The 60,948-nt window shown below is 55.7% G+C and overlaps 2 protein-coding genes across 4 annotated transcripts; one reads left to right on the top strand and one right to left on the bottom strand.

The window, feature by feature from the left end:
- Positions 1–577: 577 nt before the first annotated feature.
- On the top strand, positions 578–32,143 carry ATP6V1C2 (ATPase H+ transporting V1 subunit C2). 3 transcript variants are annotated; one of them, XM_080686424.1, is made up of 14 exons: positions 578–833; positions 2,032–2,186; positions 4,419–4,486; positions 18,358–18,443; positions 19,306–19,335; positions 20,206–20,300; positions 21,091–21,182; positions 22,040–22,138; positions 22,651–22,719; positions 24,448–24,540; positions 24,617–24,710; positions 28,046–28,143; positions 31,483–31,615; positions 31,877–32,143. In XM_080686424.1, the coding sequence occupies exons 2-14, from the start codon at positions 2,058–2,060 to the stop codon at positions 31,964–31,966; spliced, it is 1,176 nt and encodes a 391-aa protein (XP_080542550.1). In that variant the 5' UTR covers positions 578–833; positions 2,032–2,057; the 3' UTR covers positions 31,967–32,143. The 3 variants fall into 3 exon arrangements, with proteins under 3 accessions (XP_080542550.1, XP_080542551.1, XP_080542552.1); XM_080686425.1 differs by lacking the exon at positions 19,306–19,335 and having other exon boundaries at positions 601–833; XM_080686426.1 differs by lacking the exons at positions 578–833; positions 2,032–2,186; positions 4,419–4,486; positions 19,306–19,335 and adding an exon at positions 16,456–17,523.
- On the bottom strand, positions 32,075–49,686 carry PDIA6 (protein disulfide isomerase family A member 6). Its single transcript, XM_080686423.1, has 13 exons — positions 49,559–49,686; positions 43,317–43,458; positions 41,392–41,449; positions 40,901–41,027; positions 39,690–39,790; positions 38,448–38,578; positions 37,805–37,919; positions 37,182–37,322; positions 36,434–36,518; positions 36,258–36,330; positions 34,759–34,917; positions 33,634–33,730; positions 32,075–33,052 (listed from the first exon to the last, which is right to left on the bottom strand). The coding sequence occupies exons 1-13, from the start codon at positions 49,575–49,577 to the stop codon at positions 32,984–32,986; spliced, it is 1,317 nt and encodes a 438-aa protein (XP_080542549.1). The 5' UTR covers positions 49,578–49,686; the 3' UTR covers positions 32,075–32,983.
- Positions 49,687–60,948: the final 11,262 nt, after the last annotated feature.

The raw sequence follows: 60,948 nt of genomic DNA, 5'->3' as shown, positions 1-60,948 counted from the left end.
TGTAACGCGCCATAGTGGCCAGGGTTGGTGAGCCGGCGCGCATTCTGCGCCCCCGCGGGCCGGGCAGCAAGTCCCTCCCCGCGCCGGGCAGGGCCACCGGGGAGCGCCGGCCAGGGGGGCGCCTGGGGCGGGGGGCGTTTCCTGGGCAACAGGGACCGCGCTCGCCCACGCCCCCGGGAGATCCGCGGCTCTGCCCAGGTGTGTGCCAACCGGGGCGCCGGCGCTCGCTCCCCCCAGGTCAGTCGGGTCTCTCGGCGATCTTCCCTGAGACCCTCGAGCCCTGTCCCGGGGGCTGGGGGCGCGGCGGCAGCGAGGGCAGGTGTCCCCGTCCCGGGAGCCCCGCCTCTCCCGCTTCGCTCGGTCATCTCACGTCCTGTCAGCTCCGCGCGGCTTTGCGGGTCTGGCGACCCCGTCCGACCGCCCGGCGCCCCGCCAGGTCCCGACCCCCCGCGGGGAGGGCTTGCGCCCCCTTTCCGCTGTCCCCGGGGCGGCCCGCGGCCCCCAGTCCCGGACCGCGGGAGGCGGCGACCCGGTATGCAAATACCCGGGGCGGGCGGGGCCGCCTCCACGGGGATATAAGCTCGGGGCGGGGCGCCGCGCACAGCCGCTGCCTCCCGGGAGCCGGCCGAGCGCTCCGGCCCCGCGCCCGTCCGCCCGGCTCGTCTGCCCGCAGCCCGCCCGCCCGCGCGGCTCGCCGGCTCCCGGTAAGGACACGCGCGATCGGGGATCCGAGACGGCGGGAGAGAGGCGCGCCCGCCGCCCGCGTCCCTGTATCCCCACGGGGGGTCTCGTCTGCTCGCAGCCCGCCCGCCCGCGCGGCTCGCCGGCTCCCGGTAAGGACACGCGCGATCGGGGATCCGAGACGGCGGGGGAGAGGCGCGCCCGCCGCCCGCCCGCGTCCCTGTATCCCCACGGGGCGTCCTGGTCACAGCTTCCTCCGTGGGAACCGAGCCGGCGCCTCCGCTGCGCCCTCCCCGCGCCAGGCAGGTGGCCTCTGGGGCGGTGCGCAGGGCCAGCTTGTCCCCAGGCCATCGACAGAGAGGCACTGCGCGGGGTGCGCGGAGCAGGAGGGACTGGGCTTACCTTGAGCGCAATGAGATGCGTGCGGGAGAGAAAAGCTGCCCGATGGGTCTCAGCTACATCCCGGGTCGCCCCCAGCCTCCCAGAGGCGCTGGGGGGCGCGGGAAGGGAGGCCAGAGCGAGGGAGGACGGTGTGGGCGTGTGCACGTTTGAATGAGCAGGACTAATGGGCGTCGGAGGCCGCTGGCCAGAATCCGCCGCCGCCGGCCCAGCAGGCTCCCTGCTCGGGGGCGACCCAGTCTTGGAAAACGCACCTTTCGAAGCCCCTTTTTTTTCTTATTTCACCAAAAGACTTCCTTCTGAAGTCCACTTAACATTTTTTAAAAATCATGTATGGATTGATTTGAGAGAGAGAAAGGAAGGGAGAGAAACTTGGAGGACTCTTGCATGTGCCCTGAGGAGGCATCAGACCTGCAACCTGAGTGTTCCTGGGGATGCTCTGACCAAGGAGCCGCCCACCGGGGCCTGACGCCTATTTTTACAGCCAGTGCCCATCTCAGGTTTGGTGAGCGAAGATCTGGGGTTTGCCCCGGTGGACTTGCCTCACCTCTGCCTCACCCCATCCTGCATCCCAGAAGATGCACGGTGGCAGGGAGGAAATGTCATTCCAGAAGGTCCCCCAGGCCCCGTGTACTGTCCCCTGTTTATGACGTGGGGTGGGGCCTGTCACTGGAGTCGGGGAGCGGAGGAAAGGAAGCATGGTGTCCCTGAAAACCAGTCAGAACCCCCTGGGGAAGGAGCCCCTTGGGGAGTCCTGGTGGAGACCCGAGGGCGCTTCAGGCGGAGATAAGAACATTGCAGATCAGCTTGTACCGATGGGCGTCCAATGGGATCTGAGCTGAAGGTCAAAGGCACAGAGAATGGGAACCAGGGAGAGGCGTGCTTACCAGGGAAGGGAGTGGTGAGGAAGGAGAGACAGCTGACCTTGTCCCGTTTCTGTGTGTGTGTCAGTTACTGGATAGGAGAAGACTGGAAGCATGTCCGAGTTTTGGTTAATTTCCGCCCCCGGCGACAAGGAAAACTTACAAGCCCTGGAGAGGATGAACACGGTGACCTCCAAGTCCAACCTGTCCTATAACACCAAGTTCGCCATTCCTGACTTCAAGGTACAGTTCCCGGGAGGAGGCGGGAGGGGCTGGATGGGGTGGAGGGGTGTCTGCTGGAAGCCAAGGACACAATAAGGGCAGCGGCGGCCGCACTGAGGGTCAGCCCGGGGGTGAGGGTGGACGGGGAGCCCCGGGGCCCGCCTGGAACTTCACGCCGTCGCCCAAATGGGTCGTGGTACCGGGGGACGTGGCGCGACAGGACAGGAGGAACAGGGAGAGGGTGTGGGAGCATCTTACACACTTGACTTCTTGTGAATCGCTTTCAGATTCTTCCTGTTTCCTCTCCACCATCTAGGAAGACCGATAACATAGCTGACATATTCAGGCGTGGAGAGTTTCAGCCGTGACAGGGCAGGAAATCCAGGGTCCTCCAGGCTCTGTCGGAGAGGCAGGCAGGGGAGCTGGTGGTCGCTGGGCAGGTGACAGACAGATCTGACAGCAGGAGTGGCTAAGGCAAGCATGTCAAACTCGCAGCCTGCGGGCCACATGCCTCCTCTATTTGGCCCGTGTTAGCCTTTGGGTGTGACGTGCTTGGTCTAAGGCTTGCGTTGGAGAACAACGTGAGATTGAAACGCACAGGACAGACAAATTTAGGGACAGTTCTCGCTTCAAAGAGCGGGGGCGTTTTGCGCTGCTCCCTGAGACGGTGGGCTTCCAGGGGGAGGCTGTGTTTCGAGGGCTGGAGGGACGCGCTGCCCCGCACTCTGCCGTGCGCACCTGTCCCAACCTCCAGGCACCCTTCCCACGGGAGCTGCACCGTCAGCTGCCATAGTTGTTGGTGATGCTTCTACTTTTTTCAAAAAAAAATTTAATGTCAGAGAGGAAGGGAGAGGGAGAGAGAGATTGGAATATCCCCGATGAGAGAGAATCATGGATCGGCTGCCTCCTCCACACCCCACACTGGGGATAGAGCCCACAACCCGGGCATGTGCCCTGACCGGGATCGAACCGTGACCGCCCGGTTCCTAGGTCGACGCTCAGCCCCGGAGCTACGCGGGCCAGGCTGTGCTTTTACTTTTGCTCGTGTTTACCGAGCGGTATGCTGGGGGTCAGGCACTTTAAACGTATCGTCTCAAATCTTTGCAAGTCCCGCACTCTAGATGGGCCCGAGGAAGGGCGCGGGGGTTGGAGAGCTGGTACGTGGCAGCTCCGGGACCTGAACCCCTATCTTGCTGACTTTCCAAACCTGACACTGTCTGTCCAGTGACGACTGCTGTGACAGGGAGTCCATCCAGCCCCCATCAGCACTCCCTCTGCGTGAGGCTGCAGGGAACAGAGGAAAACACACAGGACCCCTGCCCAAAGTTGCTTAAAACCAAGTTTCTTAAAAAGAAGCCACTTCTCAGACCAGAGATACCCAGGCTTTATAGTTTCCCAGTTTTTTGTGTGTGTTTCTTTTTTTATTTTTTAATTCTCACCGAGGACATTTTCCCACTGATTTTAGCAAGAGTGGAAGAGAGAGGGAAAGACAGAGAAACACATTGGTTGCCTCCTGCACACGCCTGGCCAGGACCCGGGCCAGGGAGGAGCCTGCAACCCAAGTACATGCCCTTGACCGGAATCGAACCCGGGACCCTTCCGTCTGCAGGCCGACACTCTATCCACTGAGCAACCGGCCAGGGCTCCCAGCTACTTTTTAACGTCTGATTGGCGGCTGCTAACGTGACCACAGAGTTTTTCCTTCTGATTCTGCCAATAGACCTGCAATACAGTTTCGGCCTCTGAGGATCTCCACGCTTAGAGGCAGGTTGTGGAAAGTAATCTGAACGGGGAGAGACTTCCACGAGTGACGGGAGCGAGTGCCCTGCCCGCACCGTCACCGTGATGCCCTCAACGGGGAGCAGAGGAAGGGGCGGGCGGACGCGCTGGGAGAAGAGGGCCTTTTGGAAAGGAGCATTTCTCTAACTTGCTTTCTGGTCTGACTGCTCCACGACTCGGGATTTAACCTGTGACCAGCAGGCCACCCCTCACAGGAAGGCAGCCGCCACTCCTAGTCACGTCTTCCTATGGCAGACACGTGGCCACGTACCCCACGGGCAAAAAGAAATGTAAAAACACTTTCAAAAATCCACTGATTTCCCTTAAGAGTTCTTCCCAGGTTCCCGTTTGGCTGCTGATGACCAAGGACAAGTAACGCCAGGCGGCAGGCTCAGACGCCCGGCCCCGCGGTGAGAGGCGCCCTCGCTTCTCTGCCGCAGGCCCTGAGCCCCTGATCGCTCTCGCCCTTTCCAGGTGGGGACCTTGGATTCCCTCCTCGGCCTCTCGGATGAGCTGGGGAAACTGGATGCCTTTGCTGAAAGGTAAACGGTTTCTTATTTACTACAAACGAGCGCGTTGTTGTCAGAAGACACAGGGCTCTGGCTTTGGCTGAGCCCATACCCGCCTAAACCGGGTCCTAGAAGTCACGAGAAGAGTGTGTGTGTGTGCGGGGGGAGGGGTACGGGGGGGTCCCCTGAGGGCGCTGGTGGACAGCAGCATGCAGAGTCCTCCAGTTTCGCTTGCTTGCAGGAGGCGGCTTTTTTTAAGGGGCCGCCTTCGGCACCAAGAGGACAAAGAGGACGGGCTCAGGTGCTGGCACCTTAGGAAGAGCAGGGGTGCCGTGTCCCCCGAGGCTTTGTCAGGGTTTTGTTTGGGTTGTGTTTGGAGCAACATATGCGCGTGGTAAAAAATTCAACAGCCCAGTCAGCGGAAAGCTATCGATCGGGTGAGAACTGCTTCCCTCCGGCCAGCTCCCTGTCCCGTCGCCCTGGTTGCTCCCCTTTGAAGGTGGCGGGCGGGCGGCGTGGTTATGCTTTTCCAGGAGAGCCTTCCGGAGACAGCCCGCACACGCACACGCAAACACAGGTATACGCTCCACGGTGGTTTTAGACGAGCGTCTGCACCTGATCGCGTGATTAGAGACGGTCCCTAAGTGCGCGTTCTTTCTCCTGGCGCCGTGGTCGGCAAACGGCGGCTCGCGAGCCACATGCGGCTCTTTGGCCTCTGGAGTGTGGCTCTTCCACAAAATACCACGGCCTGGGCGAGTCTATGTTGAAGAAGTGGCGTTAGAAGAAGTTTTAAGTTTAAAAAATTGGGCTCTCCAAAGAAATTTCAATCGTTGTCCTGTTGATATTTGGCTCTGTTGACGAATGAGTTTGCCGACCACTGTGACCAGATGTGGCCTTGATTTATTGCCATTTCCTTATGGATGGACATTCAAGTGTTCTAGTCTTTTGCCGCACAGACAATCTGTGAGGACTGTTCTCGTGCACGTGTGGAGGTGAGATGGTTGAGAAATGCGGGGAAATGTTACAGGTCTGTCCACGGGACCCTCCGAGAAGCTGCTCCTGTCAACACTCCCGCCAAAAGGGCGTGAGGATGCTAGAGTCAGAGCATCATTTGCTGTCTAGAAACACTTTCACCATCTGGTACAAAATCACGGAAAGTATGTGCAGATCACAGAAAAGCATGAAAAAGAAAATGCAAATCACCCGTAATTATTATAGTTTCAGTATGTACATCCATTTTTCCTACACATAAATATTATTTTTTAAATATATTTTTGATTTCTGAGAGGGAGGGAGGAGAGAAAGAGAAACATAATGATGAGAGGATCATTGATCAGCTGCCTCCTGCACGCCCCCTCCTGGAGATTGAGCCCCAAATCCAGGCATGTGCCTTGACTGGGAACTGAACCTTGATCTCCTGGTTCATAAGTCAATGTTCCACCATTGAGCAACACCAACCGGCTGGGCCACATAAATATTATTGATGCATACATGTATTCATACATATCCACCTATTAATAAAGGTGACCTCACTTCATACATATTTTGTAACTTGCTTTTCATATCTTGTTCTTTGGATCTCACCATTAACTATGGCACTGTAATATTAAGCCATGTGAATCTGCCATCACTTACTAGGTGGTTTTAGAATAATAATCCCTTGTTTTGGTGAAGATGAAAATCTGTTGTTTAACAAGTGATTTTTAAAAAAAATTCAGATGGGCCCTGGCTGGGTTGCTCAATGGTTGGAGCATCAGCCTGGGCTACGACAGATCTCAGGGTTGATTCCTGATCAGGGACATCTGCCTGGGTTTCCGGTTCATTTCCTGCCCTCAGGGGGCCAAACAATGCTGTCTCTCTCACATCCATGTCTCTCTCCTTCTCCCTCTCTCCCCTCCCTCCCTTCCTTCTACTCCCTCTGAAGAGCAATGGAAAAATATCCTTGGGCCCTGGCCAGTTTGGCTCAGTGGATAGAGCACTGGCCTGCGGACTGAAGGGTCCGGGTTCGATTCCAGTTAAGGGCACATGCCTCGGTTGTAGGCTCGATCCCTGGCTTATATCCCGCCCTAGGTGGGGCGTGGGCAGGAGGCAACCAATCGATGTTTCTCTCTCTGTCTCTCCCGCTCCCTTCCACTCTGTCTAAAAATCAGTGGAGCAAATATCTGTGGGTGAGGATTAACAACAACAACAACAAATGCAGAGAGGATAGATGAGGGAACGGTCGTAGGCACCTCCTGAAGTGACCCAGGTCTGACTACCTGATCTCGCTGCCTCCTTGGGGGGTTCAGATTTTCGGGGCCTGTGGGCACGTGTAGTTGTCCTTGTCAGCGGACTGGTGTTACGGCGGCTGCTGCCTTTTCTAATGCCTCGTTGTGGAAAACGTGTCACTAGGCGTCCTGGTGGACATATTTCAGGATTTCTCGCCTTCGTAACTGGTGCCCTGGGCCAGGGATTTGGTTGTCTGTGCAGCTGCTATTCGTTACTCATTGCCCAAGCCTTCAAAGACTCCCGTGTCACTACCCTGGAGCTCCATGTGGGACGGTGGGCCAACCACACCGCGGCCAGCCTAGTCCCCGCTGTGCGGCTCTTAGACTTTGAGAAAGAAAAGTGGCCCTTGGCTTTCTCATCTGTGAAATGGGACGATAGCTACCATCTCCGCTTTCCGGGAAGATTGAAGGGGAGTAAAATTGTGTTAAATCAAGAATGAAGGGGAGCCCTAGCTGGTTTGGCTCAGCGAATGGAGCGTCGGCCCGCAGACTGAAGGGTCCCTGGGTTCGATTCCAGTCAGGGGCACATGCCCAGGTTGCGGGCTCGATCCTCAAGAGGCAGCCAACCGATGATTCTCTCTCATTATTGATATTTCTCTCTCTCTCTCCATTCCTCTCTGAAATAAATAAAAACATATTTTATAAAAAAATGAAGGGGAGTAAAATCCAGTCCCAGGACATTATCCAATCCCAGGACATTATCCATCCCAGGACATTATCCAATCCCAGGACATTATCCAATCCCAGTCCCAGGACATTATCAATCCCAGTCCCAGGACATTATCCATCCCAGGACATTATCCAGTCCCAGGACATTATCCAATCCCAGGACATTATCCATCCCAGGACATTATCCAATCCCAGGACATTATCCAGTCCCAGGACATTATCCTATCCCAGGACATTATCCATCCCAGGACATTATCCATCCCAGGACATTATCCAATCCCAGTCCCAGGACATTATCAATCCCAGTCCCAGGACATTATCCATCCCAGGACATTATCCTATCCCAGGACATTATCCAATCCCAGTCCCAGGACATTATCAATCCCAGTCCCAGGACATTATCCATCCCAGGACATTATCCTATCCCAGGACATTATCCAATCCCAGTCCCAGGACATTATCAATCCCAGTCCCAGGACATTATCCATCCCAGGACATTATCCTATCCCAGGACATTATCCAATCCCAGTCCCAGGACATTATCAATCCCAGTCCCAGGACATTATCCATCCCAGGACATTGTCAATCCCAGGACATTATCCAATCCCAGGACATTATCCATCCCAGGACATTATCCAATCCCAGGACATTATCCATCCCAGGACATTATCCAATCCCAGGACATTATCCATCCCAGGACATTATCCAATCCCAGGACATTATCCATCCCAGGACATTATCCAATCCCAGGACATTATCCATCCCGGGACATTATCCATCCCAGGACATTATCCTATCCCAGGACATTATCCAGTCCCAGGACATTATCCAATCCCAGGACATTATCCATCCCAGGACATTATCCATCCCAGGACATTATCCAGTCCCAGGACATTATCCAATCCCAGGACATTATCCTATCCCAGGACATTATCCAATCCCAGGACATTATCCATCCCAGGACATTATCCAATCCCAGGACATTATCCATCCCAGGACATTATCCAATCCCAGGACATTATCCATCCCAGGACATTATCCAATCCCAGGACATTATCCATCCCAGGACATTATCCAATCACAGGACATTATCAATCACAGGACATTATCCATCCCAGGACATTATCCAATCCCAGGACATTATCCATCCCAGGACATTATCCAATGCCAGGACATGCTCTGTGACCAATTACCGTCCAAGAACAAGTGGCTTGATCCCTACGTAACCGCTCCTTTCCTGGGCCGCTCTCCACGGCGGGCGGTGCGCCCGGCAGCTGCCCTGGAAGCCAGCCCATGGCCCTGGGCTGCCATTGCCCGTGGTTTCCTGGCCCCCACGAGCCACAGCAGGCGTCTGTGCAGCGAGGCAGGGCGCTGGCTTCTCTGTGCATTGCTCCCAGGCCCAGCTGCAGAAATGACCTCTCCTCGGCATTTTCTCTTTCTAGGCCTTTCTAGGCCTTTCTAGATCTTTCTAGGCCTTTCCTAGCCACCTACTTTCTTCCCTAGCACAAGCCGTTACCCTCCCTCTGATTCACCAAAGCCCTCTCTTGCCCCGGAAGTCTGTGATCCTGCAGCACGATTACCTCCACCTTTATGTGGTTGTTGTTGTTAGGAGGTATGAGCGTTGTGTTCTGTACCTGTTCGTTGTGCAAGTTGCTTGTGATGGTGGGACGGCATCTGTTTAAGGAACGACATGAAATGTGTGAACAAGCAAAGTTGAGGCTACAGTTGTGAAACACAGAGGACCCGCAGGAATTAAAGGGGCGGGGTTCTTTTATCGGTTTTTATTTTTGGGGTTTTTTTTTGTGTGTGTGTGTGGGGGGTTATTATTTATTTATTTATTTATTTTCCAAAAAAACAGGCTAGGTGTGGTAAGGATGAAAATCACCGTGTATTGTTTTACTTGTGGGTATATAATCTCACGAGCCTACCTATAGGGGAAAAGAAAAAGGGTGTGGTCGGTTTGAGACCCCCATAATTCTTTTTTTTTTTTTTTCTTTTTTACTGATTTCAGAGAGGAAGGGAGAGAGAGAGACAGAAACATCCATGATGAGAGAGAATCATGGATCGGCTGCCTCCTGCACGCCCCACGCTGGGGATCGAGCCTGCAACCCAGGCCTGTGCCCCGACCAGGAATCAAACCGTGACCTCCTGGTTCCTAGGTTGACCACTGAGCCACGCCGGCCGGGCGAGACCCCCACCATTCTTATTCCTAGCGTCTACCTAGTCCAGAGAGCAGGGTACGGTGCCTTAGGGGTGACTGCTGGCATTGGGGTAAAATGACGAGGGCCCAGACCGGCTTCGGGTTTTCGGGATGCCCTCCCCGTGCTATGAAGGCCCCCGTGTTGTGGGTAAATAAATGCTCGCTGGCCGTGGGGCCCGGCAGCCTGAACCCGCCGCGCTGCTCCGGCCAGCAGCGGAGAGAGGCGTTTTCAAGGTGTATTGTTTCCATATCCTTTTATTATTTATTCACCCCGGGGCACGGCAGTGTTTTTCCATGCGCTGGAAGGCGGGTTCGCTTACTGGATGGGGCCTCCCCTGTATTTTTGATTTATGTCCCCGTTCTGCCTTGGTTCACGGACTCGGTACTTACAGTGTAGCTCATGACCATTTGAGAAACCAAACCATTTTATCTTTTAAAAAGCTAGCCCGCCCCCCTTGCTTTTTTCCCCCAACGTTTGAGTCCTTCCCGGCATCGCAGCCTGGATTGCTGTGCTGGTTGAAATATTACGTTTCCCAGGCGCCCGGGCGTTCGGACATACCTCGTGGGCGCCTGAGGCACATCGCCACCGTCCCTCGCACCGCGGCGTTTCCTGGGGGACTAGCTGGGGGCTTTCCTTCACCACGTGGGTCCATGCGGGCGGCAGGGGCGGCTGATCCGAGAGTGTGATGCCTGCTTAGGAGAGTCTGTTCTCCGAAGGCCATTCTACAGGGAAGCAAAATATAATTTTATTTTATTTTTTTAATATATTTTTATTGTTGTCCTAACCGGTTTGGCTCAGTGGATAGAGCGTCCACCTGTGGACTCAAGGGTCCCAGGTTCGATTCTGGTCAAGGGCATGTACCTTGGTTGCGGGCACATACCCAGTGGGGAGTGTGCAGGAGGCAGCTGATTGATGTTTCTCTCTCATCGATGTTTCTAGCTCTCTATCCCTCTCCCTTCCTCTCTGTAAAAAATCAATAAAATATATTAATATATATATATATACATATATATATAATTGGTTTCAGAGAGGAAGGGAGAGGGAGAGAGAGAGAAACATCAGTGATGAGAGAGAATCACTGATCGGCTGCCTCCTGCACGCCCCATACCGGGGATCGAGCCCAAAACCCGGGCATGTGCCCTGACTGGGAACCGAACCCTGACCTCCTGGTTCATAGGTCGACGCTCCACCACTGAGCCACGCCAGCCGGGCGCAAAATGTAATTTTTAAAAATTACCCAAGCTTCTCTGTTGAGAGAACATCAGATGGAGATCACCTGCGTGTGTTAGACAAACACCGGTTGAAGGCCTCTGCGCGCCCTGTGGTTTCTGGATGCCTGGAAGCGGCTTGGCAGTCCTACTGTGCGTGCTCCCCATTCTCCTGCTCGCTCCCAAAACTGATTCAAACCTTCCCCACGCCCCATTCACCCCATTATCACCTGCTCACCCCGCTCAGCTCCCCTGACTTCCCCCTCCCCCAGCTCTTCTGACTTACCCACCCGGAGCCCCTCTGGCGTGGCACGCACCAGAGCGGACATCCACACTCTCCTGGGGGATTGTCTGAGTAGCGGCCGTCTCCCCGGCCAGACTGGGGGTCCCACAAAGCCAGGCGCTCGCTCAAGTACCTCCCCAGAGTGTGGCACCCGTGGGCCCCCAAGCACCAGCGGAATGAGTGGGTGGGAGAGAGGCTCTTGGGAAGCTTCCAGGCCTTGAGGGAGCCGATCCGACCCCTTCCCGTCCCAGAAGGAGCCGGTGGGCGGGGCCCCAGGGGGATGCCGCCTGCACCCAGATTCACCCACTTATCAGGAACGCCCGTGGGCGCCGTTTCTGGGTTCATTTCTACTCCTATTGCTCTGCTGCTGGAGAATGAAGTGAGCGCCATCTCTGCCTCGGGGATCGGCGGTTTGCTTTGACCTAACAGGGTGCCGCTTTTCCTCCGTGTCCGGTCTCCGGGACAGTGGCTTCTCCCGGCTCCGTTGTGTCGCGTTGACAGCGGCTGGAGTGACACGGTCAAGGATTTCCCTGTCTGCCACGCCCGTCTTCATCCGTGTGCTCCGCGGTCACTCCCGGCTGAGTCACGCTCTGCGCCAGCCGTCCCTCCCTCAAGGGTTGACAAATGGTGTTCTCTGGCCCCTGTTTTTATTGTTTTCTGTCTTTTTTTTTTTTATATATATATATATTTTATTGATTTTTTACAGAGAGGAAGGGAGAGGGAGAGAGAGTTAGAAACATCGATGAGAGAGAAACATCGATCAGCTGCCTCCTGCACACCTCCTACTGGGGATGTGCCCGCAACCAAGGTACATGCCCTTGACTGGAATCGAACCCGGGACCCTTCAGTCCGCAGGCTGACGCTCTATCCACTGAGCAAAACCAGCTAGGACTTTTTTTTTTTTTTTTTAATTGCTTTCAGAGAGGAAGGGAGAGGGAGATGGGGAGAGAGAAACATCCATGAGGAGAGGGAATCATGGACCGGCTGCCTCCTGCACGCCCCTCCTGGGGATCGAGCGGGCAACCTGGGCAGGTGCCCCGGCCAGAAATCGAACCCTGAACTCCTGGCTCATAAGCTGACGCTCAACCCCTGAGCGACGCCGGCCGGACGGGTTTTCTGTCGTGCGGTCCACACGCCTGTCATGGCCACGTCCCTCCAGTCCTCGCTCACCCCGTGGGCGCGGGGCTGTCCGGTGCCCTCTGTTCCCGTTTCCTCGTGGCACCTGGGCCGCAGCCTGCGTGAGGGTGAGCGGCCACACGCGGCGCCACGGGTGAGCGCACGCCGCTGGGCACGGAGTTAGTGGCAGGCGGGCCAGGCCACACGCTGCGCCCGGCAGGCTTCACCCGGTCAGCTTGCCTCCTGTCCTCGCCGCAGGCCCCTGGCACTGGGCACGGAGCTCCTCCCAGCCTGCCCTGCCTTCACCCACCCCAGGCGCTGCCGTAGGCTCCCCCCCCCACCCCATCGCCCCCCCCCCCCCCCCGTAACTCCCAGCTGCGCTCACCAAACCAGAAGTCAAGTCTGCCAGCAGGGAAGGAAGGAATGCCGGCCAGCCGCTCTGTGCAGCCCCAGCCCGAGGCCACGTTGTGAAATCCACAGGATAATTCCCCGGAGATTAGATTTCCCACAAAGCATGTCCGACTTAGGCCTCGGCCAGCTCCTGGGGCTCTCAGCCTGGCCGCGCTCACTCGCTCGGGCTGGCTTTTCACCAGCCTAGGTGGCGACTTTAAAAGGTCTTCTTTGCATGGGGTCATGTCCTGAGTTAGCACCACCCTCACCGCCAGCTCACAGGGACACACTCCCCTTGTACGCCGTCGGCTCATTGCAGCGAAGGCTCCTGGCCCACGCACCTGGGGCTCCAGCAAACAGGTGCCTTTTTTTCTGACCGTCCACTGACTCCAGTGGGACCAGCCCTGGGGTGTCCCCTCCAAACCTGTCCCGTGCCCACCGGCCTCTCGCGCTCCACCTCCATCCACACCGGCTCCCTCTCCTTCCCGTATTTTTGCACCAAACTCCTAACCCATCTCCTGATTTTCTCTTGTCTACCCTCCACACGGCAGCCCGTGTTCTTTTTATTTGTATTTATTTATTTTTGAAAATTCTCTTAAACCTTTTTACTTTATTAATTTCAGAGAGAAGAAGGGAGAGGGAGAGAGAGAAACATCAAGGATGAGGGAGAAAGATGGACCGGCTGCCTCCTGCACGCCCCGCACTGGGGATGGAGCCCGCCACCCTGGTTGTGCCCTGACCGGGGGGAATTGACCTCATGGTTCATAGGTCGATGCTCAACCACTGAGCCACACCGGCCAGGCCCAGCACATCCTATCTAATAAAGAGAGAATATGCTAATTGACTGTCCCGCCCTCAAAGATGGCAGCACCCAGTCCCCTCAGCCCCCCAGCTGCCCAGGGCCGCCTGAGGCTCAGGTAATCAGGGCCGCCCGAGGCTTGCGCTGCCGGCAGTGGCAGCAGCAGAGGTGTGATGGGGGTGTCGCCTTCCCCTGATTGTCGGGTCGCCTCCCGCCCCTGAGGGCTCCCGGACTGTGAGAGGGGGCAGGCCGGGCTGAGGGACCCCCCCTCCAGTGCATGAATTTTCATGCACCGAGCCTCTAGTATTTTTATATTTCCCTTTTTAAACACAAAGTAGTAACCCCGTGGCTCCGGAGCATCACGCCTCCTTTTCATCACCTGCACATCCTGGGAGAGTCCTCCCAGCTGCACTAGTGAGCTTCCCTCGGCCACGCGCGCTGCGTGGGGAAGTCCTGGGCATCGCAGCCCCGGGGTGGCCGCCTGGCTTACCGACGTGCATGGGGAGGGCCTGCCGCCAGCCACACTCATGGGTAGCCTTGCCCCGCCTCGTCGCCTGGCACGGGCAGGTGTGCAGGGGTATCTGCAGGGTGAATGCTCGGGACCAAATTGTCGGGTCAGTTTTGGTGGATGTGCCCGTCCACTCTGGCTGACCATCCCGCATTCCCACCAGCGACGGGGAGTCCCCATTTCCCTAGAACCTTCCCAGTGACCTGTGTGGTCACATGTGGGTGTGTGAGTGAACCTGACAGGTAAGAAATGTGTAGGCTTTTCTAGAAAACCCTGCAGATGTGAATAACACGCCGGAGGTGGCCACGTGTGAGGGGTGCCCTGTGACCGAGGCGCTTTGACCCAGAGCGGGGCAAAAGCAAGTTTGCCGTTCATCTGGGAGATAAGGCAGTAACCAGTCCACAAGAATTACAAGGACGGGCTCCGGCCGCGTCCGCGTCCTCACAACTGCAGACCTGCTTTCGTCCCGCCCGCGTGCACAGGAGGCCATCACTCCGGTCTCCCACGACACTGCCCGGTGTGTGATGGCCACTCGGGTGGTTTTGGTGAGCGAAGAAGCGACGTGATTCGAGTGGGGGTGTTGTCAGCACGGGGGTCTGTGTGGGGTGGGCTGCGAGGAGGGGGCGCGGGCTGTTGCGTCCAGGTGGCTCCAGGGCGGCGGGAGAGTGAGGGGCGGAGAGAGGAAGCAGGGAAGGCCAGGCTCTCGCTTGCCCACGGTGCTGAGGAGTTAGAACATCAATATTTGAACGTCTTGGGAAACCACGGGTAGAGTTTAAACAGTACGATGGCATGCTAAGATGTGTGTTTTTGGAGACGCCTCCAGCTGCTGTGGGAGGGAGGGAGGGAGGGAGGGAGGGAGGGAGGGAGGAAGGGAGGGAGGAAGGGATGGGGGAGGCCAGCTTGGGAGGCGGGGAGAAGCAGCAGGAGGCTGGGGAAGGAAGCCTGGGGCAAGGAGGAGACCCTGGGAGGGGGACCCAGGGCTGGGCTCAGACACTCACGCTCACTGTAAAGCCGGAGGTGAGGGAGGGGGAGCCGAGCCCTTGGCAGAGGGGTGGCCTCCAGCATCAGGGCCAGGCCAGTCCTGCCCCCTCCTCCAGGCTGGGTCCCCACCCTCAGAGCCAGGACATGCCGCTGTCATTTGAGAAATCACTCCCACGCTGTCATTGTCACCCCTCTGATGTGTGCCATCATCAGGCTGCGGTGCATTGCCAAGTAATGCGACCGCCCCCACCATGGGATTTCAGAACAGCATCTAGAAAGAAGCCCTGCAGCCACGAGCAGTCACCTCCCACCCCAACCCCAACCCCAACCCCAACCCCAACCTGGCGGTTGGAGAGGCTCCGGGGATGTCCCAGCCGCCTCTGCAGCATGGAGCAATGTGTGCCCGTGAGCCTACTGCTTTCCTCTTACACACACACACACACACACACACACACACACACACGCACACAGAAAAACCCACAACACTCTCTTAGGGTGAACAGGCAAGGGTTTTAAACGAGGAGGGGCCTGATGGAAAAAATGCTGATATCGTATCCAATTTATTACCCTAAAATCGAGACGGGAAATAGCGAGGCCTTGTCTCAGGCCTGGCCAGCGACCCAGGAGCCTGTGGCCTCCGGCAAGTCCCCACGTCTCCTTGGTCTCTGAAGGCCTTTCCGCGGTGACCCAGGCCGCGGTGCTGGGCGGGCAGATGTTAGCGCGGTCATACCCTAGGCACGACTGAAGTCATGGGAGGGATTTTAAAAAATATTCTTATTGATTCCAGAGAGGAAGGGAGAGGGGGAGAGAGAGCTAGAAACATCAATGATGAGAGAGAATCATTGCCCGCTGCCCCACACCCTGGGGATCTTAGCCCACAACCTGGGCCTGGGCCCCGACGGGGGATTGAACTGCTGACCTCCTGGTTCAGAGGTTGATGCTCAACCACTGAGCCACACCGGCTGGGCCCAATAAGTGTTTTTTGGTTTTTTTTTAATGAATAAACCGGTAGAGAAACGGGCCGAGGATAGAAAACAGAAGAACACAGCCGTGTGAGGAGCCGGTAAATCTACCAAAAGGTGTCCGGCCGCACGGATGACCAAAGAGATGCAGGTCAGACCGAGCGAGCCTGCGAGCTGGCAGAGAGGAAGGTTCCCGGCGCCGACGTGGGAGGGTGTAGGGGAGCGGCGCTCGCTGGGCGCGGAGCACCCACGGGGTCTGTGTGTTTGGAGGGTGGCCTGGCCCATTTGCTAAAGCTGCAAGTGCTTCTGCCTCGTATTCCAGTAGCGACTCCGTGGCAACCTGTTCTCCGGGTGCTCCGGCACAAGGGGGCCAGCGTCCCGGCCGAGCCGAAGCCAGTCACTGGGCGGCGTAGGGGCGGCGTGAGGAGGCTGTGCCAACCTGCAAGGGCCTTCCCAGGGGCTGCCACGTGAGACGAGCAGACGCAGAGCCACCCAGGCCGCGTCCTCACTGAGAAACACGTTCTCATGCGGACTCCCCGGGGGACAGGCCAACGGTCGCAGCGAAGCCAGGGCTGTGTGTGTGTGTGTGTGTGTGTGTGTGTGTGTGCGCGCGCGCGCGCGCGCAGCGGTGGTTGCAGTCCGAGTGCTCTCTGTGGTGGAGATGGAGGGGGGGGACTTGCTCAAGTTACAGTTAGTGAGATGCGGACTGCTGTTCTAAGCGATGCCAGCACATCGGGGGGCACGTCTGAGCCCAGGATGGGCCATCGTGACCGTAAAGACAGCAGCATGGCCTGGGCGCCTGGAGCCCCGGGGTCCACCGATGGACTGCCATCTCTGGGCCTCAGTCTTCCCATCTGTAAAATGGGGCAATCCCATCTCCAAGGATTTTGGCGGGGGGGGGGGTGGGGTGGGGGGGGAGGATTTAGTGAGGAAATGATTATAGAATGTTTGGCACTTGGTGGAGTGGTAGATGTTAGCAAAAGGAAACCTCAGTCACATGCGCCATGGACGGGGCCTGTGATTGGCATGTTTTTTTGGAAATATGCCAAGATAGGACCCAAAAGGCTGCTCTCCCGCCCTCTGTCCCTCCATGGGGCTGCCCAGTGCCCCCCTGCCCGGCCCCGGCCTCCACGCTCTGTGCGGCCTCCACGCCCAGTGCCGGCAGCCACAGACGCCCGTCCTCCATTTGGAGGTCAGTGACCTGGTCCCCGCTCTTTGCAAACACCCACCCCCCCACCCCCATGGCCTGGAGCCTGGGAGTCAGGAGAGAGGGCCCGAGGCAAAGACCTGGACCATCAGAACTACAGACTTTGATCCTGGTTTGGCGAGTTCTCCAGCTGAAATTCTAACGGATCCGCCTCTGGGAGCGGACACTCTGGTCCTACACGCTCCATGCCGATCGGCTCTATTCACGCGCATCCGCGTCCTGCCAAACGGGTGTCACCCACGTCTGGCACCCAAGAGAACGGAGGCTCACAGGGACGAGAAGAATGCGGCCCGAACCTTAGGCTGGCCAGCAGGCAGGGCCTGGCGTGGCGTCCTCCTGCCCCCTGTGCTGGCTGAGCCCCGGGGACCTCCTGAGACTCGCCAAGTTCCCGTTCCGCATTACAGAGGGGATGCCCGACGGCACTGGAAAAGGGCCAAAGCGGGAAGAACAGCTCACACGGTGGCACCCACTCTTTCTGTGTACGTCTGATTCTTGTTTGTTTTCCACGCAGCGTGACAATACACGCCTGGCTCCGCAACAGCGGAAGCTGCACCAGCCTGGTCTGCAGGGGCTGCCGGGCGATGGCGGCTGCAGGCACCATCCCTTCCACTGGCAACCCCTCCTGTGGGGCCTCCGCTGTCCCCGCAGGGCCGCGCAGGGGGTCCCCGCAGGGCAGGAGGTCACGGCAGGGCCGCGCAGGAGGTCCCCGCAGGGCCGCGCAGGGGGTCCCCGCAGGGCCGCGCAGGAGGTCCCCGCAGGGCCGCGCAGGGGGTCCCCGCAGGGCCGCGCAGGAGGTCACGGCAGGGCCGCGCAGGGGGTCCCCGCAGGGCCGCGCAGGGGGTCACGGCAGGGCCGCGCAGGGGGTCACGGCAGGGCCGCGCAGGAGGTCCCCGCAGGGCCGCGCAGGAGGTCCCCGCAGGGCCGCGCAGGAGGTCACGGCAGGGCCGCGCAGGGGGTCCCCGCAGGGCCGCGCAGGGGGTCACGGCAGGGCCGCGCAGGGGGTCACGGCAGGGCCGCGCAGGGGGTCACGGCAGGGCCGCGCAGGGGGTCCCCGCAGGGCCGCGCAGGGGGTCCCCGCAGGGCCGCGCAGGGCATCTTCCTATGCTGAACGCTCTTTCTCTTCGTCCTTGAGCTCGTTTCCCAGAAGCGGAAATACTGGTTCAGAGGCCACGAGCATGCGCGGCCTCCTCCTGCCTGTTGCCGGCTTAGACCCCAAAGGGCGGCGCCCGCTCCTTTCCCGCCACCGGAGGCGGAGAGGACTCGGGGCGGGGGCAGTGTCCGGCTCTAAGCGGCCCTCTGTTCTGTTCCCGCAGCCTCATAAAGAGAATGGCCCAGAGCGTGGTGGAGGTCATGGAGGACGCCAAGGGCAAGGTCCAGGAGAACCTCCTGGCCAACGGAGGTAGGTCGCTCAGCGCTGTCATCGCGCGCTTCCTGGGCTCCCGCTGGCCCGTCGGTAGCCCTCGTGTGGCCACGCAGTAGTGACTGAAACGATACGACCTCCTTCCCCTCGTCCCCATGCCCCCACCCACCCCGGCGACAGACCGTGTTCTCCATTCGGAAGTCAATGACCTGGTCCGTTTAATCCCCACAAAAATCCTCCCCGATGGGATTGCCCCATTTTACAGATGGGAAGACTGAGGCCCAGAGACATCAGTGGCCCCCCAACCAGCCCTGTACACCCTGCTGTTAGCTCAACAACACGACATTGGGAAGACATGCCCCTTTGCCAGTTTACAGTCCCCTGTCGCATTTTTTTTTTTTTTTTTACCCTGTTGCTGGAATCCTCTATGAAATGTGACGTGGAAATGTGGGTTGCTTGGCCCCGCCCACCGTCTCCATCAGCCTCCACCCTCTCCCGCTTGGAAGGTTCCATCCTGCCCACAACCCCCAACCCTTCATCCCTTTCCCCAAGCGAGGCTGAGGATGCCTTCAGGTGCGGAGGAAGGCCTCCCACCGAAATCTTAAGTTGCGCCCAGGAACCAGAGCGTTAGACCCCACAGGCTCTGGTTCCCTCGTCGTGGGCCTGAAACTCGAGCGCCCCTGCGACTCTGGAAACGTTAGCGCTAACTAACTCGGTGGTGACGTGTCGGTGGTGCAGCGGCGATCCAGCCCGCGCCTCGATGGGTAGTTCCCCTCCTGGCAACCTTAGAAAGCTTCCCATCTGCTTGTGCCCATCGGCAAGCGGAGACGTTCCCACCGTCGGCTCCGCCCGGGGCTTTGGGCGTGAACGCGGTGGAATGATGACCCTTCTTCCGTTGCAGGTTTGAAGGAAAAGATGCAATGTTTAAAGAGTAGGTGGTGCGTTGTTGCTGTGTGCGTGTTCCGTGTGGTGCCTGCCCCGCATGTCCCTGGGGAGGCGGGATCCCGGGCTGGTGGTGGGGTACAGTGACCAGGGATGATGGGATTCCCCAGTGGCCCCCTTGCACTTGGTCACTGCAGCCACACGGCCCAGAGAACAACCATGTCCCCCCTCCCCGCCGCCCAGATTGGGGGCGCTTGGACTCTGGGTCCCAGGTGCACATCTGCATCTTGGCTTTGCTGTCCTCCTGCCTGCTCCCGGGGCGGGCTGGTACGTGGCCCCTGGCGGCTTACATGCCAGGCTTAGCTCTGTGGGGCCTCGATGGGCAAGGAGCCTGCTTCTCTCGAGACTCCTGGGGTGCCCTGGGCCCACACAGGCCTTTCCTAGTTCCCGCATTCGAAGGAGCCATCGGCTTTGGGTTTCCTCCCACCTGCTCGCTCGGGTGGAAGGAAGCCAGCAAACCCTTCGGCACCAGCACACATCCGCGCACGTGCGAGTCCCCGGTGCCTTCCCAGCGGTCTGCCCGTCACACGTGGGTTTCTCGCTGATGCTAATAAAAGGGCGACTTTGTTAAAAAGGTCAGCGGGTCTCATTTCCCAGCGAGTAACTGGCAGGGCCCTAGACGGAAGAGCGACGAAGGTAGAGTGCTGCTTCTCTACGCAAACACAGGTTTTAGGGCGCAGGTGCGAGCTCCGTCAGATAGCGATCCGAGTGCTTGCCCTCCGTCAGCGCTCCTCCTCCCTGCCAGGCCCGAGGGCACCCGCTCCCCTCGGGGACGCAGCCTCCCTCCTCGGTGCACAGCTCAGGGTCCCTGGTGGGGAGCCGCTCGCTCGCGCGCTGATGCGGGTTCATGTCCTTCCAGTTGACTTAACGTCCTTTGTGACCCACTTTGAATGGGACATGGCCAAGTACCCCGCGAAGCAGCCGCTGCCGAGCCTGGTGGACACCCTGGCGAAGGTGAGAGACGGGGGGCTGGGGGGGGCCTCCCGTCGGGACACTCGTGCTTCTGTGAGAGGGGCAGCGGGCCCTCTCCACGGCATCTGACCCTGGCTGGGGTCTCATCGCCCCCTGCCTCCTGGGACAGCCCCTGGGGGTCCTGCCCTCATCGGAGGTGCCGTGACCATGGGGGCGCCAGCTGGCACGCCCCGTGGGACTGCCATGCTGGTCAGCAGCGGCCTCCAGCTTCTTCCATAAATGAAAGCACCAGGCTCTGGGACCCTGGGCGTCTCACTGCCGAGCTGACCCCGTGTGTCCCGCGGGGGGTGTCCCCTCTCCCTCCGCCACACCGGGAGCCTCACAGGCACAGCCCCGACGGGCCGCGTGGCTGGGAGGGTGTCAGCCGCCCAGGAACAAGGCCTCCTGTTGTCTCCGCAGAGTGGCAGGGCCCAGGGCGTGGCGGGGCGGCGGGCGAAGGAGGTGGCCGCTGGGACCCGTCCCGTCCCGTGCGCCGGCATCTCCTCATGCCAGGCTGCTGCCGGCCTGTGTCTGGGAAGTGGGTGGGGCCAGGAGGCGGGGACGTGGGTGCGGCTCCATGGGCATCACCTGCGTCAGAGGTCCCAGCCCCGCCGGACCGTCAGACAATCGGGCAGTGATTCTGGGGCCCTGGAGGAGGGGCTGCCCGAGCGCCAGGGTGGCCCCAGGAGGCCAGCGGGGACCCGGCAGGTTGGGTGCTGCTTCCTCAAGGGCGCCAGGAGCAATGTGCGGCACGTTTGGCCGACTCTTCAAATGCTTCTGCTTTTCCGAGTAGCAACTGGCACAGATCGAGACGGACCTGAAGGCCCGCACGGCCGCCTACAGCACCCTCAAGGCCACGCTGGACAGCCTGAATCAGAAGGCCAAGTGAGTAGTGCCCCGTCCGCACACCGCACGGGCCTCCGCCTGCGGGGCAGATCCCGGGTGACGGGGCTGTGTCTGTGAGAGAGAGTGAGTCAGACAGACAGACAGACAGAGAGGCTTCTGACTCGGGAGCTGGCCGGGAGGGGAGGCCGGGAGCAGACGCACCTCCTGCCTGTGCCCTCGGCCACCCGCTGGGGGCTTCTCAGAGCCCCGGGGGCACCCCGGGAGTCTTCGCTTGAGAGCTATTCCCACGGGAAGCATTGCGTGCGGATGAACGCATTAGCTGACATTGCAGCCTGCGTGCCCACGGCCAGGCGGGCGTTAGCGGTATCTCAGCCCGTTTGCGGGGCAGTGGCCTCGATCCGGGTGCTAAAAATACCCTGACCTCGATGCCGACCGGGTTCCACTGCCGGCAGAGAGCTATTTCAGGTGAGTGTCCCCGGCTGCCGGGCCCGCGGGGCCTGTAAAGGGAAACGGAGCTCTCGCTGGGCCGGTCGCTGCCCAGGATGCCCAGGCCGCTGCGGGCGAGCGCTGGCCGCCGTGCGACACTGGAGCGGCTTCAGCTGCTGCCCCCGCTCCTCCCTGCAGCAGTGGCTCACACAGGGCAGCGCAGTGGCAGGCTGGCAGGTGACAGCACCCGAGGCCCTGCCAGCCACGCAGGGCTGGCCTCCCAGACGCGGAGCTGGGGGTGCACTGAGCCCCCCCAACCCCGACACCCTAAGCCTCCCCAACATGCTGCCTGCCCCTCGCGTCCCCACCCGTGTGTGTGTGTGTGTGTGTGTGTGCCGTGGGTGCTCGGTGCGTGCTGCCTCCACGTGCCTTTCTGCTGACCACACCCCCTCTGTCCCACGGGGGTTCAGGGCGAACCTCTTCACGCGGACCCTGAGCAACATCGTGAGCAAAGACGACTTTGTGCTGGACTCCGAGTACCTGGTCACCCTCCTGGTCATCGTCCCCACGTAAGTGGGCGGGGAGGTGGGCCGTGGGCGTCGCAGCCTGAGTGACTCATCGCGGGAGGACACTGGCCCCGCCAGAGGCCCACCCGCCACGGCCGGGGCGCAGGCCCTGAAGGAAGCCGTAGGGGTGACCAGGCTTGCCGGGTAATAGCAGTGGCCGCAGCAGCCATTCCTTGAGCACCTACTATGCGCCAGGTGTCAGACAGGCTCACTTCGCTCCCGCAAGCCGGGGGTAGCCGTGGTCAGCTGTCTTGCCCCAGGCCACGCAGAGCCAGGGCAGAAACCGCCCCTGCCGGTGTCTCTGGCCGAGCCCTTCACACAGGCCTTTCCCGGTGCTCAGGGCCTCACGGAGAGGCCGGCTCCGGATCGGGCTGGGCGGGGGCCCCCAGAGCCCCTGCAGGGCCCCAGTCCTGCTCGCCTCGGTCCCTCGGGAAAAGGGGTGTGCAGCTTCCTAAACACTCGGGACACCCCACAGCCTTTCCCGCAGAAATCACTGAACGACTGTGTTCTCGCAGACAAAACTACATACAATGGCAGAAGACCTACGAATCCCTCTCGGACATGGTGGTCCCTCGGTCAACCAAGTAAGTGAGATGCCGGCTTCACCCGGGGGTCCCTGGGAAGCATGTGTGGGCGCCCTGGCACCCAACTGCCAAATGCTTGTGCCCACCTCGAGTCCCTCAACCTGCAGTTCCTTCATGGCCGTGCACCAGCCACATGCCAGACTCCCTCCATCGTTTGGGACTTTGCTTCTCTGCCCCCTCCTCCGGGAAGCCCTCCCTGGCTGCCCTCCTTCACTGCACTCCGCTCTGCCTTGTCAGCTGGGTGTGGCCTCTTCCCTACCGGAGGGCCGGGCCAGGGCTGGGCTGTGGTGGCCACAGAGTGGGGGAGGAGCGGAGGACAGTCTCAGCGCGTGGGTCCGAGCTGCTGTGGGCAGTGAGGGTGGGTGACTTACAGGAGAAGGGGTGAAAGAATATATTCATACCGAGAATGCCAACCCCCGAGCGGGGAAGCCAGCGATGCCGGGTGGGTGCAGCGGCACAGGTAGGTCTGCGTGGCGAGCGAGCCGCAGAGGCACAGGCAGCACAAAGCCATTTAGTTAAGGTCTAACAATGGCCGTTCTACGCCTCTGAGACGTGGGCACGTGAAGGTGCCCAGTAGAATTATGGGGGTCTTTGGGGTGAGAAACGCCAGCGGTGACCTCAGGGCAGAGAGGTCAGCGGGTCTGGGGGGGCCTTCTCCTGCACGAACAGTGATGTCTTTAGCCGGGGGCAGGGACACGGGTACGTGTCCTTCTCTGTGCCTCTCCGATGTCTGAAACAGCTGGTGCTTCGTTTAAAAGATCTGACAGCGAGGCCCATTCACCTGCCTCCCCGCACTCGGCTCAGCCTGAGCGCAGCCCTGCCCTCTCCCACCCCAGCCCGGAGGCCAGTGGGCGCCTGCCCCAAAGCTGGCTCTCCCGGGACCACAGACTCCCAGGAGATGGCAAGGAGGGGTGCAGGGGACAGGACAGCCACAGCCTGAGGTCCCCGGGAGCTGGAGGAATAAGCCAGGGCATCATGTCCGAGGGGAGGAGGGGGGCAGACGGGCACGGGCACTGGCCTGCTTGGCGAGGGCCAGGGTACCCGCTGTAGGGCCTTGGCCTCCCAGACCAGAGCCCCCGGCCCCGCACCATCAGGGCCCCTGGGGTCTGCACGGGTGGCTCTGGAAAGGCCTCCAGCCCGCGGCCAGCCTCCAGGGTGTGGGCTCTGAGGAACAGGAGCCCACAGAACTGCCTGGGCCCAGGACACCCATAGGGGGCATCTGGCCAGCAGGACTCAATGATGCTTATGTCACTGCCCCAACCCCCGCCACGCCCCTGGGGACAGTGGCCACAGTGGCTTTCCGTGGATGTGTGCCAGGAGGTGTGTCTCATTAGAACACTGTGACATTGGCCATGAAGTGGCCATTGTGAGATGTTCCACCGACTGAAACAACCCCCCCACTCGCCCCCGGTTCACTGTACCTATAGCGTGCCAGGGCCGGGGGCACCGGGCCCACCAGGGGGCCGAGGCCCAGGGGTGGCCTCATCTCTCAGGCATTTGATGAACGGGACCCAACCCCAGATCACAGCACAACCAGGCTCCCATCCCTTTCTCCCCTGGGCCTGTGTTTGACGGGCCTGGAGGCCCCGGAGGCTCGGCTTCTGGGGGGCAAGTGAACGGGCAGGAGAGGAAGGGGGGCGCCGGGACCAGAGCCAGGGGTGAGGGTGCCGTGGGGAGGCGTGGAGTGTGCTCGCTCCCGGCCCAGCGAGCGGACGCGTCTCCCCACAGGCTGATCTGTGAGGACAAGGATGGCGGCCTCTTTACCGTGACCCTGTTTCGAAAAGTGATTGACGATTTCAAAGCCAGGGCCAAAGAGAACAAGTAAGTGCGGGGCGGGCGGGCTGGGCCCCGCGCCCCCGGGAGCGGCTCCGCGACGGCCTCTGTTTGCCTGGTTAAGGTTCACGGTCCGAGAATTTTACTATGATGAGAAAGAGATCACACGGGAACGGGAGGAGATGGCCAGGTTGCTGACGGCTAAGAAGCAACAATATGTGAGTACGGGCCGAGGGCCGCGGGTTTTCAGGCAAGATGGGGACAGAGGGCCCTGCCAGTCCCCGCCTCCCAGCTCCGCAGGCCCCACGCCCCGAGGCGCCCCCCCCCCTCCGACCCCCCTCCAAGGAACATGTGTCTCCTGGGGCAGCCAGAGCAGGGTTTTGGGGAGGGGACACACAGGTAATGGTGGAGGTGGCACCTGAGCCGTGAACTCTGGCACTGGGCAGCTCCAAGCGCAGTCTCCCCGAGCCCTGGCACTGCCCTCCCAGGAAGGGACTGGCTCCGTTGTCGCTGAGAAGTCGGGGCGCTGAGAGGGTGATGAGCAAGGCCCTGGGAGAGGACCCTCCCGGGGGCCCCTGAGGTCGAGCAAGGCAGGCCGGCTGCAGGCAGGGCCCCGCCCCGGAGGTGAGGCCAAGGTCAGGCGGCTGTCCTTGGCAGGGTGAGTTCCAGGTGTGAGGTGCCACCTCCGTCCCCGGCGCCTGTATTTACCCTCGCTGTGCTTTTAGCAAAGAGGGGGTGCTCGCCCTGAGATTCCCGACAACGGCCACTCGGAAACTTTGAGGGCAGCCGAGCTCAAGAGGGAGGCCGGACGTTGGTGTTGGAACAGGGATGCTCCCTCCACCGCTCTGTAAAACGGCCGCATTCCGGACGGGGTGCCCTCGGCGGTGGAGCGGGGCCAAGCCGTGTGGTGTGGCCCCGTCGGGGTGGAGTGTTTCGGGTCCCCTCCTCAGTCCTGGCGGGGGCTCTGGGAGGAGGAATGAGTGGAGTGTGCTCGCTCCGGCCCTCTGGGGGGAAGGGCCGTGTGTAAACAGAGCTGCAAGGGCGTGCGAAGCCACAAGGGCCTCTCCTGCGGCGAGTGTTTGCCCGGGGCCTTCCGACGGCGGGCCGGGCACCCTGGGCATCTGGCCTGACCTCTCTGGGTCAACGGCCTTTTTCCCCCCAAACTGTTTTATTATTGACTTCAGAGTGGGAGAGGGAGAGGGAGAGAAGCATCAGTGATGAGAGAGAATCACGGATCGGCTGCCTCCTGCACGCCCCACACTGGGGATCGAGCCGCAACCTGGGCCTGTGCCCTTGACCGGGAATCGAACCCTGACCTCCTGGTTCATAGGGCGACGCTCAGCCCCTGAGCACACTGGTGCGGCTCAATGGCCTTTTCAGAGGGACTCCAGACAGGCCGCCCCTCAGGAGTGAGCACCATCCATGGGGCCCCGAAATGGGGTTCTCAGAGCCCCACTGGACTGGCCCAGGCCCTGTGAGAGGCCATGGGAACCAAGCATAAAAAATACCCACAAGCATAAACACGCGTGCACACGTATGTGTATAGACGTGTGCCCTGAAGGGACGCACACACTTTGCAGGTCCTCTGAGACAGGGCTGAGCTGGAGCCCTGGGCCCCGAGGCCTCAGGCCCACGCACCCAGGCACCCAGGCACCCAGGCAGGAAAGGTGTTCACCACCAGAGCTGAGACCCAAAAGGGGGGTGGGCATCTGAACCTCAGCCCTGACCCCTGGGAATACTCCCGAGGTCTCTTCAGTGTCTGGACGGGAGCCAGGTAACAGCGGCTCCCACAAGTGTCCGGGCCCGCCCGGAGGACAGGTGGTCAGGTCCCGTGGCACCCACCCGTGCGCTGGCACAGACCCCCCGAGGATCCAGGGGACTGACACCCGAGCCGACACCTGCGCCCAGGTCTCGGGTTCCCAGCGGTGCTTTTTCACGGTGTAGACTTCCGCCGGCGCCGCCGGGAGCCCTGCCAGGGCCTCGGGGAAATGGAGCTCGGAGGGAGACACTAACTCGGCAACACTCAGTCCCTTCCGAGGCTCTCGCTGTGCGCCAGGGAGCGGGCGACAGCGGGCCAGCCGCCCCGGCTTCTGCGGACTCTTAGCCCTTAGCCTGTTGGAGGTGGGCATGAGCAGCATCCTATATCTTTCTGGCCACTTGTCAGCCGGAAGGGACGGGCGGGGTCCCGGATGTTGTCAGGTCCCTTTGAGATCGCAGGTGGGAGTCTCCCGAGCTGCCCACCTGCCTGAGAGGAAGACGATAAAGGGTGCCGGGTTCTAACTGCATGCCCGACACCCTGACGGCAAGGAGGCTGCCGTGGAGACACCCTGACCGAGCCCAGACAGACAGCGGCCGGAGCTGCCCTGGCCTTGCTTCAGGGGGCAGGCCCTGACCCAGGCCAGGCAGAGGGAGCCGCGTGCAACCCCAGCCCTCTGCCAGAGATGGGCTCTTTCCGCGGAACATGGACCCACACGAAGGCTTTCCCACGCCCGGCCGGGGCGGGGCACAGACAGGGCCACACCTCCAGCCCCCGGTGGGCGGCACCCCTGAGCCTGCCTTCCCTGTAGGCGAGGAGAATCGTTTGTTTCCGATGCGTGTCTCCTGAAAGATTAATAAATCATTTCTGTGCCTTTAGCAAACTTCCAGTGTTGCTCTTAAAAAGGGATCATCCACCTTCCCGGACCACAAGGTTAAGGTAACCCCGCTAGGTAACCCCGATAGGCCCGCTGCGGGGCACAGCGACAGAGAGAGAGAGAGTGAGGGCGAGGGCGAGGTAAGCAACCCCCGGGAGCCCTGGGGTCTCCGCTCGCATGTCCTCGCCAGCACGGGTGTCTGAGGAGCAATCCTTGCCTTTCTGTTCTCTCACGCGGCTTTTGAGGCCTTGAAGGAGCCCAGAGTGGGGCCTTCCTCCTAATCTGCAGGGCCTCTTTGGGGCGGCCCCGCCCCCCAACAGGGGACGGTGCTTATGGCCAAGGTGCCTCTGCTCTGCCTGGAGGTGACCAGCTGGTGACGGGCAGGCCCTGCTGGGGGCAGGCGTGGGCGGGCAGCTCTGCTGTCCTGCCCTGGCTGGACCCACTCCTGACCTTGGTGGCTCAGAGTCTTTGCTGCGAGACTTGAACTCCCCCAGATGACCGGCCACACCAGCGTTAGTGACCCCCGTACGCTCTGGGGCTTGTGGTCATAGCGTGATGCGGGGGCCGGTCAGAGCCTTCCAAGAAGGTGGGCCCTGGCCGCACAGAGTCTGATGGAAGCCGTGAGCTGCCTGCTGAAAGCCCTGAGGTCAGGGGCTGCCCAGCGCCCCGCTGCCCGGTCTGGGGTGGCCCCACGCATGTGCCGGTGGCTGGCCGCTGAGCTTCCCGGCCCCAGGGCCCCCGGGGAGCGTGGTCCTGGGCCTCGCCCGGGCCTGGTGGGCCGACTCGCTGCTTCTGCTGCCCCCGGGCGCTCCTTCTCAGCTCAGGGCTTGCTCTGTCCAGCCTGCCTGGAGGTGATGAGCTGGTGACGGGCAGGCCTTGGCTTGGGTCGGCGGAGGGTCACGGCTCCCCTGTCTCTGCAGGGCCCACTGCTGCGCTGGCTCAAGGTGAACTTCAGCGAAGCCTTTATCGCCTGGGTGCACATCAAGGCGCTGCGCGTGTTCGTGGAGTCCGTGCTCAGGTTGGTCGGGGCAGGTGCCCGTCGGGCTGGCTGGGGTGGGGTGGCCGGGAGCAGCCGCTCTGGGGCCCAGGGGCTCCCCTCCAGCCTCCCCAGGGCCAGGACTTTCGGGGTCTAGTAAACCCTCCCTCCGCCCCAAGGCCCCTGCTGCTCGCTGCTCCGTCCCTTTCCTGCCAGCCTCGGGCAGGTGCCTCCTGGTCTCCCCGCTGGCTCTCCCCACCAGCACCAACCCTTAGGACACCTTTTTTTAAAGAACAAAAGCGAAACGGGTTGGTTCACGTGGAGATTTTACAAACGATAGATGAGCACTAATAACGCATAGAATCCCCTGAAGCTTGAACACCGGGAGAAAGCGCGGCCAAGACGCAGTTTGTCTCTGGCGTTTTAAGTGTGCAGATGTGCATGATGCTATGTATTCATGAAAGTGGAATCAATGGCAACTATTTCTGAAGCCTGCTCTTTGGGTGCTGGAACATGTGCCGTGTCGTGAACACATCCTGAGGTGCCCCTCCAGCCCTCGGACCCCTGCGGTGTCCCTGGGCCCTCCCCGCCTGCACTGCAGGTTGCCCCAGGTCCCCACCCCCCCTCCACTCCCCGGCTGGCCAGCCCGACTCCTGCCCAAGCTCCTGCGCCTCCGGGTCCCGCCCTCCTCCCGGTACAGTTTCTGCGTATTTGGCTCCCTCCCTCCCAGCCCCTTCCTCCAGCGCCCTCTCTGCCAGTGCTCAGCGTGGACTCTGCTGCTCCCTCACCCTCACGTCCTGCTCCCGCTGCCTCCACCCACCGCACCCTTTCACAGGCCTGCCCAGCCTGCTCCCACCTCAGCTTGCCTGGCTGTTGCCATGGGCTCCTACCTGGTTTGGCCCCCAGTTCATCCTCCCCGTGGCTGCCAGTGCGGTTTTGTCCAAACGCAGGAGCTGACCCTGGCTCCTCATCCTCCCCATCTCAGAGGTTGGCGTCTGGCGATGAGCCGGCCCGGCCCTGCTGCGCGGTGATCAGTGTCCCGAGACAGTTGTGCGGCGTGAGCACCGTAAAAAGTCATGCTCAGAGCCTGTGCCATGGTTAACGTTCCTCGCGGTCCCATGCCCACCCGTCCTCAGGGCGAATAGTTCCAAGTCTCCGTGTCCCCAACTGGGATCATTCATACATAAGATTCTGCAACTTGCTTTTTCCCTCTGCTCTGTATGTGTCGAGCTACCAGGTCCTTTTTAAAAACATCTTTTTATTGATTTCAGAGAGGAAGGGAGAGGGGGAAACATCCGTGATGAGATGGAATCATCCATCAGCTGCCTCCTGATCGAGCCCACAGCCCGGACACGTGCCCTGATCAGAAATCGAACCATGCATGACCTCCTGGTTCCTAGGTCAATGCTCAACCATGAGCCACAGTGGCCAGGCCTACTTGATCCTTTTTTTTTTTTTTTATTCTGAGAGAATTTAATGTAAAGAATTATAAGTGATAAAAAAGGGGGGGGGTAGGATATATTCTTAGCTTCCCCTTTATCGGGGGATCTCTGCCCTTCCCGGCTGCAAACTGTCTCACCAGCTGCGCCTCCTTCGCCAATTCGGGCTGGATTCCACTCGTTTCAGCTGCTCCCTCTATTTGCTCCGGGACAAGGCTCAGGACACGCCCGTCTATTCCGCCGCCATTTTGTCTCCACCGACTTGATCCTCTTTAAAGGCCTTTCCGCTTCCCAGCCGATGGAGATCGTAACTGAGAAACTAGACGAACACGTGCATTAGAGCAGCAGGGAGCCTCTGCTGGCCTTTGCCGCCATTGGTGCTTGCCGCTTTGTCTTCCCCAGATGCTGTTTTGACCTTTTCCTACCCTGGCAGCCCGGGGAGGGCTGGCGCTGAGCCCCTCTGCCTCTATCATCGGGCCTCACTGCACAGAGCAGGTGCTAAATGACAGTGGACAGAGTAGCATCCAAGTGAGGACGTGCTAGTTCATCTTCAGGGTCAGTGAGCGGGGTGGTCAGCTGCATGAACCGAAGGGGGCCTCAGCGGGGCTGTGGGGGGACTGCTGAGGGGGCCGGGGCTAGAGCATCGCCTGGACCAGCCGTGGGCAAACGACGGCCCGCGGGCCGGATCCGGCTGTTCTATCCGGTTCTCTTGCCCTCCACTCCGCTCCTTTACTTTGAATTTATATTAGTTCACACAAACACTCCATCCATGCTTTTGTTCCGGCCCTCCGGTCCAGTGTAAGAACCCATTGTGGCCCTCGAGTCAAAAAGTTTGCCCACCCCTGGCCTGGACCCTGAGCGCCGTCTCAATAGGAACACGTTAGGGAATCATCCATGATGACTGATGTATGGAGTTCACCCAGGGAGGGACCACCTCAGGGACCCCCAGCATTTAAGGAGTGGGGGCCGAGAAGCCCCTGAGGAAGTGAGACGGGAGGGGGTGCTGGAGGGCCAGGGAAGGGAAGCTTCAGGTGCTGATGTCCCTGGTGTGAGAAGCTAACAGTGAAGGATGACTGAGTGACACAGATCATGGTGACAGGACACTGGACACTGAAGTTTGGAGTAGGAGTTGCAGGGCGTTGGAGTGTTTGTTTGGAACAGGGCAAGATGGCGATGTAAGGGGAGGAGAAAGGCTGGACCCTGCAGCAGCGAGGGGGCTCTCACGATCCCTATGGGGGGCAGGGTGAGGTAGGCCTGATGCCTGGTTACACGGGACGCAATGACCAACAGCCCACTTTCTGCAGCTCAAATACATCTCAGTATTTCGGGGTACATGGCATCAGCAGCCAGAAGCGAAGACTGGGAAAGTGTGGGAGCCAGGGGGCAATTTACGGACACTGGGAAATAAAAACTAAGGAATATTAACAGACTTTTGGCCACACGATTGAATCGCTGCGCGTCGGGCAAGTCCAAGGGTATTATCCGTGTGCGGACTTGTGCAGCCGGCGCGGGGACAGGAAGGCGCGGGGTGATAAGTATGGACCCAGGCGTGCAAAGTCCATTCAAAACCTTTTGTCCGCAGAAACCCGGCAGAAGGAAGGAACAAGCTTGATACACCAGCTGGGTTTCAGTGCAGTGCTCTGGGTCAGAGCAGTCCCAAATTGCCTGCTTCCCCACACACTCCCCACCTAGGGGCCACCACGGCTGGGCTGGCCTCTCGCTCCCCAGTCAACACCATCACTGTCAGAAGCAGGTCAGCGTGTTGTGGGATTTTTCTAGCCAGAAGGACCTAGTCATCTTCCTCCCAACCCTGGCCGAGCTTTCCTTCCTCCAGCTGTGCTGGCTGCGGCTCTCCATCAGAACCCGCTTAGTTCCCGTCCAGCTCCCTGTCCCCGCACTTGCCTCGGAGTACCCTACTCACACCGCTTGTCTGTCCGGGAAGGTACGGACTCCCCGTGAATTTCCAGGCTGTGCTCCTCCAGCCTCACAAGAAGTCCTCCATCAAGCGCTTGCGAGAGGTCCTGAACTCCGTCTTCAGACACCTGGACGAAGTGGCAGTTGCCAGCATGTTGGATGTAGGTATCCGACCCGGAAACGGCGCCCGTCTACAGCCTCCCCACGGGGTGCAACCGTCCCCAAATGGTGCTTGCCAGACTCTTGTGAAACCTACATTTCACAAGCAGGGAAGTGTAAAGGCTGTGTGTTGGGGGTGGGGGGGCGGTTTGGGAGGCTGTGCAGGGCAGAGCATATGGTCAGTGTCTAGAGCTTCCTCAAAAATGTAAAGATAAAACCGGAAACTCGTTTGTGCACTCAGAACAGGACGCCTTTTTTTGCAGGCAGCTGTGGATATCCCCGGGTTGCAACTCACCAACCAAGACTACTACCCTTACGTCTACTTCCGCATCGACCTCAGCCTTCTCGACTAGCAGCCGAGGGGCGCCGCTCAGCCTCCTGCCCCGCGGACGGCCTGACGGACGCTCCTGGCCTCCGCAGAACAGCTCGTCTCCTACAGGACTTAGATTTTCAGAGAAATTGCTCGCAGAAGTTGCTCACAGTTGTATTTATTTTTTGTAAGTTACAATAAAGAAGTGCTCGGTCCTTCCAATGGGCTCTTCACTTACACCCTAACGTGACCCACACTTCACTTTCCCGAGTGTCTTACAGAGACGGGGACTGCTTAGAAAGGGCCACCTGCTGCTGTATGTCCTGTCCTAAGGGACGCTGTGAGGACTTGGTGGCGACACTGAGAACCGTGCGCTAACTGTACAACCAGCTGTGTCCCCCGCCGTCGCTGCTGGGGGCCAGGGCGCATGGTGGGGCCCGAGCCGCAGTCCTCACTGGGGCCTGCCTGTCGTCCTCCATGTGAGCCCGCTCTCCACTTCACAGGCCGGGGAGCCTGGCTGCACCCCGGGAAATGTGTGCTGTGCGGGCATCCAGACGGCGTCATCCCCACACGTTCTTAAAGGGAAAGACATCAGGGCCACACCGTCACCACCACATCCATTTACAGCTAACATCAGACTCTGAATGTGGACTGGACACTAATTCCATACATTTGTTGGCATTGTCCAAAATATTATTTTATTCTTTCATGGAAAAGCCATTAATATTCAAATGAAAGAATCACATTAAAAAACTGACATAAGAAACAGCCTCCAAGAACAGCCAGCAGCAGTCAGAGGGAGGGGAAGTGTTTCAACAGCCCAGCAGTTCTCTTCAAAATAGTACTTGACAGAACACCACCCAATCCACTGGCTACAATTCATAGAATTTTTCCTTGTTTTCTTGAGATGCAAAAGTTCATCGCTGCAGTGTTTTCAAATGACCAATCAAGTGCTCCTTCTTGGTGAGAAGGCCACGGTCGATGGTCTGACTGTGAGGACGTCCCTCCACTGCTGGAAACTTCTGCTCCCAAGAAAAGAAGCCGCACGTTGTGCTGAGCCTCACAACTCGTCTTTCTCCAAGTCGTCCAGCTCCACGTCGCTGAGGTCAATGTCGTCTTCCACAGGAAGCTGCAAAACAGGGACCCACGTCAGGCCCGCAGGCAGGCGCAGACCAGGCGGCCCGGGAGCTCGCAGTCTCCGCTCAGAGGAACGACCCCGAGGTGCTGCGACCACACCGCCAGCTCTGCCCGACCCAGGTCTCCTCTGCAGCTGGGTGAGAAGCTGAGAACACAGGGGCATGGATTTCCTGGCCCTCTTCAGCGTGGCCGCTCGAGGAGGGCGGGCAGAACCTAAATGCTCATTCCCAAGCCGTGTGTCACATTTCTTTAAGGCAGGGGCACGCATTCAAGGTGACCGCTCACTTTGGGGGAATGTCCGGAAAGCAGCCTCCTTATGGCACCATCTTGGGTGTCTGTGTTAAGAGCACCCAACGCCACGTAGCCCTCATTCACAGGGAGGACGGGGTGAGCAATCCTGAGAGAGGCCTCCCTGAGCTGTGCTACCTCTGGTGTCAGGTGAAGGCTTAGGTCCGACGGGAAGGATTTGGTTCACAAGGAGCAAAGACGCGCAGGGATCGGGAAGGGCAGGATGGAGTCCCCGCCACGAGTCCTGCGCACACGGCCTCCCGTCCCATCCCGTGCGGGACTCACCTCGCCATCCTTGCCGTCCCAAGGCTCTCTGGTGCTGATGGCGGGGAAAGCCCCACCGCCTACAGGTGCTGTCGATCCTCGCCCAAAGGAGAGCTCCCTGGGGGAACAGCCAAACGAGCGCAGGCGTTAGATAGAGGGACTGCGGGTGCCTGGAAGGGAAGCTGCAGGACGGTCTGCCGCGATGCTCACGCAGACACCCCCCAGGACTCCTGGGACACGCCAGGAGCGGCGCTGCCTTTTCAAGCAGGACCAGCGCACACCAGGCCTGGAATCCTACGAATCGGCGTCCGACCGAGCGGCTAGTTTAACAAACAGCACGTGTATTTCGCTAAAACACAAAGTCTGTAAAACTACCTAAACTGAGAGGTTAAGCCCCCAGAAAGGCTCTGTGAAAGACGGCAGTTCCATTCCTCTCCTCGGTCCCACAGCGAGCAGAGGCCCTGCCATGAACAGGAGCCCCGACTCCGCAGGCACCCGGTGACCAACCCACAGACAGCGCGAGCACTTCCCTCGCCGCTCGGCTTCGGGGAGACACGGCCCTGCCTGGGGCAGGCGCTGAGAGACCATCCCCCGGGAAGACCCAGGCTGAGAAACGGCTGCTGGAAAGGAGCTCCCGAATGTGCTCTGGAATGTGGGCTTGGAAACCCCAAAGGATACGTTTCCTGTGGGCGCCTGACAACGCTATCTGCACGGCGGGAAAACCGGTTCTGCACTGTTCACAGTATACGCCATTCTGAAGTAACTACTCAAAACCAACGCCCAGAAATGGAAACCGGATCATCCGAGATCAAGGTACAAAACAGCTCGGGTGGGAATGGGGGAGAGGCTGCTTCCGCCCACGAGACCTTTAGGAGAGTCGGGAAGAGCCCGCTATCAACTGCACAGGCTGCCGAGGGGACCGAGAACAGGGAAGGCTGAGCAGCCACCGCTACTGCAGACCATTCCCGTGGAAAAGAACAACGCGCAGGAAGGAAACGGAAGGCTCAAACGTACAAACCTCAAGTCTCCGATGTCAAGTACAAAATAACCCCACTTACTGCCTGCTCTACATCAACCCAGCTTCGACTCAAAGCCCACAGCAAAAACAGACAAAACAAAAACAACTCAAAAGGGCAAAAAAGTTACCTGAGAAACTCGTTGATGCCTTGCTCACTGAAAGACCCTTTCAGAAGAGCGAACTTCATCTTGCGCGCGTTGATGGCCGCCATGGCGGGGTAGCCAAACCCTCCGATCCCCAACGCATTCTCCAGCTCAGACTGCGCGCCAGCTTCCGTCCACAGCCACCTAGGAAGGCAGACCGGTATCAGGGCAAAGGCCCCTTCCAACTCAGTTAGATCCTAACTAGCAGATCTTGATTAAAGAACAAAGATTACACTTCAATTATTTTATGAATGAAATAAATGAGAACGAAAGATAAGTTTTAAAAATAATGTACTCTATTCTATATGTGCTCCTGAGTAACTCCAGTTCCTCAAGAGTCCTAAACCCCAACTCCACAAGACCCCCAAATGGACTGGTCTACCTGTAAGACAGTTCCCAACCCCACCCTGTCTCTAAAACACTGTCCACGCAGCCTCGTGAACGTTCTGTCTTTGTTACCAATATCATTTAGGTAATTATGTATGCATCATGTAGGCAGTTATAACACATGTAATAACTACTTTTTAAAAAGTCATGGATATGGCATCATTATCCAATACATACAGAGTGGTGCAAAAGTAGGTTTACAGCTGTCCACGTGGAAAATATACAATAATTAATAAATAACGCAAGAATAAACTGTTTCATGTCCTCACACGTCTAAACCCACTCTTGCCCCACCATGTATAACGATGTTCAACCAACCCGGCCGGCATGGCTCAGTGGTTGAGCGTCCACCTATGAACCAGGAGGTCAGTTTGATTCCTGGTCAGGGCACAGGCCCGGGTTGGGACTCAGTCCCCAGTGTGGGGCGTGCAGGAGGCAGCTGACCAGTGATTCTCTCTCATCATTGATCTATCTCTCTCCCCCTTTCTCTTCCTCTCAGAAATCAATAAAATATATTTAATTTTTAAAAAAATGCTCAACCAAATTTCTTTACTTAACTTCTACAAAGGTGAAAGTGAGAAACCAGAGAAGGCGGCCTTCTGCCGGCACCCAGTACATGTGGCTGAGCTGACAGGAAGCCAAAGCTCAGGGAGGGGGGCGGCAGGGGCACGAGGTACATAGTGAGTGGTAGCAGGGGGACAGCAACCGAGGAGGAGGAGGAGAAGCCAAAAGGGAGAGGGAGGGACACAGAGGCCTCCTTTGTTTTCAAACTGTGTCTAGGCCTGGCCACTGCAGGGGAGGCTACAGAAGCAGCTGTCTCTTCCTCCTCATCTAGCCTCCCGGGCCATTCTGGAAGTCAACTATGTTACTAATTACGCTTTTGCTTGCTAGCCTGGGACCCCAACCACCATCTAAACTACAATTCATATGAGAAAATGGGACAAATAATTGCCCGATAAATAAGAAACCTGCGTTACTTCTTTTCTTCCTAAATGACACCAACATCGGAACCCATCCTAAAAAACCGGAGGGAGCCACACCTTTCAGGAGCACCACCCTCCCTGCCCAAATGATAGGGACTGAGTTCAACCACTTACCCCCACATTTTCTTCTTGTACTTGTCTGCCAATTTCAGAAGAACTTCCAAATAAGAATTTCTGCCTGCAGCTCCTGATTTAAACAAACAAAAAATTTAAAGACAAACATGAAGGAGTGTGTAGCGCTAATGGCTTCAGAAAACGTTCTCAGAGCAGCGAGTGTCTGTGTGCCGTACCCGTGTCAAGAATGTGGGGCAGGACGGCCACCACACAGAGCTGGTGCTCCTCGCACGTCTTCTTGGCGACGTCCTCGCTGATGATCTGGGACCCAGCAGACAAGGACGGAGACAAAGACTTAGCACCATCCCTTCCGTCACAGAGCAGAGCAGGGGTCTCCCAGTGACACGTCCTGCTGCTCCAGAGCCACCACCAATCACGCTTCAGAGGCTCCGCTCCGGGTCCTCAGCGGCTAAGTGGGGGTGCTGAGAACTCGCACAGTCTCTGAAGTCAGAATGCCGGGCCCCGCCTGGCTCTGACACTTAACCATGTCACATTTATGCGCATCATATATTTGTATGAATTTGCAGCTCCCTGTGCCTCAGTGTCCTCGTATGTTAAATGGAGATTAAAAATAGTATTTACTGCTAAGTGTTCACGTGAGAATTAAATGAGGAAAATCTCCATAAAGCAGAACAGTGCCTAGTACCCTAGTCAGTGCTCAATGATGCTAGCTGTTGTTCTCAGAGTGAGAAAGGAAAGATCCGTTCCACTGCCGAGAAGCTCAGGTATACCTTCTCTCACAGTGCAATTATCTTAGTGCTAACGTTATGAAAACAGCAATTTATCCGACAGGTTTTGCCCATTTCAAAGTACAGAAACACTTTAAAGAGGATTTTAAAGGAGAAGAGCTCAATCTGAAGAGAGGCCTACTGCCTGCCTCCCGTCACACGAAGGCGTCCCTCCCTGTGTGATTGGCCTGCTGACCTCGAGCAGCTCAGGAGGCGGAGCGTTATCAGAAAACAGGTCCAGCGCCCGGGAGACGATGTCCGATCTTGTCCGCCCCCCATCATAATCCACAGGAGACTCGCCTTTCTGAAATATCTTGATTGTAGGAAATCCCCTAATCTATTAAAGATCAAACGAGCATTTAGTAAGAAGCAAGGTAGTCTTTATGGTTTCTGAAACCACCTTCTGGGTAATTTAATTAACAAAAACATTCCCGGCCTGCGGCGGTGTCCAAGGATGACACACGGGTCTGTAAGGCAGGGGGTTAACAAGCTGATTCAAACCCTGGATACACACGTAATGCATCCGCTCTGGAACAAATGGACCCACTCCACAGCCCTCCGAACAACTTGTACAAGCTTGGGAAAGCTAAAGGCTCACGTGAGGCTCACAGAAGGAGTGAAATACTGGGAGGGAAAGCTCCCCCACAACCGCCCTGCCTTGCAGATTCACTGCTTGTTAGTTATAACAAGACAGTGGCTTGATTTCCTCATTACAGAAGACCAAACAGCCCCTCCTGTCTCACATGCAGGCCTAGAGTTCTGGGCAAAGCAACAGTGAAAAGGTGTGGTTTCACAAAGAGAAGAGCCTGATAAACATACCCCGTACCGGCCGGTCAGCATCTGATTGGCCGTGGCGTCCACAGCCGCGAGCTTCACCTTCCCTTTCGTTTGCTCTTTCACCTCTGAAGCTGCAGCGGCCCATTCTGGCTCGAGGCTGCAAACAAATATCCTCATCTGAGCACAAATACTTTAACGGCGGTGCACAGTTCTGCCCGCCCAGGGACGGCACACTTGGAAAACACGTTCAGCGTGGATTTATGAAAGACACGATGCGGCCCTCCGTTTGCTTCCCAGTCCTTGGTCACCCCCCCTAATTTGACTGCTTAGCTCTCTGTGAACCTTTGAAAATCTGACGGAGGAAACTCCTAGTACTAACGCCAATGTTTATCGCTCGCTTAGTCAGAGCTTTTGGGAGGAGGTATTGGCTATATCTATGATCTGGTTCAGCTTTTCAAAGGGAGTTACACACTCACTTCTATGTGGAATCTAAACACACACACACACACACCCCCCAGGTTCCTCGACACGGGGAACAGACTGGTGGTTGCTACAGGCAGGGGGCGGGGTGGGTGGGCGAAATGGACAAAGAGAGTAAAACACAAAAGCAGAAAGCCCCAAAGCGAGCCCGGTTTTGTGTTGAAAACTCTGAGACTTAAAACAAGGACTAGGTAGGAGCACTTACTTTTTGCAGTGTCCACACCAGGGGGCGTAAAACTCAACCATCCAAACGTCTTCACTGTCAAGAACGTTCTTGTCAAAGCTGTCGTCCGTCAGCTCGATCACGTCTTTCTTGCTTGAACTTTCACTTCGACCCTGCCATTGTGACATCAAACATTAACCCACACCGTGGCCAAAGGAACAGGATCCCTCTTCTAAACACACCGACGACAAGATCGCCTCTACATTTTAACAACGGTTTTTGAGTTTTTCTTTCAAGTAAAAACTGCTTTCTCAAACGAGGGACACTGTGTAATATTATTCTTGCTGGGCAAGCAATTTTTAGTTTCAAACCGTTACCTGTAGTACATTCGGTATCACACAACAGGTATCTAAATTCGTCACTTGCTGTTTTTCTAAGAGAAACTCCAGCCTGGCTCAGAGAACCACCTTAACAACACGATCCTAATTCAGGCGCAGCCGCACAACACTGCCCTTACTCCCTTTCACGGTCTCCGCCATTCCAGAAAAATGAAGGAACATTTCCCCCTCCCTTTTCTCAAGTGCTTTCCGTCAGCGCTGACCCTGAGAAGCTGAGCGTTGCTACCTTGCTTCTGCTGCCTGGGCCGAGCCCGGACAGGGACGAGCGCTCAGTCAGTGACCAGCCTGAAATGAAGGCCGGGCCTAGGAGAGCAGAGCGCCCTTCGTCGACATTTATCAGAAGAACCCAATGCCCTTCACAAGACCCTAAGCCCCGATGGTCAAACGTCACGTCTCACACCGGGCACCTGGCACACCAAGCCACGGAACAGGACTTCTTTCTCCTCTTCCCTACGCATTTACGAAGAATTCCCCGTGCATCTGGCTCACTGCCCCAGGTTTGGGCCAAGAGGGCACCCAAATTCCACCTGTGCCGTCAATCGAGGAGCTGGCTCCCTCCCCTCTGTGCCCTGTGAGTGGCCGGGTGCTCTCCCTCTGCACCCACTCCTCTCCCGGCCCCGGCCGAGGGGGCCTCTTTGGGGCTGGCTCTTGGCCTGTGGGTGGGCAGGGAGCGCTGGGACTGACCGGCTACCATGACGGTGGTTCTGAGGTGGCCAAAGAGCAAGCGGAGGGCTGACTCCCTCTGGGTCAGGGGACCCAACCTCCTGTTATGTTTTAAAAGGAAGCTCACCAACTCGCAGTATTTAAAAAAGAGATCTATCTCCCGCCGGGGCTGCACTCAGGCTTCCCAGCCATCACACAGAGAAGCCAACACCCGGAGCCTTACTTGTCTTCCGGAACTGTATCCCCGGCCCCCGAGGCGGTCCTTGACGAGCTGGCGCAGGGCACCGAGCGCGGCATCCACGATGGCGTCCGCAGTCCTGCCACCTGCAGGGAGACAAGGCCACCGTCAAATGAGCTATCATTTAAGCTTTAGCTACATCACGCCCAATACTTTTTATGAGGACCACACACGTGGCCCAACCCGGCAGCTCTGATCTTACCTGTGATGACCTGCCTGTGGCATTTTAAATGAAATAGGGCCATTGCACAGAAGAACCCGCAGGGTAACTAAAATAACATTTAGCTTTGAGTCTCTCCTCAGTTGCCTCAGTGACTAAGAGCAGATACTCACCATTTACCTATCGACAAAGCAGGGATAGTTTGTAGTTACTTCTCAATAGTTTGGGAGTCTAAACGCTTTAATACTGTATGTTTACAAGACAAAGATTCATGGGCGAAATACTCCATAGTAACATCAACAGAGCGTTTAAACTGACTCTCAAATCACAAGCCTTCTTTCTGCCACATGGCTATGCTAGAGCCTTTCCTACAGTTAGAGGCAGAGAGCTCACAGCAAGAAAACATTTGTAGCCCTGGCTGGTGTGCTAAGTGGTTAGAGTGTCGGCCTGTGCATCAAAGGATCATGAGTTCAATCTCTGGCCCATCAGGGAGTGTGCAGGAGGCAACCAATCGATGTGTCGCTCGCACTTCGATGTTTCTCTCTCTCTCTCTCTCTCCCTTCCACTCTCTCTAAAAAAATCAATGGGGAAAATATCCTCAGAAAAGGATTAACAAAAACAAAAAAACACTGGAAAATCTTTATTCAATATCAAGTGCCTGTAAAGTATGAAGTAGCCAGTATTTCTTTCGTTATAAAGAGAAAGACAAGGGAAGCACAGGCCATCATCACGCTACCACCACAAAGGCCGTGTGGGCTAAGCAGCATCCACTTCTAAAGTAGAGGGTTCTGCCTTTATCTGCTTCACTAAGCCAAGTGAATGATAACAAACCACTTTACCTGCATGACACCCATTTAAGCTTCAGAACAACTCCGAAGAGGCCGGAATTGCTCTGTGCCACTGCAGGGCTAAGGAGGGTTAGGCACCAAGAGGCTGAGGCAGCAGGCTAGCAAGTTAGAGTCCTGGTTTCCTCCTATTCTTCCCCTGCCTGCTCAATGAAAATTCCAACCGGGGAAGGAGGTAGCCAAGTCCTTACCCTGATAATCTTCTGGTCTGTTTTTGTTGGATCCAAAAATCTTGATGGTAGGGAATCCCTGCACCCCATACTGACCGCCGAGGGACTGATGCTTATCGGCGTCCACTGCACCCACGTGCACAACCCCCTGTGGAAAGAGGAGAGGACGGTCTACTTGCAGCTGGAGCAGATGCCGCAAGAACCCATCATCCGATCCATGCCGAGAAAACAAGAGAACCAAGGGTTGTACACACAGAACCAACGAGGGCTTTCGCCTGGGAAACCATTCCCCAGAGGAACGATGAGTGAAACACAAACTCGCCCAAGAGACAGAACTGACACAGAGACAACATAAAAATTAAAACGGACATCATACCTTTGCTTCCTAGATCATTTTGGCATCAAAACAAGAGTTTTGAGCTTTAATATGCAAATTAGTTTCCTATTATGCATTCACTCATTAGCATGAATTGAAACATACACAAGTGAATGTGGACATCTCAAACACTTACTTTTAATGCAGTTGCTACTTTCTTCCATTCTGGTGTTAACCGTTGGCAGTGGCCACACCTTTAAGGGGATAAAAACAAAAATAAGGCAACAGTTAAAGTCTTGGATCCCCAATTCAAAAATCGCCCCCCAACAGTCTACTGAGTGACAGGCCCCGGGTGATGGCTGACAGAGTACAAGCATCAGTAAAACATGAACCTGAAGGAGCTCCCCTTCTTATGACTTTACTAAAATCCTGTTTCACCTCATAATTTTAAAATGTTCCTAATTACAGCTCAATTAAATTCTACTCAGTGTGAACCAACTCTAGCATCCCTGACTCCATACCAGAGACTAAACTTGAGCGCGTACCTGGTCAAGTGAGCCTGAATGTGTGGCTCAAGCGGTACGGCAATGTAGCAGCATCCACTTCTAAAGCAGAGGGTTCTGCCTTTATCTGCTTCACTGAATATATTCAGTGAAATATTTCAGGAGGACTGAACATTAAGTGAAATATTTCAGGAGGACGGAATATTAAGTGAAATATTTCAGGAGGACTGAACATTAAGTGAAATATTTCAGGAGGACTGAATATTAAGTGCAATATTTCAGGAGGACTGAATATTAAGTGCAATATTTCAGGAGGACTGAACATTAAGTGAAATATTTCATGAGGACTGAACATTAAGTGAAATATTTCAGGAGGACTGAACATTAAGTGAAATATTTCAGGAGGACGGAATATTAAGTGAAATATTTCAGGAGGACTGAACATTAAGTGAAATATTTCAGGAGGACTGAATATTAAGTGCAATATTTCAGGAGGACTGAATATTAAGTGCAATATTTCAGGAGGACTGAACATTAAGTGAAATATTTCATGAGGACTGAACATTAAGTGAAATATTTCAGGAGGACTGAACATTAAGTGAAATATTTCAGGAGGACGGAATATTAAGTGAAATATTTCAGGAGGACTGAACATTAAGTGAAATATTTCAGGAGGACTGAATATTAAGTGAAATATTTCAGGAGGACTGAACATTAAGTGAAATATTTCAGGAGGACTGGTTATGTTCCCGAAACTCAGCTTCAGGGTCTCCCAAAGGAAACGTTAAAGCAATAGGGGAAAACCTCCCATCAGGCAGGCCTAAAGCGCACCCACTCGGAGGATTTGCCCGACTATCCGGTGAGACTGAAGGCACAGCTCACACCTACGAGGACCACTCTGGGCCTCAGATCACCACGCAGCTCATCTGCAGGTGCACTGGCTGGAGGCGGGTCTCCTCCCGCGGCCCCCGTTTCCAGCTGTGACAGCCCCTGCGCATTTGGCCCCGCTTCCACTGACCGTCTCTACGCTTCTATTGGTTGGGTTTCGTTTTGTTTTCATTAAATGCTTTAACTACATACTGTATTCTGACTATCTGTCATTGTTCCCCATTAACTGCAATAGTAATTACATCTTCACCCCACGAGGGCTTTTCCCAACAATGAATGTAAAGCAAGACAATAACTGTCCAACTAAACCAGGTTTTCTACTTACGTATTTCTGGAAGCAACCCTCTTCAAGAAACAGATGGAGTCAGTCACTGGCCCTTCCCTTTCCTTTGCCCAATTCTTTCTTTAGTTTCCCTCCTGCCCCATCCTACTTACCTCATTGTAAGGATAAACCATCCTGAATTATAAGTTTCTTTTCCTTTTCTTCTTTCTTGCAACATTAGCTACTTCAACCCCACCCCCCCACACCCCGCCGGCCCCCCCCCCACACACACACACTTGGCTCAATCTCCATGACCTTTAATAAACAACCCTTTGTGGAGTCTCCCACGTCTACTTCTTCTAACAAGCAGTGAAGTAGGTAAACAAATGGCCGAACCAAATCGCATTTTATATAGCATTTTCCTTCTAAAGTACCACAAATAACAGACAACTATTTTGTAATACTTACCATGGAGCAAAGAATTCTACAAGCCACAAACTATTACTCTGAATAACTTCCTGGTTGAAATTTGACGGAGTTAACTCGATGACGTCATCACTAGAAGAATACAGCCCGTGCACTGTCAGAAAGAAGGCGCAGCTCACCAGACCTGGAGGAAAACCAAGAGCAGCCCGTCAGCACAGGGTTCGTGCTGGGAGGAACCCAGGCCACCAGTTTTCTTCCACCGACCAAGGCCCTTGGCACTGGAGGACGGCCTGGCCGGCTCCCTCCTAACCCCGTGCCCCTGCCTCCCTGCTGCTGTCGGAGGCCCTAGAATTCTCCTCCCACTGGCGCAGTCCACACTCTCATCTCCTGAGTTGCACTGGAAAACGATTTAAACATTATTCTTAGTGCCTTGATGCCCTATTACCACCCTATGAGGTAGAACTATTATTGCCATTTTATGGGCAAGGACACCGAAAACCTGGGAGGCTGCACCTAGCTGTGAGCTTGGGTACCCCACACAGTATTTAGTTCTGTTATTCAGTTGCCATATTAGCATGCCATCTTTACTAAAGCCCCTTTTTTTAATTGAAGGAAAAAAATAATTGTTTCCCCTACTAGACTGGGACTCTCTCGAGGGCAGTGACCCTTTCAGTACTTTTGTTTCTACTACACTATCAAATGGCACAGCACCGGGCCCTCGCGATGTTGCTGGGTGAGCTTATGAGGATTTTTCATGCGATTAGTGGTATAAAGCGAATAGTCTATTGTGTTGTTTAGCTACACTGTGGACCAAGTGTATTTTTGTTAGTTACCCTAGGAACTCAATGCAATTTATAACAACTACATTAAAAAAAAAACAAGTTCTGAACTGACTTACAAATATTTTAAGAACTCAAGTCTTTTAAATTGGTAATACTATCAAAATTTCACCTCCTCCTTTAAAATTCATATATAATTTTGTTTTCTAATTGCATTGTTTTAAACTTCCAGAACAATGCTAAATAAGAGGTTGTTCTTGATTTTAAGAGGAATATTTTTCCATATTCATGATGCTGGCTTTTGAGTTGAAACAGATAAACTATGTCATTAATGAAATTTCTATTACTGTCTTTTCAGCATCTATGAGAATTATCATATAATTTCTTTTAATCTGCTGATAAGAGGAATGAAAAGTGAGAGTGACCCGTCTTCTAAGGTAGTGTGTGTATATGTGCCATCTTAGTCACATTTTCAAATGGAACTTTTTAAAATAACTCCATGGTAAATTTCTTCTGGAATTAACTGTTCTATTACTAAATATTCCACCTAATATTTACAGAGCACTTTCAATCTTCAAATCACTGACAAACACACCAGAGCACTTGATTTCTCACAGCATTACTAACTGCAGACAGAACCATCCTTACTTGTAAAGGCAGAGATCAAGGGCCACCCATGGCCATACATACGGGAGGCGGAGCAGCGCTCCGAATTACCAGGAGGGCAGGTCACATAAGCCGAGGGAAAGGTGGGATGGGCAACAGTCACAGACGCTAGGGAGAGCTTAAGCAGGAAGACGGATCATTGCGCTGGATCTAATGACAGAGCCCACGGGGCCCTGCGGGGGCGGAGGAGTGAGAATAAGCAGCAGGCAGTCTACAGAAGATCCGAGGAGGAGGGGACGAGTTGAGGAAAACAATACAGACAACTGTCACCAAGTTTCATTACAAAGAGCAGAGAACACAAGCAAATGTGGGGAAGAAAGATGGTTTCTTTTTAAAGATGGGAGTGCACGGAGCACAAAGGGAAGGAATACCAGTGTGAGGTGGGAGGAAGGCTAACGATAAAGAACGGGGAATCGTAGAACCAAATAAAATGCCCACGGTCAGGAGGAGGGGAGGGAGCACACAGCCTGTGGGAGATGGACCACCCATTGGTGACTTCAGCCTGAAGAGGACTGTACAGCCTTCATTCCATTTCCGGGGTGGGAAAGGGTGAGGGTGAAGGAAGAACAGGCCAACCGAAGGGGCTCCCTCGATAGCTGTGCTGTCCAATACGGGAGCCATTAGCCATACATGGGTACCCCACACTGAGATGCGTTATGGGTGTACAAAGCACACTGCATTTCAAAAACTTGGTAGGAAAGAAAAATTAAACATATCTCATTAATATTTTTTATACTGACTACATGCTGAAATGGTATTTTAGATATATTGGGTAAATATATATTAAAACAAATTTCTTTCTTTATTTTTTTATTGATTTTTTACAGAGGGGAAGGGAGAGGGATAGAGAGTTAGAAACATCGATGAGAGAGAAACATCGATCACCTGCCTCCTGCACACATCCTACTGGGGATGTGCCCACAACCAAGGTACGTGCCCTTGACTGGAATTGAACCTGGGACCCTTCAGTCCGCAGGCTGACGCTCTATCCACTGAGCCAAACTGGTTTCGGCTAAAACAAATTTCACTCATTTTTTTGCCTTTTAATGTGGCTACTAGAAAATGTTTAATTACATAAAGTTTGCATTAAATTTCTATCGGCAGGTGCTGCTCAATATTTTTCATTGCTGCAGAAAAAGTTAAATAGAGCTTGATATATTTAGTGAAGCGAGTGAATTAAGAACCTAAGCAAAGACAGTCCCAATTCTAAATAAGCTTGAAAGTAAGATTGGTCCTGAAGAATCCTCTATGACAGTGGTCGGCAAACTGCGGCTCACGAGCCACATGCGGCTGGTTGGCCCCTTGAGTGTGGCTCTTCCACAAAATACCACGGCCTGGGCGAGTCTATTTTGAAGAAATGGCGTTAGAAGAAGTTTAAGTTTAAAAAATTTGGCTCTCAAAAGAAATTTCAATCATTGTACTGTTGATATTTGGCTCTGTTGACGAATGAGTTTGCCGACCACTGCTCTATGAGAGCTACTGCATTTAAAGAAGTTTTTTTTTAAGTCAATGTGCATTGATACTTGTTCAATACATGGAGTTCATTGTGAAATTTTCAAAAAATGGAAAAGCAAAAGAAAAGCCACCAACAGTCCCCCCTAGAATATTCTTACTGACATCTCTATGCAACAGAAGTCTAAAATTTGATTATTATATATTTGTATAAATGGAGTCTATCTATATATTTATATTCCCTTCTGTAACCTTTTATCAACTCAAAATAATAAAATAAGTTGCAGATATCTTCTATATAATTATGGTTTACTTACCACCCCCACAGTAACCAATTTTAATGGCTATCTCATGTTGCCAATCCACTACTGACAGAATTTGATTGTTTCCCATTTTTCACTATTAACAGGCCAATGCTGAAAATGCTTGTCACCTTTTCTCCACGCAAATGAATGAGACTAGTTAGGAGAAAATCTTTCAGGGGGTACTGGGGATACGGCTAACATGTTGATATATTTATCTGTCCAACTACTCCCCAGAACTGACATCTTAACCAAGAATAAGACTTCGATGGCACTAAGTGTTCTAAACATTTAAAATATAGTAACTCATTTAAGAACTCTATGTGGTATGTGCCATCATGTTCACTCTTAGGTCAGAAAAATGGAGACACGTACTAAGGCCGTATGATTAGAAATACAACATGGTTATGTGACCCCCATTTTTAGCCAAAGGTCTGGAGACTGCAGGAGCATAATCCCAAGGAGGGTCAGCAGGTCAATGGTGGCAGGGGAATTAGGTTCTTTCCTTTCTCTTGTTCCTTTCTCAATCAGAACAGCAGTCAAGACTGTACTATCCCCTTCAAGCTCAAGTCACCGAAGGGACGGTCCGTGATTTTACCTCGGGAATGTGCTTTCTGTCCACACAAAGGTGGCCACGCCCACTGACTGACACTCACTGTAAGAGGGACTGAGGCTATTTATTTCCTACTAGAGGCCTGGTGCACGAGATTAGTGCACTGGGGGGTTGGGGGGGGGGGGGGGCCCTCAGCCGGGCCTGCGCCCGGGAGCCCTCGGGGGATTTCCTACTGACAGCAGTCAGACATCCTTAGTGCTGCGGCGGAGGCGGGAGCTCTCCCTTCACCACCGCTGCGCTCGCCAACAGTGAGCCCGGCTTCTGGCTGAGCGGCGCTCCCCCTGTGGGAGTGCACTGACCACCAGGGGCAGCTCCTGCATTGAGTGTCTGCCCCCTGGTGGTCAGTGCGCGTCATAGCGACCGGTGTTCCGCAGTTCGGTCGATTTGCATATTGCCCTTTTCCTATATAGGACTAGAGGCCCGGTGCACAAAATTTGTGCACTGGGGGTGGGGGGGTGTCCCTCAGCCCAGCCTGTGCCCTCTCACAGTCCGGGAGTCCCGCGATGGATCACCCCAAAGAGGGAGGCCCTGCCCACCTGCCGCAGCCCACTGGTCGGTGGCCTGGGCCTCCCTTTGGGGCAATCGTGGAGCTCCCCGATGGATCGCCCCGCCAGCCGGTGGCCTGGGCCTCCCTCTGCAAGACGATCAGGGGGCAATGGCCGGCCCCTGACCAACTGCATCGCACCCGCCTTGGCTGGTCTGGCACCGGGGGTGTCACAGCATGGTCGTCCACATGGTCGTGCGGCTGTTGGGTTGATTTGCATGTTACGCTTTTATTATTATAGATCACACAGGATAGTGGCGTTGGACGTTTGTCTTTAAATTTGGCCTCGTTCTCACAAGAGCCCCCCCCTCCCACAATACATGGCTATCCAATGGAAATGTCTTAATGATAGAGCCTTGAGCTCTAGCCTTATTACACGGCAGTTTGACCTGGAAGCGTTAGAAGGAAATCAAACATAATACTCAGAAAGACAGGATAAAGGATGTATAAATTCCAACAGCAAAAATATAGCCAGTAAACTACCCCACAGAAAGCCTCAAGAAACCCAAAAACCCTGGGTCCACTTATGATAAAGTAGGTCAATGCTGACCAAGGGTGTTCTGTCTCTAAAACTCACATCCCGATCCACTCCCCGATAATGAGCGCTGATGGGAGCCGGGAACACTGCGTGGCTGGCGTCGATGTGAGCGGATGGTTCTGCCTTCCGTGCTCGCCCTGGTTCCTCCCCCGTAGCTAAGGACGCCGTAAACCCACATCAGTACCGTCTCCATCCCACACCTGCCAGCAAGACCACACGGGCCCAAAGCAGCCATCCAGAAAGCCAGCGGGGCGGGCTCCTCAAAAGGCTGAGTACATGGGTTAAAATAACGAGCCTCAGACTTGCAGAATCCACCCGTGGGCACCTTTTAAACAGACCAAACTCCCCCCATCTGTTCTCTCTGCAAGTCATACGGCAAACATTTCTGTATCTAGTTTGCTCTCTGTAGACGTGTGTTAGTTAACTCATGAACGCTCTGAACAGCCCGATGGAGGACTCGCCCCCAGACACACAGCTACGCATGCGGGGGAGGGGCTGGGCTCAAACCCTGCGGTCGGGGTCGGATGTAAGGCCCCCCACCCCCGCCCCGGGAGGCGCCCGGAGAAGGGCGGGGTCCTCGACGTCGCTCACGTGGTCTTTCAAACAGGCATTCCCATCATTCGGGAAGGTCTGGGCTCCACTGAGTTCTGAAAAGTGCGATCCCATTGAAAGTGCTCTTGCACCCCAAGACCAGCTTCAGGAAGGCACTTCCCTTTCTGAGGCAACGTCCGGGCCTGCGTTTTGATATGTGTGTTTCTTAGAAGCAGGAATTCCATCAAACAAGTGGTGCGGACAAGCGGTGTGAGGAGCCGTGACCCCCCGTCCACACTCGGGGCCGAGGTCCCCCTGAGGTTGCAGCCCCAAACCCAGCCCCAGCCCCAGCCAGGCCATCAGCGCCCGCCCGCAGCGCCGGCCTCTGCCTCCGCCGGCCGCCCCTCCACCAGGAGCTCGGCGCGCGGCGCTCGAACCCGGGCTCGCCGCTGTCCCGGGGTCGCCGGCGCCCCGGGTGCGAGCCCAGCCTCACGGACTCCCTGCACCCGCCACGCTCGCGCACACGCACACACACCCCTGGGTGGGCCGCAGCCCCCGGTAAGGGCGCCCTCACCTCCCCACGCGCCCCGGAGTCCGCCAGGGCCCCGCACCTCCGCCCGAGGGCCCGCGAGGGGGGCTCCGGCCAAGGGCTCCCTTCACCGCCCTCCCGGACTCCCCTTTCACCCCCCGGGCTCCATAGCCTCCCCCTACCGCGTCCCCGTGTGGGCCAGGCCCGCGACCCCCCACCCCAGAACCGGCCGGGCCAAGCCCACGCGCCCGCCCACTCCCCGGGCTGCGGACCGTCGTGGGGGTTCGGGGCCTCCCAACTGCTCCCCAAGACGACGAAGGACGCGCTTACCGAGCACCAGGCGAGCCATGCCGAGCGTCCGGGCCGCCGCGCAGTCCTGCCGCCGCCTCAGCTCCGCCGCGCCGCGCCCCCGCCGCCCCACGTCCCGCCCTCGGCCCGCGAGGCAGGCGCCGGGCGGTGCAGAGGCGCGGCCGGAAGGCGCTCGCCAAGCCGTGGCCGCGGCTCATTGGTCCCTGAAGGCTTCGCTCATCCGCATAGCCAATGGGAGGCGGCCGGGTAGAGGTTACGGGTCTGGTGGGGGTTTTTTTTAACGGGGGCGGGGCGAGCGGCGGAAGGAGGGACCTGGAGGGGGCGGGCAGCCCCATCTCTCCTTCCCAGGTGGCCCGCTCCTGCCGCCGCCCCTCCTGGGCTTTCCGGCTTGTTTGCGTCCAGTAGTAGTTGGTTTTTCTTATTTCTGGGGCCCCTGTTCTCCCTTTACCCCCGCATGGCCTCCAGCGAGCCCCTTTCCAGCCCTGATGCATCCCGGGCCTCCCCACCCCGTATCCTCTTTGTCTCCAGGGAGGATAACTTTCTTTGGGCCTTGGTGCATTCTAGGACCTTATTAAATGACATTGATTTTTCTTGTTCCCGGATGAGCATTCATTCAGGCAAAAAACACATGCTAAGCACATACTGTATGCAGCACACGTCACCTAGGATTCGTTTTGTTGAATTACTTTAAGAGTTGTCTTGTCCTGAGCACATGAGTGTGTGAGACCAGGTTGCCCGTGGGGCTTAAGCTTCAGGGTTTTCTTCCTCGCCCTGGGGGAGCCCTAGCCATGCCTTCACGGGGTCCTATGTCTTGTAAGATTTGCAAAAGTAAAATAGTTACTAGTATAATGGGCTAAGACGAAGGTATCTTTTCACTCCGATTTCCCCGCCTATGTTTGGACTAGACTTGAGCATCTTGTTTTTGTATTAGTAATAGTTTATTCCTCTGGAGTGCTTAATGTAGGGCAGTTCTGATTCCGGCGAAACCATTTATGAACGCAGTGGGGTCCCGGAGTGGTAGGGACTGCTAGGGCTTCCTGGAGGAAGAGGCGCTAGACCTGAGTCTGCAAGATTTGCTAGACAAATAGGAGAAAGCCACTGCAGGCAGAAGGACCAAAGGGAGAGAAGAGGCATAGCCAGATGAGCTGACAGCACGAGGAGGGAGCTGGCGGCCAATGCCAGCTGCTGGGGTGATGCTGGGGGGTCTGTGTGACATGGTGAGACATTCAGATCCTATGGAGGCTGGGCCCTGTGGGTCCCTGAGTTTTGCTTCTCTAAGATCTCTTTGGGTTCACTGATGCGGCTGTAAAATCTAGGATTTGGTGTGTCAGGGTAGTTAGTGGTGGCCTCTGAAACAGATGACCCCGACATCTCATGGGCTTATCCCATAAAGTTCGCTTCCAGCGCTCACTGGGAGTGGCTTTCCTTGTGCTGAGGCGGGGTCTCTGGCTTCTAAAACAGGCCCCCAGGAGGCAAAACGGGCTATTGGAGAGGAGGGGTGAAAACCATCTTAGCGGTTACAAGGGTACAGTACATAAACAGAGACACACTACATCTGTGTTCTTCACATTGCATGGGAGAGAGGAAATTAGGAACAAAATGTCTCAAAGAGCTCCTTAGGCCTGGCTGGCATGGTTCCGTGGTTGAACATCGACCTCTGAACCAGGAGGTCACGGTTTGATTCCCAGCCAAGCACTTGCCTGGGTTTTGGGCTTGATCCCGGGTGTGGGGTGTGCAGGAGGCAGCCAGTCAACCATTCTCTCATCACTGATGTTTCTCTCTCTCTTTCCCTCTCCCTTCCTCTCTGAAATCAATAAGAATATATTTAAAAATAAATAAAGTGGGAGAGAGAAGCCTGTTTTCCTAGGGTCTGCCCAGCTTTCATTTATTTTATTTTATTTTATTTTATATATTTTTTCTGCCCAGCTTTCAAAGCCGCCTCTTGTCTGTGGAAGATTGGGAGTCCAGGAGCTTTTTTGTTTTGTGGTCGTTTTTCTTTTGCCTTTTGCTTTGCTTTAAGTAACTTTCTATGGAAATGAAACATCGTTAGGGACTGAATTATATCTCCCCAAGTCCATAATGTTGAAGCCTAAAAATCCAAATGACTATATTTGGAAATAGGGTCCCTAAAGAGGTAATTGAGGTTAAGTGAGGTCATGGGGGCGGGGTGCGGGGTGGAGGGCGCTAATCCAACAGGACTGGTGTCCTTATAAGAAGAGGAATGAGTCCGAAGAGGAAAGATCAAGTGAGGACTGGCCAGAAGGCAGCCGTCTACACAACAAGGAGCGAGGCCTCAGGACAAACCAACCCTGCCAGCACCTTGATTTTGGACTTCCAGCCTCCAGAACTGTGATACAATCGGTTTCTGAGGTTTCAGCTCCCCCAGTCTGTGGGACTTGGTCATGGCAGCCTGGCAGGCTAATACAAACATACTCATCCATACTAGAACGAGCACAAATCTTTACGGGTAACAACTCCTTGGCATTTTCATAAGGCGAACGTCCCATGTTTCTCCTAGTGCCCCAGAAGAAACCGTTGAAAAAATAGCTAGCACCATGCATTGCCATCATGGATTACGTTTTGCCGACTCGGGCACTTTCTACAAACAGAATCAATCCGTACGGACTGTGTCCGCTTCTTTCACGCAGAGCCATGTTGGGGTGTTCATCCATAGAATGGCTGGTTGCGCCCCACTGTGTAAATGGACCACAGTCTGTGCGTTCCCCTGGTGGACACGGGTAGGTTCCACATTCCTGGCGGGTTGGCACAGCGTGCTAGTTAACAGACCAGACGCACGCCTTTCTGTCGGGGGGGCCCCCCCGCTATTTCCAAGGTGCTGCTGAGTGTCTGGTGGCCTGTGGTATAACAGTCTACGTCTCGGCTCCAACCAACACAAACTACTCAGTAGAGTGGAGGAGGCACGGTGCCGGCCGATCCTTCCACAGCAGGTCCCTGGGACCCGTCTCCCTGCCGGTCACTTTTAACCCCACGAAGAGTTTCAAGGACAAAAGATTCAAGATTAAAAGCGTTTGCATGACTACATTTCTTGAGTTCTAGAACTTTGGCTACATTTATTTTATTTTATTTATTTTTTTAAATATATTTTATTGATATTTTACAGAGAGGAAGGGAGAGGGATAGAGAGCTAGAAACATCGATGAGAGAGAAACATCGATCAGCTGCCTCCTGCACACCCCCCGCTGGGGATGTGCCCGCAACCAAGGTACATGCCCTTGACCGGAATCGATCCTGGGACCCTTCAGTCCGCAGGCCGACGCTCTATCCACTGAGCCAAACCGGTTTCGGCTTGGCTACATTTATATGGCTCTGTGGGTGCTCAGGATGTGGGAATGGCGTGTCCCAGAGTGGGGTGATTTGAGGCCATTTCACAAAGTCCCGTTGGCCTTGGCTGGGCCGATCAAACACCAGCTCCGGGCCGTTGCTCCAGGAAAACAACCCGAAGGGACAAGAGGAATAGTCCCCGAAGGACAGGCCCTTCTCTTGCGCTGATCAAAGGCTTGGTCACCAAGCAGAAAGGAATGCACGGAGGACTTAAGGGGGAGGGAGGAACAGCCCAGAAACCTTGCTATTTTTTTTCTAGGACAATGAACAGAATTAGTAACGCAAGCTCCCACCACATTTCATAGTTAGTAACAGTAATAATAAAATAAAATAACCTGGTATGTGCTAACCCCCAGGATTTTTTAAAGCAGGGGTTGGGGGTGAGGATGTTGATGAATAAACCAGAAAAGTTTCTTTTCCTTTTATTTCCTTAGAATTCTGTCCTCCTGCAAGCCAGTTACTGCGGCTGCTGGTCACTCGGAGTCTCTCACCCCCAACCCCCCCCCCCCCTTCCTGTAGCACCACTTCCATCCTGAGAGGAGAGGAGAGGAAGGCAGGTGGGCTGCACTAGGAGTACTTTGGGGGTTACCTTTGCTGGAGGGGGGTGGGGGGCGGTGAATGCCACCAGAGCCCTCTGTTGGAATTGCAGTGTCACCTGACCCGGCAAGTAGGAGAAAGGTGTCCCGGGCAGGAGCAAAGGCCCAGAGGCTGGGAAGTGCACGGCCTTAGCTCTCAGTGGCAGCGCTTTTTCTTTCTTTTTTTAAAAAAAATATAATATTTTTATTGATTTCAGAGAGGAAGGGAGAGGGAGAGGGAGAAGGAGAGAGAGCTAGAAACATCAATGATGAGAAAGAATCATCGGTCAGCTGCCTCCTGCACGCCCCACAGTGGGGATGGAGCCTGCAACCTGGGAAGGTGCCCTGACTGGGAATCGAACCGTGACCTCCAGGGTCATGGGCCGACACTCAACTACGGAGCCACGCCAGCTGGGCCAGCATTTTTTCTTAAAACTGTGCATGTATTTTATGATCACGGTTACTACACGCTGCTGCTTCCTATGTGTTAAGCACGATGCCAAACTCATCCCCTGCATTAACTTGGAGATCTGCCCAAAAACGCCTCCTTCGCCTTCGCCCTTAGGGCCCTGCTTAGATTTCAAGTCTTCAGCGGTCTTCCTTGACCACACGCTCTAAAGTGGGCACCCTGCCCTGGCCCCATGATTTTCTGGGGAAGCCCTTGCTTTTTTCCTTCTTAGCAGCTGTATAGCTTCTTGTGGCTGCTGTGACACATTGCCACAAGCTTCATGGCTTAAAACGATGCACACGTATTACCTGCCAATTCTGTAGGTTAGAACTAGGGCGACACTCGAGGTCTCCCAGGACTGTACTCCTTCCTGGAGGCTCGGGGGAGTGTGTGTGTGTGTGTGGGGGGGGGGGGGCTGTTTCCTGGGCTTTTCCTGCTTCTAGAGATGCCTGCATCCCTTGCCTCGCAGCCCCTTCCTCCATCTTCAAAGCCAACAACGCCCCGCTGAGTCCTTCCTTCTCGTGCCCCGCCTCTGTTCTCCCTCCTGCCTCCCTCTTCCACTTTAAGGACCTTGTGATTCCAGGGCCGAGGTGAATAACCCAGGATGGTCCCCCCACGTTAAGGTCAGCTGAGCTGACCTGCATCTGACCTGCAATTCCCTTCTGCCTTATAACGGAGCATATGGGACATGGACATCTCGGGAGAGAGGGGCCCATTATCCCGCCTGCTGGAGGCTAATTCCAGCAGGTCATACATGCAGAAAGTTCATCAAAAGGTTGATGGACCTTTGGGGCTTCAGCAGGGCTGAAGATCTGCATGTTATTACCTGCTGCTGAACAGCTGTAGGCAGTTCCCCCAACCTGATAACACCAAACCTTACCTTTGATATGTATATCTGCTTTGCTACAGGGCAAAATGTGGGAATAAAAAGCCTTGGGCCCCGGAGATTCAGAGAACTTAGTTACGAAAGCTGGGCCTTCCCTGGCTCCCCCACAAAATGCCTTCCAAGTTTATATTTCATGGCTAGTCTCTTCATCAATTTACTTGCAGCCCCTTCTCCAGATTCCTGAACCCTTCTAGATGCTGAGAACGACCCCGGCATTACCCGCCCACCAGGGTAATCACCACAATTTATAACTATATATTCGCCCATTTCCTTTTGTCTGACTTGTCTGAGATGTGGGGCTCTGTGTCGTTGCTGCTCCCACTGTGCCGCAGTGGCTGGCCCAGTGCTGACCCCAGCGGCCACTCAGTGTATGTAGTGAGTGCAGGGATGAACACCCTGCAGAGCAGAGCAGGTGTTATCAGGCCGCTCTGATACATAAGAAGAGCTTCATAGAGGTGTAAATGCTCACCCAAGCTCTCAGAGTCATGCATCTTGGAGTCTATAAAGTCAGAATGGGCTGGGTTATGCTGCAGTAACAAGCAGCCCTCATCTCTGTGTCTTGCAACAAGAAAGGGTTGTTTCTCCCATGCTGCCTGTTGGTCACAGGCTGCCTACAGCTCTGCTCCACATCAGCCTCACTCTGGGACCCACATGGTGGAGCTGCCGCCACCAGGAATGTTGCTATTCTCGGGGCAGAGGGAAAGGGACCCCCCCCCCCCCCCCCCCGCCACTGCCTGACCACACACAGGCTCTTAAATCTTCTGTTCAGAAGTGACACACTCACTTGCCGGGGCTGACCGGCAGACCCTGAGCGACGGATGAGTGAGTACTCTGACACACGTTTCTGTGAAAGAGAAGCTAGGGGGCTAGTTGGCATAAGGAGCCAAAACAGCCTCAATTGCCTTCACTAGCCTTTTATTGTCACAACGGCTTGAACTAAAATTAACCTTTAGATACAATCAGCAGGAAAGTTCATGTGTCTACAAGGTCGCGTCTAAAGACCAAACACAGAGATTCTAGCAAAACACCCAGGGGCTCGGACTTGTTTGGAAAAGTCAAGGCAGGGCTGCTGCCTTCGTCAGGGTCCCCCAGGGGCCCCGACCTTTCGGAGAATCCTCCTTACAGACTTTCCAACCAAGTCCCGTGCTTCCCCACACTCACTCCTGTCCACTCCCGTTTATTGGACCAAGCAGGTCACGTGAGTTCAACTAGTGGGGGTTGTATTAGTTTGCTGGTGCTGCCATAACGAAAGACCACACGCTGGCTGGCTTAGACCACAGAAATGTAACGTCTGGTGGTTCTAGAGGCTGGAAGTCCAAGATCAAGGTGCCGGCAGGGTTGGTTTCTCCTGAGGCCTCTGTCCCTGGCGTGTTACGGCCTCTCTCTCTGTGTGTGCTCACATGTTCCTGGTGTAGCTTCCTCTTCTTCTTTTTCTTTTTTTAAAATATATTTTATTGATTTTTTACAGAGAGGAAGGGAGAGGGATAGAGAGTTAGAAACATCGATGAGAGAGAAACATCGATCAGCTGCCTCCTGCACACTCCCTACTGGGGATGTGCCCGCAACCAAGGTACATGCCCTTGACCGGAATTGAACCGGGGACCCTTGAGTCCACAGGCCAACGCTCCATCCACTGAGCCAAACCGGTTAGGGCAGCTTCCTCTTCCTATAAGGACACTGGTCCTATTGGGTTAGGCCAGTGGTTGGCAAACTCATTCGTCAACAGAGCCAAATATCAATGGTACAACGATTGACATTTTTTTTGAGAGCCAAATTTTTTAAACTTAAACTTCTTCTAACGCCACTTCTTCAAAATAGACTCGCCCAGGGCGTGGTATTTTGTGGAAGAGCCACACTCAAGGGGCCAAAGAGCCGCAGGTGGCTCGCGAGCCGCAGTGTGCCGACCACTGGGTTAGGCCATCCCCTTATGACCTCACTGAACCTTAGTATCCTCCTTAGTGGCCACCTCCGTTGGAATCTGGGGTACAAGCTCACTCCTAGGAAACCCCTCCTTGCAGGGGGGTGCAAAGGCAAAATGACCCTTGGCTCTGGCTCTGCAGGGGACTGGGGTGCCATGCAGCTGGTTCCCTGGGAAAATTCTCAGGGGCGCTCTGCTGAGCCCCAGGTCCCAGGGGGTCCCTTCCTCCTCCTGCTTACTACTATGATCACGCCATTCAAAGCCACAGGCTGGTGCAGTCTGGGGACATTTTATCGTATCCTCTCCCTCATGAACTAGCTCCACCTCAGGTCATCAGAGGCAGAAGCTGGGGGCTCATCCTGCCCCCCCCCTTTTCCTGGGGCGGGTCCCCAGGTAGTTTCCATGACTGTGCCAATTCGGCAGGTCTCCAGCCGCCTAGAGCTTCTTGTCAGCTGAACCGAAGGCTTCCCAGGTATCTTCTGGGCCACTCGGTGCCCAGTGCCCCGTCCTGTGGGGACCCTCCCCAGGCAGCCCTCAGGATCACTGGGTCCTGCAGCCTCACATCCCTTTTCCATCCCGGGTTGAGCACTTTGACTCTGTCCTGCCCCTGAAAGTTCTCATCCCCACACCTGCCATGCCTGGTACTGCCTGTAACTTGGCCAAAAGCTGTAAAAGCAAGGATGTTGACCTTCTGCTCACCAAACATCAGATCCTGTGGTTACCAGGATCTGCCTTCATTAGCAGGTACAGGGGATTGCACACAATTTTTTTTTTCTTTCACAGAATCAATCACCAAATCCTGCCAAATTTGAAATCTAAATAACATTTCTTCTCTCCATCCACACAGATCCTGGCCCACCTCAAATGTCAGTATCTTGGGCCTGAACTGTTACAAGAACCTCCTTGCTTCGTCCCTCTTGGCTCTCTTCTATTCCATTCTTCCCCTGCAGAGTTCCAGAGTTTTCCAGAACTTTCTAGAGGTTGAGAGAGGCTTAGGACCCTTATTTTTTGACATACTTAAAACAAAAGACATGTCCAAGCAGGGTTATAAAGTCAGGATGAATTTTACATGTTCTCTTTGCACAGAATTCGTGCTTTAATTTAAAAGCAATGTAATGCTAGCCAGCTGTGCTAGTCTTAGATAATGGTAGAATTTTAAAAATTTAATATAGTGCATTCCAAGTGGTGTGACCTGGTATCAAGACACGAGTTCAAAGCAGTTCCGCGACTATCACATTTTCCTACCCTGCCAGGATGTCCCCGTGACTAAATATTGAACCTCATCTGGAGATAACGTCGCGAGTGTGACTTTGGGTTCCTTTGAGAACTAGAAGCTGGCCCCAAAGTCCTTCCAGCCTCCTGCAGGGGCACCGATCAAACGGAAGGACTCCCTCTCTGGCTGTCTCTGTTAGAATGCCTCTCCCCATCCTGCTGATGCCCACTCACCCTCTACATCCCAGCCGAGGGTTATCCCTTCCGGGAGCTTCCCCACGCCTGTCCCAGGGAGGGTGAGGGTCTGCTCTCCTCCCGGCCCCACCTGCATCCTCTTCCTCCAACTTCCTACCACATGTGTCTGCCCCACCCCCACCCCCACCCCCACCCCCACCCCCACCCCCGTCCCGTGCTCCAGGGGCAGCGTGAAGGGCCAGGACTGGTCAGGTCTACATGCCCAGCTCCTAGCAGGGGCCTGGGGAAATGAATGAACGAACCTCCAAATAAATAAACGTGTACGCGAAGGGCATGCCGCCGAGCTCCAGGCCTATCAGTTCTCCGTTTGCTTGGGGCTGGGTAATTTTGTTTGCACTGGTGGAACTTGGTAAATTTGCAAATCCGGGTCCAAGGCCAAAGTCCTGTTCATCTTTCCTGGGGAAGGGGGTGTGGGGGCGTGGTTACCGCACCTGAGCGTAATCAGAGGGACCACGAGGTGGCGCCAAGTCCCTGGGCAGGACGGCGGCCGTCCAGGTTCTCCTTTGCAGGGTGCCTATTTCAAGAGACTGCAGCGTATGCTCAATGGTCTCCTCCAAGAAGTGCCCCTGAGCTCACCCCATAATTCCCAATCCAGCCCCTGGAGGCAAATACCGTTTGTAAAAGATGGAAACTCGGTTAGAGGGAGAAACGCATACAAGGGACTATTCAAAACGTTCCCTTTGGATCAGCCGTGGGCAAACTACAGCCCGCGGACCAGATCCGGCCCGTTGGGCTGTTCTATCCGGCCCGCGGAGCCGAAAGAGCAGAGGGTTCTCTTGCTCTCCCCTCCGCTCCTTCACCAGCAGCAGTGTTAACATGGCAACGTCAGGAAACACGGCCGCAGCTCCTTCTTCTGAGGGGGCGGATTTATATCCCCATTCAGTAGAAGGAACAACCCCTCCATCTTCCAGAGGCTCCTTGGAATGCCCGCGGACGCGGCCCCCGACATCACCCTGGGAATGCGCAGACACGTTATCGTGGTGATGTAGGGAGACACGCCCCTGGAGAGCACAGTATCAGAGCACAGTTTGAAATGAATAAAACTATTGAAATAAAAAAAAAAAAGACCGTACCCTTTTATGTAATGATGTTTACTTTGAATTTATATTAGCTCACACAAACACTCCATCCATGCTTTTGTTCCGGCCCTCCGGTCCCGTTTAAGAACCCATTGAGGCCCTCGAGTCAAAAAGTTTGCCCACCCCTGCTTTGGACCGTCAGCGTCTGCACACAGTGGGCAGTCAGAACATTTCTGTTGACTGAATCGACGTCCTACTATGTGTTTACGAGTGTGAGTGTCTGGGGCGGGAGCGAGACGACAACCAAGAAACGCCGGTCCTTGGTTTCACGGAGTCTTGTCGAGTCAGCCACCCCCTCCCCAGAGCCCAGGTATCCCAGGTGACTCAGGTGGTGGCCTGGCCAAGTCGGCCGGGCTCCAGGGCCTGTGCTGCTGACCACGCTGGCCCGCAGTGGTTCCACGCGAGTCCACTTTCCGCCCTATCTCCGCCCGGCTTCATTCTTGGGCTTATTTCTCCCCTTGGGCTTTCTCAGTCCCTCCAGGAGCCCTGATGGAAGCGGCCAGGAGAGGAGCCGGCAGCGGCCGGCCACGGCCACCAGGTGTCGCTGCTGGCAAGCCAGGTGTAGGGCAGAGGCACCAGGAATGTTCCGGAGGCCAAGGAGTGACAGTCTGGGGGGTGGGGAGACCTGAGAGTGTCCATTAGGTACAACGGTGACGAGGTGTTTCCATAGAGCAGCAGGAGCTGGGATTCTATGAAACAAGCATAGGAATCAGGGTGTTTACTCATTGGTCGTATCCTAGCAACGGCGTCTTCCCCACAGGCCTAAGTGTTCTAGACGGGAGACCAAATGACACCGGGACCCGGTGTTCTAGAATGTCCGCAGGGGCGTGTCAGCCAGTTTCCCACCTGGAGGTACTCAGGAGAGCAGTAAAAGGTGCCCCACTTTTCTCTACGTTTCCAGGTAGTGGACGGCAGGCGTTTATTGTGGTAACAAAACTCAAATGCTTTGCGGGGTCACCTCCTGGATTTCAGAGTTAACGAGGGAACAGGGCGAGAGCAGGCTCCCGGCAGGGAAAATTGTCCTCTGCCGCCTTTTAAATCACACATCACGGAATGTTCTTAAGACTTCACTGTGGGGGGACATTCTGTCCCAAGACACTGGCGATGCCTTCTTTCCCTCCCGTGGATCCTCCCGCATCAGTGGTGGCTGACTGGACCCGAAGGTCACGTTCCGCAGCCGTTAATGACGCCCAGAAAAGTGGGAGAGGGTGCACCACCTCCAAGTACAGCCCAGGAGATGCAAGGACGGGAAAGGCCCGGTCTCTTCCAATGAGGCCCCACGGTGAGAAGGAGAGTTAATAACAGGTAAACCTCGGGGTGCCCGCCGTCCTTCTGAGCCCCACAGGGGCGAGTCTTCGTGGGTGGTGGAGTGAGGGAGGGTGGATGACGTACATAATGAAAATCTTCTTCTTATGGTAATTTTCAAATGCCAGCGAGAATAGAACAGAGTAAGAGTTTCCAAGTATTCATCGCCCGCCAACAACATTTGGCCCATCGTGTCTCACCCATGCATTGCACGGAGGTATCATTTACATACAGGGACTGCACCTGAATGTACCTTTTGACGAATGTCGACGGATGTAGACATTCTTGTACGTGACCACGATCACATACTTAACATCCCGGTCACGTCCCCCTCCCAGGCAAGGGTCCATCCGCATGGTCCCCGAGCCCAGAGCCCGAGGAAGACCCTCCG

This window comes from Plecotus auritus (assembly GCF_963455305.1).
Source record: "Plecotus auritus genome assembly, chromosome: 8".
NCBI classification, from domain to species: domain Eukaryota; kingdom Metazoa; phylum Chordata; class Mammalia; order Chiroptera; family Vespertilionidae; genus Plecotus; species Plecotus auritus.
This window is presented reverse-complemented; position numbering and strand designations above follow the sequence as displayed.

Excerpts from the sequence above, each read along its gene's own strand:
- PDIA6 (XM_080686423.1), bottom strand. Across the intron at positions 37,920-38,447 it reads TGGTGTGGACACTGCAAAAA|CCTCGAGCCAGAATGGGCCG; the intron begins GTAAGTGCTCCT and ends ATTTGTTTGCAG. Across the intron at positions 34,918-36,257 it reads TACAAGAAGAAAATGTGGGG|GTGGCTGTGGACGGAAGCTG; the intron begins GTAAGTGGTTGA and ends CTGCCTTCCTAG.
- ATP6V1C2 (XM_080686426.1), top strand. The coding sequence starts at position 16,928 with ATGGGGCTGCCCAGTGCCCCCCTGCCCGGCCCCGGCCTCCACGCTCTG. Across the intron at positions 18,444-20,205 it reads GAACCTCCTGGCCAACGGAG|TTGACTTAACGTCCTTTGTG; the intron begins GTAGGTCGCTCA and ends ATGTCCTTCCAG. Across the intron at positions 22,139-22,650 it reads CTCCTGGTCATCGTCCCCAC|ACAAAACTACATACAATGGC; the intron begins GTAAGTGGGCGG and ends GTGTTCTCGCAG.